This window comes from Tetrao urogallus (assembly GCF_951394365.1).
Source record: "Tetrao urogallus genome assembly, chromosome: 16".
In the NCBI taxonomy this organism is placed as follows: Eukaryota; Metazoa; Chordata; class Aves; order Galliformes; family Phasianidae; genus Tetrao; species Tetrao urogallus.
The window spans coordinates 11731558-11794507 of record NC_136829.1 but is presented as its reverse complement, the minus strand read 5'-3'; the positions used below and the strand labels follow the sequence as shown (position 1 = coordinate 11794507).

General features: G+C 44.6%; 2 protein-coding genes across 2 annotated transcripts; one reads left to right on the top strand and one right to left on the bottom strand.

The window, feature by feature from the left end:
* Nucleotides 1–9134: 9134 nt before the first annotated feature.
* VAPB (VAMP associated protein B and C) lies at nt 9135–35556 on the top strand (the record flags this gene model as incomplete). Its single annotated transcript, XM_079543347.1, has 6 exons — nt 9135–9192; nt 24606–24758; nt 31395–31498; nt 33111–33191; nt 34305–34481; nt 35183–35556. The coding sequence occupies 6 exons, from the start codon at nt 9135–9137 to the stop codon at nt 35339–35341; spliced, it is 732 nt and encodes a 243-aa protein (XP_079399473.1). The 3' UTR covers nt 35342–35556.
* Nucleotides 35557–45177: 9621 nt separating this feature from the next.
* Nucleotides 45178–58907, bottom strand: APCDD1L (APC down-regulated 1 like; the record flags this gene model as incomplete). Its single annotated transcript, XM_079543491.1, has 4 exons — nt 45178–45942; nt 47784–48342; nt 48653–48782; nt 58871–58907. The coding sequence occupies 4 exons, from the start codon at nt 58905–58907 to the stop codon at nt 45178–45180; spliced, it is 1491 nt and encodes a 496-aa protein (XP_079399617.1).
* Nucleotides 58908–62950: the final 4043 nt, after the last annotated feature.

Sequence of the window (62950 nt, the reverse complement as noted above, 5' to 3'; positions counted from 1 at the left end):
TCAAAGGAAGCCTAGGTGTAGTTCTGACTAAATGAAGTGATTACTGACTAAAAGCAGATGCTGTAAACAGATGCTTCCAATAGTTCTGATAAGACTTAAAAGATCTGGGGGAAGCCTTTAACTGCTTAGCATGTGTAAAGTGTTCATATTATATTTATGAGACCAGTGTTTAAAATATTATAAATTATGTAAAAACAGTCTTTAAAAATTTGCAGTCTTATTTGCTCCTTCCATTCCACACCTACACATGCACTCCTGGGGTTCTTCATCAGGTTTTTTTCTCCACCATCTTTTAGATATCATTGCTGCAATTTCTTCCAGAGACAGGCTGAAATTAATTCTCTTTAAATCACATTTGAAAGGTCCAATAGAGGCTGCTGTTGGTACAGTGTGAGGTCTGTCTGTTGAACAGGTTTTCATCTTGGTGCACCCAATCATTCTTGCTTTGGGCACAAAAGTACAAATAAAAAGTAACCTTAAGACACGTGGTGATGTAGATCATTACCTCTAAGTTCCTGGGCTTTTTTTACCTGCTAGGGTTGGGGTTTTGTTTCTTTTATTGTTTTGGTGGGGCTCTCTCTCTCTCTCTCTCTCTCTCTCTCTCTCTCTCTCTCTCTCTCTCTCTCTCTCTCTCTCTCTCTCTCTCTCTCTCTCTCTCTCTCTCTCTTTTTTTTTCTTTCACATTCAATGTTTAGCTTATTGTGTTGGTTTTAGTGTGCTTGCAATTAAACCATAGATTGACCATACCTTTTTGTGCTTTTTTAGTTTTATTTTCGCTTTTTTCTTTCCTACTGGCACTATTGAGGTTCTTTAAAAGACTCAAGTAATCAAGTACATGCTAATATGTTGTTAAGCTGTAGTGTGAAAATGAGGTTTGTTCTGTTTGCAGTCTGGCTTTCTATCATCTGAAGTATTTTCTCTAAAGGAAACACAGAAAAGCAGACTTCATACCTTTCTTGCAGTTCTGATCTTGAATTACTCCAGTTAGTGGAACCATGGGAAAGGCCGTTGTTTCAGATTGCCCAAATGCTGAAGTGAAACTGCTTTTAAAGACGGTGCCTATGTAAAATGACAGACTGTTGATGTAAGTTGGTTTGAGCCAAGAGAACTGTTTGTTGATCAGTTGGCTTTAGCTGAAAGCTGACGTGCAATCCTCTGTGGATGAGACACACACGTTCAGTGTCTCATTTTCGTTGGAGGAAAATGGTTTCTTCTGTATTAGTTTAAGGCCATCTGCTTCCATTTTGTACTAGGCTTGCTGAAATTAATTATATTTTGTCCCACCATAACTTCTCTATTTGGGGGCAGATTAGCCTTTGAGTGTTTGAAATACTGATGATCAACCATTTCAGCTAACTTATTAATAATTTTGTGAAGGAGTTGTTGAAATAGCGGAATAAAACTGAAGTCCTGAGGTTTGCCTTTCTCTTTAATGAATGGCACTCATCACAGAGACTAGATTTTAAAATACTGTAAAAGGGAAGTGATTGCTGCACAAAGTGTTTTGAAGGGGCAAACATCAGGTTTGTAAAAAGCTAATGAGCTGTGTGTCATAGCGTTGATCCGGAGCATTTTTTTAACTGACAGAACATTACTGTTTCTGCTTCTAAACAGTACCAACTCTCTGCTCAGAAAGGATGGATCTGTACAAAAACATCATTTGATAAATAGTTTATTATTTAGTTTTGGAGCTACTTCAATGTGCTGCCTAAGTTTTGGAGAGGGATCTTCATCGTTCCCCATGAATTCTCAGTCTCTTAAATGACCTGTGATGCTCTTGATCCGTGCTGAGTAGTTTTGTAGTGTATTTTATATATGTGTTTAAAGCTGGCATGCTAAGTGCCTAGGTAGGTGAAATGTGGAAGCTTGTGCTTAACAAAACACAGAGGCATTTAGTAGCCAAACTACTGAAACTTGTAATAAGTGCTTTAAAAAGTTCTAGGAGAATTCTGACAACTTTTGCTGTTGACAGGGAGGTAAAGACTTTTTATATTGTTAGATACATGTTGAAGCAAAACAAATCATTGCACTTTAAATCCCTCCTGACTTCAGTGAGACCTTTTCTGGAAGTGCCACAGTATCAAGCAGATAACAGCTTAGAAGGGGTGCTCAGCTTAAACTCATTTTTAATATGTTGGTGTATGTAATACAATTTAATGTTACCAGCCTGCTCAAAAAAAAAAATAAATCTATGTGCTTGGAAAGAGAGTAAGTATCAGGCATAGACAACATGAGTTCAGAAAGGGAAAGCCTTGCCTCGGTGCTTTGATCTCCTTCAGTGGCAGACCACTTGCTTGGTCTGTGAGGGAAAGGCAGTAGATGTCCTTCTGGATCACAGTAAGACCTTTGATGCTTTCCCTCACAGCATCCTTATGGACAAACTGTCCAACTGAGTTGATAAACTGGCTTGATGGTAGAACTGAAAGGTTTGTAGATGGAGCTACGTCTGGTCGGTGGCCAGTCTTTAGCACTTCCCAGTGTTCACTTCTAGAGCCAGCTCTGTTCAACCATTTAATCAACAACCTGGGTGCAGGAGTGGAATGCAATCTCAGCACATTTGCTGAGGACAATAAACTGGGAGGTGCTCATGCCTGGAGGACAGGAGACCTTGCAGAGAGATTAGATAGGTTGGAGCATTGGGTGATTGGCAGTGGCATGAATTTCAGCAACAGTAGAACGCTGGGTGTTGCACTTCGGGCAGAGCAGTGCCATATGCAGGTACAGACTGGGAGACAAGAAGCTGGAAAGAGGAGCAGAAAGGGACTGGGAGTGCTGGTGACAGCAGGCTTACAATGAGCCAGCAGTGTGTCCTGGCAGCCAAGAGAGCAAACTGTGTTATGGAGTGCACACAGCATAGCTGGCTGGTCAAGAGGTGCATCTCCTGCCATATTTAGAGCTGGTGTAGCCTCACCTTGGATATTGTGTGCAGCTCTGGGCTCTGCAAGTTCTTACCAATACATCAAAATTGGCTCAGGAATCCTTTACTGGCATTGGAGAACTACAGACAAGACTGAGAGGGGATCTTACCAACCCTTATAAATATCTTCAGGGCAGATGAAGTGGCTCTTTTCAGTGGAGCCCAGCAACAGGACGTGGGGCAGTGGGCAAAATGGGAACACAGGAAGTTCCATATGGAATTGAGAAAATGTTTAATTTGAGGGTGAGGGAACACTGGAACAGCTGCCCAGAGAGTCTCCTCTGGAGATATTCAAAACCTGCCTGAATGTTTTTCTGTGCTTTAAATCTTGGTTAGCCCTGAAGTGTTCAGTTCAACTCAGTGATTTTCATAGGTCTTTTCCTGAACTATTCTATGTTCACATCACATCTCTGTTAATAGATCACATCCCTGCTAATGCTAGGCAAAATAAGAATCTGTTGTCAATCACTAATCTAATATTTCTTAGCAGTGTTTTAGAACAGAAGAACATCAGCTGACCTTTTTAGAGTTCTATGACTCCAGCACGACGAAAGAAAGAAGCTTCAAACTCTATCTTTGTTTCTTATGCAAGCGTTCAAGTGCCAAAACACATTTCTCTGTAACTGTTAGGCCTTCTGATGTCAACACTTATTTTTAAAAAATCCCTTTTGATCTTCTGGTAGTCTTGAAAATTTGCATGCGAACTCTTTTTTATCAGTTAGGATCAAAAATGTTTGACCTGCAAAAATGGAATAAGCGTTACCAGACAGTCCATGAAGTGTCACTGATCGTTAGGTTTTTTGAGGGACGTGAGACATATTGATATCAATACTGAGCATATTGATGGGCTTCGTCTCTGACATGTTAAAGTCATCCTTTCCTTCTTTCCTTCTCCTCACAGTTTTCCCCTCAATTTTTAGGTGTACATTCTGTAAACAGCTATTTCAAAATCCTTACAGGAGTTCTAGTAGCTCAGTTATTTGATGCCTCCTATTTTGCATGGAAAATCAAGGCACTAAGATGAGTTTGGCCCCCTAAAAATTGGTACAGCATTTACTGAAACTGTCCTTGTTCTAAAACAGAAATTTCCTAGAAGAAATGGTTCTGCTCTTCCCGTTGCATCATCCTGCAAGTTAGGAGCTTTATGTTTTTGCTGAAACACTAACTGCTTTATTCAAGAAAATTGGGTTTTTCTTTCATTCCTGTCAATGTTTTTAAACACAAGTTACTGAACAAACCAACTGCTATTCCTGTTCTAATGCTGAAGGATACAGACAAGCTTTTGTGCTGTTCTTTTCATTTGTATGGACAGAAGACACCATCCAGTTGTTGCACTTTGGTTTGAGATGCAGCAAACCTTTGATAAATTCACTGCTGCTTTCTTGCTTCATTTTGTCACAGTGTGAATTTCCTGTTATTAAATCCATTATGTTTTCTTGACTATTTATTCTTTGTGTCCTTCTGGGATTTGGCCAAGAAAAGTTGACAAGTGTCTTTTTCTCCTCAAGAGTTCGAGAAATATCTGTCATAGCAGCAAATATTTGTGAACAAAATGGTCATCTTTAGAGCAGCTTTATGAAATTGTCGAGAAATCATAGCAGCTGAGACATGTAGCACTGCTTCACTATACTAGATGAGAGGGCAAGAAGCACTTTCGTCTAGAGGAAGTAAATTATTGTAAAGCCTAACAGCATCATGTGAAGTATAGAAACGATTAACTTCTTTTGTACTTGGTATTTCTGAATATAGTGCATCCAGCATTGAAACTGTGGCACAGTGAATTGACGTAAGACTCAGAAATGGAGGATATTTAGCTGTAAGACACTTAAGACTTCTTGGCAATCTTCCCCTTTGCACCCTCTCATCCCCCAGTATGATGAAGAAAAAAGGGAATCATTCTGGAAGTGTCTAAACAAAAACTTTACATTTGCATTTGTGTATTTGGGGCACAAGAATCACCTGATGTGCATTTAGCTCTTGCGGTGTAATAAATGCATGCCTGTAAAATTAAGCGTGAAGGTTAACTTTGGAATCAGCAGTTCTTATCCCTCTTAAGAACCATCTGCCTTTTCCTTATGGTATTGAGTTAACCTGGTAAAAAGATGGAAGGATCTGTGCCTTCTTATTGTGGTGTCTCTTACTGCAACAAACTAAAGCCGCTCAAAGTTACAGAGCATTTACAGCACTGTAAACTGCACAAATTTACTACCATTGCTTCACTGCATGAAACGTAGTCAGATCACGAGTGATGAAATCGTACAGTGATGAGTTCCCAAGCTAATGAATGTTCTGAGACTTTTCTAGTCTTCTCTTGGGCTGGTCCCGAGGGCGTGTACAGGTTTGTCTGTATTGTTGGTTTGTAGATGCTAATGAGGAAAACCAGACTTTAGTTTTCTCCTTTTAGTTTGTATTGTTATACTCCCATGTAGTGCATAGAATGAAGATTAAGAAACGTTGGTTTGGCATAATGTAAACGGCATTTTCAGCTTACGCATTCATAATAAACTTTTATAGTGTAATAACATGCTAAATCACTACCAGTCCAATGTATTGTGCAAAAAAAGGTGTAAACATTTTATTAATAAAAAGCCTTGTTTATAAATGCGCTGGCCTTGTTTGAGTGGTTCCAGAATTCTCAGTGTTGTCAGAAATAGTCTCTGTAGTAATAGAATTGTAGAAGAGGAACGTTAAGCAATACCACTGCAAAGTGAATGTAAGTAGTAGTTCAAATAGCTGTTTTCCAAAAGCTATCACTAGTGATCATTCAGAAACTGAAGCTTTTCCATGGTTTATGTATGCACAGACAAAAGACAAGCTTGCACAAAAAGGGATGGAGAAAAAATGGCAGAGAGAATGCAGCTTTTGTCTCATGCTTCCTTTCTTTGCAGCGTGATGTCTGAGGAACTGCAGGCCACACACAGCCTTGTCAGCTTGTGCAAGGCCTGACACATTCTAATGGGATCAAGTTATTTAATACATTGCCTTTAGCTTAGACTGCATCAGAAGTTGAATTCTTGACTGCTTAGGCCAGGTTCCTGTCAATCAGAAATGTCAAGTGCTTTTAATATCTGCACAGTGTTCTGGGGGGCTGTCATGCTGGAAGGGTTCCATTCTGATTTGCTGGTACAGCTAGCTGGTTGCTTGCTTCCTTTTTTCTTTGTGGTTCCTTTGAACTGCTTTGGTTATGTACAGCTCAAAAATATAAACTTGGCTATAGTTATCTCCCTTGTCTTGTGCAATGATTAAAAGACATAGTTTTATTGTTTCAGTGTGATGCAATTGAACATGTTAACAGCAGCCTTCAAAAGCGTGACCCCGAAAGATCCTGTTCCTACTACTGCTCCTTCACTGAACCTTCACCTGAAATTCCTGTATCCTGGTTTTCGTTTAATGTGGATAGTGACTTCCATAGATTTTAAAGTAAAAGAGAAGCATTCTTTAAAACTGTTACAGTCCAAAGCTTCCTTAATGCCCTTCAGAGTTTCCCAGTGCTGTTTGTCCCGATTTGCTCCTTCTGTTAATCAGAAATGCACGTTGGCAACGTGTGCCTTCCAGCCTCGGAGTGGCTGGACTGTTAATGAGACGAAGGTTGTTTTGTTAACTGATGAAGGTGGGGCATTGCAGGTGGTTTTGTGGTGCATATCCATTTCAGTTACTCTGATCTGAACAATGCTGACTGTGTGCACATTTACATACAACCAAAAAAACTACTTTCATTAGACTTGGTAAGTTGTTAACTTTGCATAAAAAAACTGCTGAGTTCTATGTATGTTTCAGCATGAATGAAAACAGGGGAATCCTTGCTATCCAAGCAGGTAAGTTCAGAGCTGCTCAGTGCAATCTGCCTTTGTAAGGTGATCCAGCCTTGCACACCCTTTATCATCCAGCACTTAAGGCTGTACTTTATACTGTCAGAAAAAGCAGAACGTGGCAGGGTGCAGGCAGCAATGCTGAGCTGTTGTTTACTTTGGGGAATTTTATTATGTATGACTGCACGTTGTATAAGGTTTCCTCTGTCTTATTCCTCATTATGTTCCAATTAACTTGCAGATATATATATATAAAGCTTATCTCTTTCTACCAATTACTTGGAATGTTTATGGACAGCTATGTTTTATAGCTCATGAGGGAATCTGTTTATAAAAATAAAACAATCTAAAAGATTGTATGGGAGAAGATAATGTTTCCAGAGTATCAGCCAAGAAAAAGCTCTACTCCAAAGTGTGTGTGAACCGAATTACTTCTTGAGATCTAGTAAAATGTTATGACATAATCTGTAGTTTATAGCATAAAGTAGACCCCTCAAAATAGCAAAATTAATAAGGACATCCTAGGCTCCAAATCTAATTAAGTAGAATAGCACAGATGTAGAAAGAAAAAAAAAGCAACCAAAAACAACAAGAAAGAAAAACCAACTTGCATTTATGATGTTGTGGCCACCTTTTCTCCAACACAGAGAAGGAAGTTAAGGAAGAACAGCAGTACATGTATTTTAGCTTTTTGCTACCTGTGGCTGAAACTTCGAACAACTCCTCCTGATGTATTCATTGGCTAGAAAGTGATACCAACTTTCATTTGCATCATGTAAAATGAAGTTATACAAAATACGTATAGGAATTATATTGTTTTGATGTGGAATGAAAGTAGTTGCAACAACTGCGAAGGACAAAACATGTTTGTAGATCGCACTGGATGAGAAATACAGGTTCTCATGGACAAGAGCAGCTGAAGTGTTGATGTGGTATAAATACTGCAGACATACTGTGCAGACTTCCTTACAGCGTTGAATGTAATCGTCCCATTTCGTGGTGTTAATTTTAACATGTCCATCAGTCATTTGCCACTGTTTGCATTGCCAGCAGTGCCAACAGCCCTTTTCTTCCAGATCTTTTTACTCATTTTGTCTTTTTTTGGCAAACCAGCCGCTGTTAGAACTTGCTCTGATGCAACTGAGTGGTGTAATAGTTGGTATTCCTCGGAACACTTATATGTGGATAGGATTGCTTTTAGTCCCTGCAAATGTGGTATCATCCCCTCTGCAGTCCCACGTATCCCAAGTGCAGCAGCCTAATAAACACTTTTTGTGTGTATATAAGCTATTTTTAACTCGTCTCTGAGAGATCAGGTTTTAGGACCTTAAAGCCTTGGTCCTCATGAGCTCTGCTCCATCAGCACACCCCGCTCCATCTGTTGTGTTACAGAAACAGTTTATGGATTCTTACAAACTTTAGGAATGTTTAAGAGCGGTGGGTACGATGAACCCAAACGTTGCTGCTGTGCTGCCCTGGCCTAAGCCCACCAATAAAGCAGCATTTCATCTTAAACCAACCTGTAAATTTAAGTCATTTTATAGCGAGTTTAAAAAAAAAAAAACACCTCCTGTTTTCTAGCGTTTACTGTTGGAGAGCCTCAAAACCACTACTGACTTTTAAGCATGCTTTTATTGATGACCAAGTTAGCGTTTCCCAGCGCTTGATGACAGTCCCGGCTCGCAGTAGCGTTTCCCCGGTCCCGTAACGCCCCGGCCCTGCGCTCGTGCCCTCGCTGCCTTCAGATCTCACTGCGTGCAGAGCCGCTCCCTGGCGCTGCTCGCCCCGTCGTTGTTCCTTTCCCTCATCGCGGAGGAGCTCCCGGAGCAGCTGAGTCACGGGCGGCCCCGCAGCGCAGCTCCGGGCACCGCCACGCCCGGGGCTCCGAACGGCGCACGCTGCGCGTACGGAACTGAGGGCTCAACCAGCCGGCCGGTAACCCGCACCGCCCGGAAACAAGCGTTTTCGGTGACAACGAACCTTGCAGGCTCTCTCTCGCTCTCCCGCCCTCGCCCCGTTCGGGCACGCTGAGCTCCCCAGCCCGGCTCCCCTCCGCCCGCCCCGGCGGGATCCGCCCCCGTTCCCGCGACGGTGCACGCGCCATCCGCAGCCCGCCCCGCGCCGCTCCGCGCTGCGCCATCCCCGCCCCGCGCCGCCCCTCCGCTCCGCGTCCCTTCCACGGCGCCGCCCGCCGTCCTCCGCCCGGCCCCGCTCCGCTCCGCCGCCCGCAGAGCCGCTCCGTTCGCCGCCTCAGGGCCGCTCGGCGGGAGGTGAGGCGCAGCGCCCAGGCGCACCGCCCCGCCCGCCCTCCTTTCCTCCCTCCCCTCTTCCTTCCTTCCCCTCCCTCCCTCCCCGGCCCTTCCTCTCTCCGCCTGGTGCCGCCACCGCCGAGGAGGAGGAAGAGGAACATGGCGAAAGCGGAGCAGGTCCTCAGCCTCGAACCGCAGCACGAGCTCAAATTCAAAGGTACGCGGCCGCCGCCCTCCACCGCCGCCCCGCTCCGGCCCCGCGGATCCGCCGCTCGCGGGTCCCGCTCCGGCGGCAGCCATTTTCCGTTGGCCGAGGCCGGGCGCCGCCGCGAAAATGTCCTTCAGCGCCGCGGCCTCCCCGCATCCCCGGGCGGGGCCGGGCGGAGAGGTGGCTCCCGGCGCGCGGCCCCGCGGGCTCCCCGCCGCCCCGGGCCTCTGCCCCCGCCGCCCGCACCCACCCCGTGCCGCGGGCTGCACCGCGGGGCCGAGGGCGCCCCGAGGGGAAAGTGCGCGGAGGGAGGGGGGGGGCGGTCGGCCGCGGGGCCCGGTTCCCGGCGGCGCGGCCCCGCTCTTCCCCCGGGCCGACCTTCCCCGTAGGGCGTGGGCTGCTGCGGCCGCCCGGGCGGACCCGAAGAAACGGGAGGGAGGGGGGAGAAGGGAACCGCGGGCGTCGGGAGGGGCCTCGGCCTCCGCGGAGGTGGGGTGGAAGGAGAAGGTTTTCCAGCTGACGTAGCGCGGGGCCGCTGCCCGCTGAGATCCGGCCCTGAGGCGCTGCGGGACGCGGGAGCTGTCGGGGAGCGCGTGGTTGTGGCGTCTCCGTGCGGGGAAACCCGCGGGCTCGGCGGCGATCCCGGCTGCATTCTTTGTGGTGAGCGCCGTAATAACGCTGCGAGCCTGTGAGGTGCGTTCTCTGTGCGCCGTCTGCCCGCGCAGAACTCCGTTTTTTTTGTTAAATAAAGATTTCGGATGGATTTGAGTTACTGCTGGCCTCGAAATGCCAGGGTTGTAACCTGACAGATAGTGCTGCTGTAACACAACGCTCAGGGATTACCAGTAAGCATTCGGCAAGTTTATTTATGCTCCCGGAGTCAGAGGTACTTACTCACAGCTTTGTATGGTACCTGGCCAATAGCCTTTATTTAAAAATAGTGATTTATGTGCTGGCGCCTGGTTAAAGTACTCGTTATCTAAAAGGCTTTCGTGTAATTCTTTACGCTTAGGGGATGTCTCTACCCGGTTTTAGCAATAAATACATCAGGACTAACAGTGCAGAGTGGGCTCATCAAAAAAGCCTGGTAATAAATGCTGGCTGGAATGAATGTGTCCTTGTGGTAAGCCAAAGTGTTTGCATGTTGTTATGGCAGCAGACTCAAACGTGCTTAAGAAGTAAACTGTTGTTCCAGTATTGTTTATGTTAAGGGCTGATTTTTGTCTTGTTCTGGATACAAGTAACCTTACTTCCAACCAGAAGACAGATCCAAACAGGTGGGCAAAACGTGGGTCCTGAATTGGTGCTGATCAGCAGTGAGATTGCAATTGTGGTTCAGGGCTTTGCTTTCAGCACAGGTACAGAACCAGGCTAGCTGCTGCTTGTTGGGGCAGTGCTGCTGGGTCAGCCTGCATGGCCTCCGCCGTCGGGAGCCACTGATGTTAAATCCACCAACCACAGAGGTTTTCTGTGACCAGCCTTCAGCCAGCAGCATATATTCCTTGTAATGTAAAGCACAGCTTGACTAGCTGCAAGTAGCAAATGGCTTAATTTTAATGTGTGCTTAAATATTAATGTTCAGACAGGCTTAATGCTGCAGATAGCCTTCATCTGCCTTGCCCATAAATTCTGCCCTACGGTCCTTCCTGACAGGAGTGCTGACTGCTGTCCTTCATTCAGGAAGGACCCATTTGAAGCTTTCACCGAGTAACTTCTGCCCTAAGAAATCCCCATCCTGCAGTTTGTGATGGCACATTGCCTGGCAGTGTGGCAGCTGTGATTTTCTCACCTTTGCAAATAGTGGCATTTATTTGCAGAGCATCGCTCTGCACAGAGCAAGTCGATGCACACTGACAGATGTCGGCAGTGCTGCTGTGCATGGAAAACTCAGGGCAGCAGTGCTGGTATGGTGAGACCATAGGCCGGGTTCCACAGCACCAGGAGTGGGGAAGGGCCTTGGTCAGAATGCAGAGGGTTGGAAGAAGCAGACTGTTAGCAGCTCTGTTGCTGTTACAGTATGATTCTTAAATATGAGATCAAGAGGAAGGTGTGACATTGACAGTAGATGCAGGAATAAGATCCCAAAGCGAGGGTTTATTCTATAATGTGTCCCAATACAGGACTGCAGCAGTCTCTGTCAGTCAGCGCTTGCAATTAAAAAAGGATTTGAAGGTGTTTTTTAAGAATCTTCTGCACCCCTTCATTTGCAGCAATTCTTCTAAGTGTGTTTGGAGCGCTCTTTCAAAATGCTGCCTTTATGTCTTTTTGCAGAAATACCAAAGAAGACATTTGTGCCAGAACATTTTTTTCATAGCATGTGAACATGAACAGGGGTTGTCTTTCCTCCCCACCTCCGCCTCCTCCGCCATAACACGTGTGCTCCAAAATAGCACGGCCGTGTGCTGAAGCACAGTGACAGGCTGCAGGATGTGCCCCTCCTGGCCGCAGGTCTCTGCTGTCGCTGTGCTCTGTGATGCTGGTAGCACTGACTTGCTCTGGTTGGTCAGCAGAGTCCTGCAGCATGGGTGAGAAAGCGCTGAACCACAGGGCTATTGTTCGGGCTTTATTGGTAATGAGCGATGAAAAAGGCTGTATTTGTTCCGTGTTTGCATGTATGTTTCCATTTTTGTTAATCTAGGACTAAAGAGCATCCAACAACCTGCCAAGGATTGTAAGTTAGATTGCAGTAGTCAGGGGCTTGGCCGAAGGAGGCACTGGCTGCAAGCTCAGCTAGGGATGTGCAGCTCTGGTGCCTTCTGTGAGGCACATTTAGATAAAATTGCTCCTTCCAGTGCCATGCTGGAAGGGTGCAGCTGTAGGATGCTGCCTTGTTCCTGGTGGAGCACATCCATCCTTCCAGTAGCATGGGCCCACCTGGAATAGATTTAATTCCAGCAAGTAAAATACTGTTAGATTGTAAATCCTTTTAGAACTTGTCTGGATCTTTAGCTGCTTGAATGCTGTATCCTTTGCGGCGCAGTGCCATGATGGAGGCTGGCAGAATGCTCTCACACCTGAGGTGCTGCTGGCGGAGGTTGCTCCCTGCACACAGGGCTTTGCTCCAGGTGAGCTGGGACTAATGACTCAGCACTCGCTGTTGCAGTGCTCCCCAAGTGGCAAGCAGCAGTACTGCCCAGCGCAGGATTCGTTCCTCCCTCACTAGCATAAATTGCTGCCTCTTGGAAATGCTGCTTCCTGTTTCCAGTGTGTGATTTTTCCACCTGCATGCATGCGATACGCCCCTGTGTGACTGTGCGGAAAAGGGCACAACAATAGAGCGGGACGGGCAGTGCTCCCCATGCAGCGCTGGCTGCAGGCCTGCAGTGCTGCTTCCCCAGCAGGGAGGGCTGTGCTGGGCCCTGGGGCCTTCCTGGAGTGCTGGTTGCAGCCTGAGGCAGCCTGCATGGCATGGAGCTCCTTCTTGTGCATCTGTACGCTGTCGCCAGGTCTGTGCATGGCAGTGCAGGTGTGCAGACCTCCTGTCAGGCAGATCATAGAATCAAATCATAGAATGGCCTAGATTGAGAAGGATCATCTAGTTTCAACCCCTGGCTATGTGCAGGGTCACCAACCACCAGACCAGGCTGCCCAGAGCCACATCCAGCCTGGCCTCGAATGCGGGTACCGAGCTGAGGCTGCTCAGCCCAGCAGTGCTTGGGCTGTGGTTGGCCTGGTGTGAAGGTGCTGTCAGCAGTCTCAGAAGAGAGGCTCAGCACTTCATAGGCGCTGCAGTCGAACTGTGCAGCTCCTCTGCTGTCCTGCTGTGGCCTGTGTGAGTGGGGATCTGACTCTGTTCTCATCCTGAGTTGGATAAATAGGGATTTCTCATCGCTGCTACTGGAACAGGCTTTGTGTAAGGATGTGAAATACTGATAGTGTTGTGAGAAGTTGCCTCTTTAGTGTAATTAATATGCATCTTTTAAGCTGAGAATTTATGCAGTGTTTCCTTTTAACTGTTAGAACCCTTCTGGTGTTTGCAGCGTAATGGCAGTCGGTGCTTGGGTTTCCTTGCTCTTCAAGGCTGTGCAATGGCTGTCTGCTCTTCTGCTGGAAAACCTGCTGCCCTCTCCTCTGCCTGGTTCCTAATAAAGTCAGTGTTAGATCAAATAGGAGTAAACCCTCACATCCTTCTGCATATTTGAATGTAACCAAGTTTTACACTTAAAAAGAGAACACAGTATTTCAGTAACAGTCTTCATAAATCTGTGTGAATCTGTATTTCATTACTCATTTTCTGGTGATGTTTAAATATTTGCAGTTCATGTTATGCTAGCTGTTACTGCAACTTTGGCAAAATTAATAGCTTATTCTAACTATTAAGCATTCATTATAGTTGGACAGGCTTGCATCTCACTGTATTATTCTAATTTCACATGTATTAATTTTATAATTACTTCATCACTTTCCATAGACTCTTCACTGTAAAAGAGCAGAGGAAAAGAGCTGAGGATAAAGGCAAGAAGGGGGCGCGTAGTGCCAGTCTCATGGTGCATCTCGTTTCTGGAAAGGTGGAGTGAGCTGGAGACAGTGCCTCTTTGTGCTTCCTTAGCTGGCTGGTGCCCTGTGCGTATATGCAGGACACTGTCTGCTCCACAGGGACAGGGTGAGGAGCTGCACAAGAGAGGGCTAGCAAAATTTTGAACCTTAAAATAGGATGTGCTTTTGGTTAGAGACCCAACAAATGATTACTTGAGATGTGTGGAGCAGATGAAGTTTAGCCACGTTTTCCATTAAATTCAATTAATGTATTTAGGTCTCCGAAGACTGCTTTCATTTCTCACTGTCAACTTGAAGGTTTCAGCTCGTGTGTCTATGGGTTGAGGTCTTCTGAATTGTTTTGTACTGCGCTGATTCTAAGAACCGCAGGTGAAGTAATGAACAGCAATGGGAGCAAAATATTACTATTTCTAGGAAGATCCTTTTGTGGCGATAGAGGCAGCTTGAACAATTTTCATTTGGAGTATACTTCTCCCAGGTTGGTGGAGTTTTGCATTTTTAATACGATCAGCTCTTTGCCTTTGTTGTAAGGGGCAATACATACATTCAGAGTTTCCTATTCCTTGGGACCGGATGTTTGTGCACCCATTTTCAGGTAAGTTTTTAATAGGAAGGTCCTGTGACTGTTCTTTTAAGAAGTGATTGTATTGAAAACTCTTGCACAGTTTCAGCTGTGGAACCACCACAATGGCACATGAAGAACAAGGCTGTCCAGTTGGTGATTGAGGGCTCCTCAAGGTGGTGGAATGCCTGTCCAGACAGGATGTTGGCACATGTCCCCTGTTCATCGCTTCAGAAAATGCCTGGTAATAATATTGAATATGTATATGTAAACACAAGGCAGGGAGTGATTGCCTTGAGCCCTGGGAACGTGGCAGTCATGTTGAAATAACGGCACAGGTAATGTGTCACAGCAGGTGCAAGCTGACTGCGTGCTTCCCAGCTGCTGCCCTGCCTGCGTGCAGTGCTTTGTTACCTGGGGAAGAGGAATGGGCAGTGAGAGCCTGCACAGGTTTGTCTGATCGTTTCTTCTCACTGGAAATGAATTATTGCATCTCCTGTCTTTTTGAGTTTTACAAATTAAATACTTATCAGTAGTCATGCAGTGGTGTATTTATTTTTAAATGGGTTCGCTACCTTTGAATGCAAAGCTGAATTTTGCTTAATTGTACTTGAATTCAGAGTTAGGATTGTAAAAATCAGAGTGTAAACCTTTAAATAGATTGTCGGATCTGTTTTGAAACTCAGCTGGAAAAATGGCATCATCTCCATAGTGAGTGATCCAACTTCATGAGCTCAGCTCAGCATGCATCTGTGAACAAATGCCTGCTTTAAGACAAGCATAATTTGTTGTATGCTCCTGGCTCTGGAAGGTATTGTGTCCAATCAGCTTTGGATCAAGTGAGCAACTTAACTTCTGCATATGTTATAATGCAGTTTTTAAAGAAAACTGGGGGACCTGGGAGTTTCTCTTGTTCTTTGCTTTTCCCCTGCCTCTAAACATAGCTTTTTGCTGAGCTGGACACAATGCAGGAATCAAATGACCCTTGCTAAGTCTGCCCACGTCTTGCAGTCACATTCATTTTCTATTGTCTTTGTTATTGCATTGGTCCATGTGCTTGGAAGGACTCATAACTGCCAAGAGCAGTTCCTAGCTGGTACAGTAACACTTTTCTACTTTTTTTTGCCAGTGAAGTTAGCTGTCTTTGAGAGCTTTATTGATGATGTTTGCAACAGTTTTGTTTGTGGTAACAGCTGTTGCTTCAGACTTAAATTTCGTCTTTGTTTTTGTTGGGGATGTGATCCTTCATGTTACCATCACGCTGCTGCGAGCCCTTTTTTCTCTCCAAATAAATCCTCGCTGGTTTACATGAAGATTTGGCTACACAGGAGTCCTACCCAGAGAGAGCACTGCTCTGCTCTGCTCTCCTCCAAGGACGGCAGGCGCTCTGGCAGCGCTGCCAGGCACAGCACCCAGTGCTGTCAGCCTCCTGCTGTGTGAGAAGTGAGGCAGAAAAGGAGCCTATCTTGCTTACGTATATCAATGTTTAAGTACCAATTTATCTGAATTAATGACCACATTCATGCCAAATCTCTTCTGGCTTTTGATTCAATATTTATTCAATATATAAATCCTTTTATACCTGCTTTGTAGACCGAGATGTCTACAGAAGGCAAATAGGATATTTTTTTAGTATGTCTGGCTTGTTGCTGAATTGGAAGATGCGGTCTGCTGGGCCACCTTTCATAAAGGGGGATTTGTGCCATCAGTCTGGAGCAGCTGTCACAATCTTGCATAGAAAATGTATGCAAAGCAAATTTCCATTTCCGTGTTTAATTCAGTGCAGGATTGAAGCATACATGGATGGAAGTGATGGAGTGTTTACATTGTCCAGGCAATCCAGACTGAGAGCTGACTGGATGTGTCCTTGCATTACAGCTCTTCTGGAAATTGCTTACCTCCACTGTAATTCTTTTGGCCTCGAAGACATTCCTACAAACTGGGCGCTTCTGCTGCCTGCAGGACCTTATCCCACATCATTAGAAATACTTTATGAAAATAGTCTCTTTCCTAAACTATTTCAGTGTCTAGTTTTCTGAGCAGTAACCAAAGTCTTTCACACCACGGTGCTGTGGATTAAAGATTTCATCGTTCTAAATTCAATCCTGTTTTCTTGGTTGGTTTCCACGAGGGGTACAGAACAGAGGAGGGGGAGGTTTGCCTGGTGATCCATTTACTTTCAACGTGGAATGTAAAATCGTGTGTGGGACTCGCTATGCAGCCAGATCTTGTGCTTTCACAAACACTTCTAGAGACTTAATTCGAGTTGGTTGTGCTTTAGAAGGCACGTAAAATGACTGTGTAATTCTTTAATTAAATAAGACAGAACATCCGCAGAATTTTTTGCTTTCTCTCTGTCCGTTCTTTTCATCTAACCAGTTATTCCATCCTCCCGGTGCTGCTGCTGTTTCTTACACAGGAGCCCAGCCCTGCAGCTCTGTGGACTGCCCCTCACCTGCTTGTATTTGCAGATATGGAGATTTCTGGCTTTCACTGCGTATTGCATCTTTCCAGAATGTTTGCTTGTATAATCTTCACTGGTTTGCAGTGGCTCCTCCTGTGGCCTTCCTGCATGCTCACCAGACCAGGAACAAAGGTCTAAGGGCAGTAATTCCAATGTTTTTATAGCTGTTTTTACACTGTACTTCTTGATATCACTCATACAGTGGTGCAGATAATGCTTGTGGTGTTGTGAGCTTAGGTTTGCAGAATGCAATTTCACACATATATATTGTGCCAAACAATATAAACCATAGGGGTTTTTTTTGCTTTATTAAGTTCTCCCTTCTGCTTCAATTTATGTTTTTTTGCTCTGATCTTTAAAGCACAGTTAATGGGCTGGTTTTTGGATGGTTCTTCAGAGTAGTATGTTGCTAAATTCAGGATTCCTTCTCATTTATAGATGTAATTAGTATCTCACTGCCTATTTAATTTTTGTGGGTTTGGGTTTTTTAACTTAGAAAAGCTGCTACTCATTGTGCATCCCAAAATCTCTTAATTTTGCTCTTTTCTTTGGTATTTGCAATTTAAGCATAATTCTGCACTTAACATATTTGCATAGTTGCTATGTAAGTTACACATCAGATTTGTCTATTTGAAGAGTATTTATGAGCACAAAATTAGAGTGGTTAAGTTGCTCCTTTCCTACCATTTGCTTGTGCATCTGAACTACAGATTAGTGATTAAATTAGACTCGGCAAAATTGCTTGACAAGAAGTATGAGGAAAAGTGTGCTTGGGGGTGAGGCGTGGAGGATAAAATGGTGCTGCCTCTTGCCAGGGTGCTTCCCAGCACCTTCAGTGTGCAGCCAGTGCAGCTCTGGGGCAGTTGCACAGCAAACCATCGTGCTGCACTCTGCTGCTGCATCCCTGCTGCTCCCCAGGGGGCTGTGCTTTGTTTCAGAGTCCTTTTGATACCAGCTGTGACTGTATGAATGAGGCTTCTAGCTATGCAGAGTAACTAGGTATCTTATTATACGCAGGTCTTAGTATTTCATGCTTATTGAAAGAGATGTTGCTGTTCCATCAAGACGAGTGTGGCCTTGTTTTCTGAGCTGTTTTCATATCTGGAGAGAGTTGTTATGTGTGGTATTGGTGAGTGGAATGAACAAGGTAACACAATATGCTTGGCACTCAGTTCTAAAGGGATATGAAAGCACGTTTGAGACACATATACCTCTAAAAGCTAGCCAGCTGCTGTCAGTCTTTTGGTTATTTAATTGTGTGCAGAAACCTGCTTTAAGGTGAGGATATAGAGTAACTATTTCTTCTTGTATGACTTTGTTGCCAGAGATTTCTGTAAACATGTTTGAGTCTAATAAAAATCTGAGGAGGTCAGCAGGGGGGAAAGAAAACCCGCAGATGACACTGGTGGCAATATTACAGGGAAGGCATATTCTTCCATTTTGCTTGGAACCTGGTGTGTGGCCTGAGAGTGAGAAGTCAAACTGTTGATAATCCTCTGAGGAATAGGAGGTGGCAAAAAGTGCACAGTAATAGATATTCTGAAAATAGTCTTCAGTCTCGTATTTGTTTTCTGTCATTCTTTTCTTATTGAAAGTGAAGCATGCTCTGGCAAAAGTAGGTAGTGTCAGAATAGGCCAGGGAAAGACCCTGATTAATCCATCCAAATGGAGTAATTTACTGCCAGCCCTGACCTGTCTTTGCCACCTTGATCATTTATTTTTGCTGGTGTCCTGTGTGCCCTTTTTTCCTTCTCTTAGATAATTTTATTGATTACGTGTTATTAAAAAAAAAAAAAATTCACAGCATGAATTATTGCATGAAGAGCGATTTGGATGGCACTAAAAATAATCTTTTCATCATGGCTTTCACAGCACAGCAAAAGTGGAAGTGGCCACTTGACTACATTTACTTTGCTTCGAGGGCTCTTTGGTGAGGATGGTCATAGTAAGGAACAAAAGTGATCCCACAAGGGCACAGCTTTCTAGGGGCTTCTATATAAAATCCAAGTGAGGACTGAAAAGTTTGAGTAATTTACACAGGGGTGAAGAGCAGCCTGAGTTCTGTCTTAAAAGTAATGACCACATGTGGGTTAGCTCTGTCCTCCAGTGAACGACTTGTGAAATAAAGATGTTTATGCAACATAGGCACTTCTTGTTTCTTTCTTCAACTTCTTTGATTTCAAAAGTTGCTGATGCTCACTTAATTATCAATGTCTCCAGAGCCAGATGGTGGTGGTGATTAAAACTTGGCATCCAGTGCTTTCTAAAACACTAATCTTCACAAGACTTTCTGTAATTAGGTAAGTATTCTCCTGACTTCACAGAGAGGGAAACTATAAGGGTCCAAACCTGCTTCTGTTTTGGAACTGCTGTCAACTCTTAAGGCTTTTAATAGCAGAAGATCAAGCCCTCGAGTGATTTGTCTAAGGATGAGTAAGGTGATATGAGACTATGATTGGATCTTAGGTCTTCTTGATTCACAAACACCTGGCTGATAGCTCAAAAAGCATTGCTTGACATTTCAACTTTTTTCATTTCAGTATTTCTCTTTAAAGGTCATCAACTTCATGTGTAACTTTTAAAATAAATACATAGTAAGGCAGTGCTACAGCTGGAATTGAGCCCTGTTGCTCAATTTAGTTTTGCCACTGGTGTGCTTATTTCAACTATCTCCCTGTTGCTGATAGGCGCCCCCTGAATAAAGTGGGAAGCCCTGGGATGGGGGGCTGGTGTGCTTTGCTTTGTGCTGTGAGTAGGTTGTGGGATGGGGCTTGAGGCATGGTGCTCAGCCCCCACCATCTGTACATGCAGAGCACGTGGCTGTGTCAGTAAATGAATTATAGCTCCGTGTGGACATCGCCTAGTTCAGTCACACAGGGTAAGGCTTGTGCTCTTGAGAATAGCGTGAAACAACCTCGGTTTCCTCTCTACTGCTCTTCCACCATCTTGCTCCCTAAAGATTCCTTGGTTACCATTCTGTGGTTAATTAATCTGTTTGGTGATTAATGACTTTCCTCTGACATATCAATGGGATTAAACCATGGTGAAATATGTTCTTCTCTCCTGCTGTTGCATAGTGGTTCCAGTTTTGTTTCTAACTGCATCTGGGTACCATGCCTTCTAATACGTGTGTGTGGTGCTGACCTGGAGTGGTGAAAACTTGCGTAGGGCCAGGTGTTGAAAGTGCAGCTAGGATGTTCTGGGAATAATATGGGCAGGCTGATGGGAATTTATTTGCAGTCTGCCTAGTCAGTGATTGCCATTTTCACCTGTGGTTGTATCAAATGATACTTCAGTGCATTTGCTCTGAACTGCTCTGGTAGTTGAGTAATGTCATACCTTTGGGGGGATGCTCAGCGTTAAGCAGATAAGAATTTGCAGGTTGAAGTACAAAAGCATGTGCCTTCATTCTTCAAACAACTATGCCAGCACTTACAGAGGAAGCATGACTGCAAAGTGTATGCCTGGGTGTGCTAGTTTTAACCTACTAAGTAGGAGACCTTGTTACCTTAATTTGACATAAGTCTGCTGTGCAGGAAGATGCAGGGCCCCGATGCCAGTGTCTGAGCACTGCTGAAAACTGAATTTCTTTTTCCCCTTCCCCACTGTCCCCTCTCTCACTCCCTGTCTTTTAAGTGGAGTAATTTTCAGCCTAAGCAGCTCCTGGCTCAGTTCTTGGTGCAGCAGATGAAAGCCGTTCAAGCAGTTGGTAGAAATGAGAGGTCAGGCCATCTCCCTTTGCAGCACTGAGACAGGCTGGTGCATGAATAAACTGACTGTGGGACTGTGGCCCAACTAATGCTTGCAGTTAATGATAAAGAAGTATTAGTAGTAATATTTGCACATGCAGATCTGCGGAGAATGTATCTGTTTAGTTTGAAATCTGCTAAGTGTGCGCTACCCAAACACGTGCCATCTAAGCTCTGCCTCTGATTTTCTTGCTAACACACAAAGTCATACTACAGCAGTAGTCTTGCTGCACTGGAAATATATGTCTATGAGGATGGTTTATTTGCCAGACTAAAGTAAGGAATTTTGGTTAAGGTGAGAATAGTTGTGATACGGATCTGCTCAAAGGGTGTAGCTGTGTAACATGGTTCCTGCAAGCAGAGTGGTAAGAGACTTAAAGCAAGCACTGTGCTGACCAAAGAGTTATCAGCTGGGGTTTGCTGTTTCAATTACGTGCACTTCTTTCTATTGCAGTGAGACTTATTTAAAATTTAAATAGCATTGACATCATGTTCTTTTGACCTAATTCTCAGGCATTTGTATTGTTACTAAAATGATCTGGGTATTATAATGCAGCGCATTGCAGGATGACAGTTTTAGGAAAGATTGGTACAGCTCTGGTGTTTGAATCTGAAATGGAGCATGGCAAATTCTGAGATAATGCTGTGATCTTCAAATATGAAAGCTTGTATATGTATCTTCTGGCTGGAAAGCCACAGCTGTAGCTTGAAACAAGCCGTGATGAAAAGTAACCCCTGGAAAACCGTTATACTTGTTGTTTGTCATGAATATGGCATCTGCGGTGGGTTTGGGTTTGTTGTGTTTTTGTTTTAGTGCCTACTATTTAGTAGATGTCCACTACTTCATTAACAGAAGTTGACTTCATTCTAATTGCAGGATGAAGTTGAGCCCTTGTGAAATATTCCAACCTTTAACAGCCAAATTCAGTTTGCTACATTCTTCCTTCTGTACCGCTCACTCCCATGGCAGCCCCATGCCAGGTGATGCACACACAGCCCGAGTCCCCCATGACTTTGTCCTTGCATTGGCACTAATGGCATTTTTTTCTCACAATCTTTATAAACAGGAGTGATTTATTGTGTTCGTTTTTTTCTAAATGCAAACTGACATTTGGAAAACTTCTTACCCTTGACCCTACCGGGTTAGTTTTACAGAAACAGAAGTTTCACTTTTCTAGAAATATTGAGAACAGTCACAAAAAGATTCTTTTGTTTTGAGCCGATTCCAGAAGATGCAATGCCCTGCATTGACAAGCAGAGCTGAAAAACACCTGCTCAAACCCAGACGCAGTGTCATAAGGTACCTCGGCTGGAAGGGACTCCACTGAGTCCAACCTCTGGCTCCACACAGCACCACCCAAAACCCAAACCCAATGCCTTGGAGCACTGGTGTCCCAGCGCTCGCTGAGCTCCAGCAGCTCAGGGCTGTGCCACTGACCCAGGGAGCTGCTCCCTGCCCACCGCCCTCTGGGGCAGAGCCTTTCTGCAGTCCCCACGTTCCTCTCCGCTGACAGCCCCATGCCATTTCCTCGGGCCTGTTGTCGTCACCAGAGAGCAGAGCGGCAGCTGCCCTGAAGCCTCCCTCAGCCTCCTCTGGGCTGAGCCAGATGACCTCAGCTGCTTTTCATACATCTTGCAGGAAGCAAAGGCCAATCTCCCATTTCCCACAGCCAGCCTCCCCTGGAAGGCTGACCCAGGCCTCAGTCCCAGAGCAGCAGGTGCTCGGGGTTCACCTCAGAGCTGGCAGGCTGTGGTGCTCGGTTCTGGAAGGCAGGCCAAGCAGGCCGATAGGATTTCATTGCCGTTCCCTGATTACCCTGGTTTTACTCCGTAGTCTATTGCTCCTTCTCTTATGTACCTCAAAACACCTGTAATGACGCTTTAATTCTGCACTTGTCTGGTCCTATTTGCTTCACTCTGCTATTCAAATTGCGGTGCCGTACTGAATATGGGTTTGCTGAAAGCATATGTCAGCCCTGTGGTGCAGTTGTGCTGGCTGACCTGTAAGACCTGTAATTTGGGGGAAATGTATCTAAAAAACATTCTGTAGCTTAGCAGAGGGAAAAGTCAAGCAGACAAGAAGAAATTATTTCAGTCTGTTGGAAGCTTTTGCTGCCAAATATTTTGGTATGGTCTGTGTTAGCAATAAGTAAATCCATTTGGAAATTATTTTACACATAGAATTATTGTCATATTACTATTAAAAACAGCAGCTCTGTGCTGGGGCGCACAAATCCCGCATGCATTCATGGATCAGCCAAGTGAAAACACGGTATTTCCCACAGGAAATCTGTCCCAGCATGCAGACTAGTAAAGCTCTATTGAGGATGCAGCTGCACACGCAGGGCTGTGTGCAGACAAACCTCCCTCTCTGCTGGAATAGCTCACACTGTAATCTTTGTAAATGGACGTTCGTAATATTAAGGCATCAAGTAATTTCTTCTGAAATGTTAGACCCAATTAGGTCTACCTTAAAGATCTGCTACCGTCTTTACATACCTGAATGTTTTGCTGGATTTTTCTGATAGCTGGGCTTGTTTAACTTCTTTAACAGCTCTTGGCTTCTGCTCAGTTATTTTCCATCAGACCTAAAGAGTCTGTGTGCAGAACACAGACAAAACTTCAACAGCTGTATTTCATTCTTGTTTGCATCTCGGTGTTCCACCAGGCACAGGTTTGGGTCCCTATCATTGAATCTGAGGATTTTATTGCTTCAGCTTCTTTGCTGCCAGATGGCATTGTGAATGCTGAGTTGGCTCGTTCAGAGAGCAGGCAGATAGATGCCATGCTGCTGGCTGAGCGGTATGGTGGTATGGTGGTTTGGTGGTTTGGTTTTGTTTGGTTGATTTGTGTTTTTAGGTGAAGGTTGCAGGACAGCAGTGCTTTGTTGTTTGAGTTCAGTGGCATCTTAAGAGATGAATCTTGTAGGTTTTTTGTAGAAAAAATTTGTAGAAAAGAAAATGGTGTTGAGTGAATTTAAGCCATCCGTGCTGCAAGTGAGAACCCATTTTGTTTTATCAAGAGAGCAGGGGGTGACCATGCGTGTATTTATTATTACTATTAATTATTAAAATGATCATCATTCACAGTTTTTAAGCTTCGGGGCTGTCATGTCTTCAAGGAAAGGAATTGGTAGAATTTCTTTTGTTGTTTTTTTCTTTTCCAAGTTTACTTTTATTCCTGAGGATAGGTGAAGGTATTTTATTCAGTTCTCAGGTAACTTTCTTTCTGCAGAAGACAGCTGATCAAAGAGTGTTTACATTTCTTTAATTGTATTTCTCTGCAATCTGAGTGCAGTCACACAACACCTGCCTAATTTGTGTCTTACAGAAAATCAGTAATGAGCCTTTCCCCTAACCGTGGGGATTTTTTTGTTGTTGTTTCAAGTAGGTAGTGAGCCTAGGAGGAGCTATTGCGTGGTGTTGCAGAGTTTGACAGTGGTCTGATTCTGGCTTTGCTAATGCAGAAATCACTGCCAGTGCTGTTGGCATCCAAGAATTGCCCTGTTTGCACATGGTTATTTCCCCTCTCAGTGAGGCTGGATTTTTTTAATGCAGGTCTCTTCTGATGCACCATTTGTTGTAACCAGAATGATTTTTTAAAAACTAGCACACGTGATGCACAGTGGATGCTCATCTTGCTGGTTTTGGCACAGCCTTTCTAAACACCAGGTGGAAGGCTTCATGGAGGTGCAGCTTACACGTGCAGTTTATGAATGTAAGGTACAGTTTATGTGCTGACATTTGTAGAGTTCAGTGGTCTCCCCTGCTCACTGTCTGTACATAGGTGTGCATGGTTTCTCTGCAAGCCTGGGTGATTCAGCAGTTAGAATGGACTAAGTGATACAGCAGAGAATTTGGCTTCATTTGAATACCATGTTGTTGTGCTGGTAGCATGTATAAATGATTCCCCCCTGTATAAATGATTTGTTTGCTGTTACCGATGAGCTGCTGCACTGTGAGCATACAGTCATGCTCAGCAGCTTCACTACATCCTGGACTTCGCGTGTGGTTTTCTGTACGTGCCATAGATGGAAGTTGAACATCTAATTACTTTATAAGATTTGTGAGCAGAGATTTGTGCCCTGCTTAGCCTCTACTTGTCAAGTACTTTCTGGTGCAATCTAAAGTCTGCTTTTGCTCTTCCTCAGGTCCTTTCACAGATGTTGTCACCACGAACCTGAAACTCGGCAACCCTACAGACAAAAATGTGTGCTTCAAAGTTAAGACCACAGCACCACGTAGATACTGTGTAAGGCCTAACAGTGGAATTATTGATGCAGGAACATCAATTAATGTTTCTGGTAAGTCATATAAGCAGCTCTTTGGTAACTGAAAATGGCTTCATCAAATGAATTATTTCTTGGATGTTTTGCAAGACAAAAGTATTGTGTGGAATGCTTGTAAAAGCGGGTGACGATTTCATGGAGGAGCAGCCATTTCATATATCTTTACTTCCCTTATTCCTGCTTTAGCAGTAATGGGGTTGTTTTGACATATTGTTTTGAGGAGGGAGGAGGAATATATAAATAATTTATATGGTTCCATAGCAGCCTTAGCCAACCTATCCAAGGCAGTGCTGCTGCAGCCCTGCCCTCCCAGTGGGATTATTTTTGTACGGTTCGCTTTTTGCCAGCTTGACTTCCTGAACCAGCTCAGTGCAGGATCAAACGAGTGCTTGGACAGGAACATCGAGGGAGGAATAAAACTGGGTGGACTGCAGCCACGCCAATTTAGGCTGATAGTTGGTTGCCAGACTACCCAATATAACCAACCAGTAAAGAAAACATTTATTTTGAAACCATGCTTGTTTTGTGTTCCTTGGAGATACAATATGCTTTGGTGCTAGAAACGTCAAGTGATTAAAACTTTGCTATTTCATATGAAAGGTTAATGATTTTCTCTAATGAGTCAGTAGCTCTTCACTTGCCAAACTTGAGTAATGGAAAAAACAAAGGAGTGGGTTACACTGAAGGCATGAAGCACTGAGTATTTTTATACTCTAAAAAACTCTTTCAAAGCGTTTCATAGTGGTAGCCCGCAGAAATAAGGTCTGGTTTTTGAGTTACAGGAATGACTTCTGAAGATCTGTTTTTACTGTTTTAATTAAATTTTAATATTGCGTAATAGAAGCAGATGAGTTACTGGCCTATGGAAAGATGATCAGAACAGGTGTTATGCATGGCAATAATAGATAAACCTATCAATTAGTCTCTTACCAAGCTTTTGTGACCTGGAATAAATTATTAGTGAGCTACAAGGGTGGACAATGACAGGACAAGGGGGAATAGTTTTGGTGTACCTGCATTTGCACGCTCACTGACCTTTTCTGTTTGGCATTCTATTGTGTCCAATTCGGCGTGCCTCTGATTGCAGAGTTTGCCTCACTTGCACTTAATTTCTGGAGCGTGTCACAGTGAGGTGGTAAGCAGTGCCACATGGTACCGATAGCAAGGGGAAGGCAGAGCAGTTCTGCTGCAGGGGAAGGCTAGCACGTATGCAGAAAGCTCTGAAATGACTAATAGGAAATTGGAAAAGATCTCTAGAGAGGAATTGAAATCTTTAAAACTGGGGAAGATTCCCAAGTAAAGCTGTCTGTCATCTATACTAGCTACAGGCAAGCATATTAAATGCACTGGAATCAATGAAGCAATAATGAAAATGAGCATGGTTTCTAGCTACAAATTATCTTTATGCTATAAAGATGGGAATTCTTTTGCATCTCTCAGATGAACTTTCAAAATTAAAAGCTCTTTTCCTTTGCTAGCAAATAGCACGCTTTTTAAAATGTCTTCTTGATCTCAACATTTTTTTCTTAAACTTCTGCTTGCAGTGACCCTTTGCTCCACCTTGCAGAACATAGGATAGGGAAGTGCTGTGTGAACCTGTATCTTAAGTGCTTTTCCAGCCCCATTCTTCCCAGCAGCATGCCACATGGAATATGGAACCAGTCTAAGATGTGACCTGAAGTATCCCATTTTGAAAGATCACTGTGCTTAACCTAAGTTGTGCTTTGCTCTTGCTCACAAAGCTTCGAAAAAACTTTCCTTTTTTTATGTACAACTTTTATTGTAGTGATTTGCGATTTATGATTCAGTTTTACAAATTACTTTGGCTTATTTAATCACAGAGCTTACATTTTCTGTTGTACTCACTTTCATGCTTCTCTTTACTTAGTCATGGTAATAAATTGTGCTAAATTACCAGCCCTTCTATTAATGTTACATATTAAATGCAAGCAATTCACATCCATTGTTCTTCAGGTGGCACATTCAGGTAGATTTATAGGTAGATATGTTGCAGAATTCTGGAGTTATGGATGTTCTTCATTTTCTAACCCATTCGAAATAGAAGCTGCTGTCGTCTCGTTTTGTGGTTGAATTTCTGTTTAGTAAAGTCATATACATTGCAGTCCTGGTAGCTTCTTCAAACCATGCACGGGGCTTAATTTTGGTACTGAAGGTATCAGCATCTTTGACTGTGATCAGCAGAAGGAATCTTTTGGATGTTGGGAATCAAAAAGGGAGCTTTCATTAACTCACAGATCAGAGTTATTTTCATATTCTTGGAAAGGGAGGAAATGTGCACCTCCTGCCTGCAAAAAATATTTGGTGCCAAAGTACAGTGATGTGAGGGTTTGTTTGTTTCCTGGGGTATTACTGATGGTTGGGTTCGGGGCAGCCTGCGTCTTCCTTGCACCATAGCAGTTGGGTGCCTTTCTTACATACAGTTCCACAGGAGAGTCCTATTTTGGTCAAAGCTCATGAGAAGGTATTTTGTCCTTAGAGGCTGCTATCAGAACATTATTTCATGCTAGTGTGTTGGCTCATTTCACGCACATAAAATGCTAGAAAAGCAAAGCTTTCTTTATTCTACTGAAGTGTTGGATACTGGCTGCTTTTGCCCTATCACAGCTGCTCCTAAATACCAGCATTTAAGTCTCTGCCAGCACGCACTGCTTGCTGCAATGTCAGGTTTGTAGCCCATGTTTTCACCTGTTATATAACGGTGTGTAATTTTAACAGCTGAGTTTATGTAACTGTCAGGAAGTGTATGTGCGCTGTCACCGTTTGATTGCGTTTGGTCGTAAGCTCTTGGCAAAGAAGGCTGTTTGCACCCATTCTGTTTTTGTTAAATGTGTCTTATTTGAACAGATACAGCTGATTTTGTGACTTCCGAGAGGTTGAAATCTAAGTAAAAGACATAAGTGAATTCCAGAGGAAGAGTGAGAAATGAGAAGCAGGTGCTGATGTCTGCAGCTAGGTGTGCAGTGGGAGAGATGAAGGATGCATTGTGTGCATCGCAGAGCAGCCCAAGCACATGCTGGACATGGGGAGAAGTGAAGTTACCCTTGTGTTGCCAGTCACCCTGCAGGGGGTGAGCATTAATCTTCTGTGCAGTTACCTAACTAGGAAGAAGTGGGTTGTGTTTCCTTCAGGACAGGGCTGCCCACAGCAGTTCTGCCCCTCCTCAGCCACCAGCCATGTGCTGCCCCTGGCTGCATGCTGCTCCTCCAGGCCTCATTGGACAACACAGTGAGTGCTGAGCTTGGGCTTGGTCTGATCCGCTTGCTTTGCAGGAGTTTATCTTGGAGATTCAGCAATTGTGTTATCCAAGTAGCTACAGGAAGAACAGTGTAAATGAGGAACAAGCCACGTGGTGCCATGGCTTCTGTCACATGAGGATCAGTTGCTCGCCTCCTGCAGAGCTGGTCAGAGTGTGCCCTGATGTAGATAGTCCACATTGCTGGTGGCATTTCTGGGTAAAGCTGAGATGTGTGGAAGTTTTGATCTTGCCAGACAATAGAGAATTTCATACAACATCATGTAGGAAACCCGTTAATAAAGGTAGAAAAGACAGTAAGACGCTCACAGACCAAATGGGCTGTGTAAGGGTAAACAGTGCTGCGGTGGATGTATGGCTTTCAAATGATAATAGAAATTGCTATGATGTTTGGTCTTAATCTTGTTCAATGCTTTCGTAAGCAGTTGCTGCTCAAAAAGAGTGCACTAAAAGCCCTTACAGTGATGTAAAATTCAGTGGCTGAAGATATGCAGCAAGAATCGAGTGTCCTTGAAGGCTTCAGTAAGAGAAACAGGATGAGTTTTGTCATAAAAACTGCGGAATTGTGTACTTGGATTTCTTCTATAATTGCAAGCTTTCTGAACAAAGTGAGCGATGTTAGGATATTGTAACTGATCAGAGATGACCAAGTTGCTGACATCATGTGGCTGTGAATAGGGCAAATGCAGTAAGTGGAAACAAACTGGGAAACTGGGTAATGGAAGAGATAAGAGTGTTTTAAATGTGGTTGTCACTAATAAGGTTTCATGGTTGTATACACAGAGTAACTCATACAGAGGAATTCAAGCCAGAACAGGTGCGGAGAATGAATGGGGGCCCTGACTCGGAGAGGATAGCCCAAGTCTGGCTTGTTTAGTTTACCAAGAGGCCAAGAGTTACTGTGATTGATGTCTTGGAATGATACAAGTAAAGGACTCTTCCCCTTCTTGGATATTTAAGCACAAGCACAGTGTTGGTCCAAGACCAAGTGAACAGACCATTAATAAATTTAGATGGAAACCAGAGGAAGGCTGCTGGTGATCTGAGCAGGGAGGCTTTTCCTTTCCTGCTCTTGGAAGGGAAGGTTGGATCCTGACAAGCTTTTACCCCAGTTTTGCTTAACATCTTCCCTGCCTCAGGTTTCCCCTGCCTTGACATTGTTACTAACTTCACCATTAGCTGATCAACAACTGCTTCGCTGTCTGCAGATCCTTGCATATCAAATGTGGGAGATGTAATGGGAATGTGTGAGAAGACTGGTGTCAGAACAGGATGTGTGTGGGGTTGGTCCTTCAGATAAATTCTGAGAGGCAATATGGCTTGCAAATACAACAGACATTATTCCTTATTCCGTTGGTCTCCCAATGGCTTTGCAGTTTTATCTTGTGACAGAGCACCACTGTAGGGCAGTCAGTGGAGGTGAGGAGATGGGCATTGCAGCCTCTGACTGATGAATGCTGGTTCTGGTCTGTTTGAAACTCCTGTTAACAAATTTCTCACACCACGTTCTGGTGGGAGCTTTGGACCAAGTGAGAAGATTTGAAAAGGTATTTAGAACCTTTTTCACATAGTTCTCGTGTAAGGTATGCAATATAGTTAAAGCAAGGAGCTGTACTCACAGTAGTAAATTGTGTCACAGTTAGGGCACTTCCATGGAACTGCTCTTTCACAGAAACTCCCAATAGTACGAGTGCGTGTTGAATGGTTTTGAATGATTTGGTTTCCTCTTGAACAAAGGGAGTATTTTTGAGCTTCCCATCTGGCTTAGAAGACGTTTGCTGAATAATTTGTGTCGATGTGGCTTTCGTGTATTGATCTAAAAATACAAGTGCTAACAACGCTGATACTGTCAAGCCCTCTCTAGCTGCTTGCTGTTATGATTCAGTGAGTGGAATTCAGAGCAGCAGTTGCTCAGTGTTCAAGAACAGCTTCAGCACTATCACTGGGGAAATAATGATTTCCAAACGAGCTTATGCTTGCACTGAGCAAAGCAAGCTGATACAACTGCAGATCTGGAGAAGTTCCCTCAGCAGTGGATAGCTTCAGGTGCCTGCTGGCTCTTCCACATCGTGTAGACTTGAAATAAACGTTAGGTGCCTGTTAGGGGCAAAAAGATTATTCTGCTGCTTTGCAGTGATGTGCAATGCTGAAATGCACGTCACAGTTCAGTCACTTCTGTTTGGAAGAAGAGTTTTACATGGAGCCTGTTGAAATGAAAGTGTTTATTTTGGACTACAAGTTGATTATTCTAAGGCAAGTTAAAGTGTATAATAAATTTCACTGCACATTTGAGACAATTTGCTGTCTCCTTTTTTCTGCAGCTTTAAAAGGCATGTGGTTGTTGATGGCCACAGATTGTGTGTGCAGTGAAAATGGCACAGGCAGAGCATATTCTGCTCACTGAAGGAGGCAGATTGGTTTGGCTCTTCTTCATCTGCAATAAATGGGATCTTTGGATAACACTTGTACATTTCAGATCCCTGCAATTAGTGTGTGTGAATTTCAGTGCATGTTAATAACACTGGCACTTGAAAGTAATCCCAAGTCTTGAACTGCTTTTCTTCATAGCGATTGAATTGAGAGCCTCACAGGCCACGAAATGTGAATTTTTGTTAAGTTTGTGCCAGTTTCATTTTAAATGTTTTGGAGGGGAGGATTTTTGTAATCTGTCTTGGCCCCCCAAACACAGTTATTTTCTGCATTAAAAAAAAACAGAATTCCTGTGGTTTTTGGATGGAGATAAAAATTTTTATACCTTTCATAAGCGATTTTTTTATAGCATTTAAGCATAACCTTTTGGCTGCATGTTGACAACAAACTTTCAGCAACTTATTTTTGAAGGAGGAATAGAACTCAAATGAACATCATGAGATATTCAAACTTCATAGAGGAAATTTCCATCCTGAACCTTGAGCCATACTAGAGGTTTAAAGTGTTTGGCTTTTCCTGGCCCTGCAGCCTTTCTCAGCAGCCATCACCTATGCTGTGTACAGCTAATCACAGTGCCAGCTTGTTACTTCTATCTCAAGGACGGAGGAAAAACTTGATTCTTTCATTGAGAGGTTTTCCTGCTGCCTCAGGAGATATGTATGTTGTCCTGTTTGCTATAAATTGCTGTCATATTGCCATACTTGTGTACAGAATACTGTACTGTGCTCAGCAGTTCCAAACTTCTCAGGCAGAAATTAGTGTGGACTGAGGAATTCTGTTTCTTTTAACTTCTTTAATATTTATTTTAAGTAGGGCTCCTTTGTCAGAGAGAGGCACTACTTGCAATCATGTTAATGTCTGTATTTCTCATATCTTGTAACTAATCATCTGTGCGTGGCTGTGCATCAGAACAGCTTTAACGTAACGTTCTGGGGTTTTTCTTGCAGTGATGCTACAGCCTTTTGACTATGACCCCAATGAGAAAAGTAAACACAAGTTTATGGTTCAGTCTATGTTTGCTCCAGTTGATACTTCAGATATGGAAGCAGTAGTAAGTATTGAAAGTAAATAAAATGGATTTATTTCTGTTTCTGTAATTTTTAAGACCTTTTACATCACTTCTTCAGGGCTCTTTTGAAACCAGGCTGTAATGTTCCTTGAGAGCATTAGCAGATTGCCATTGCAACCGTGGTTACTTCTTTAGAAGACTGCCATTGGTGATGGCATACCAAGCTGTGAAACATGTTAAGTTGTTGTAATTTTTATATATATATGATTTTTATTTTTTTTAAAGGCAGACTTGAACATGTTCTAATTATATGGTCTGTGGTATCTTTTGTATTGCACCCCTTTGTACTGTGTCTTGACTCTTCCCTTGAGCAGCTCCTTTTCCCAGTGGGAACCAGGAAGGTGGCTCACAAGAACTGAATTTTTCTTTATCCCTTTTGTTGTTGCTTAAATAAATAAGCTGCCTATATAGATCTTAGATCATAGTATGGTGGACTACAAGTGAGAGTAACAGAAGCATATGATTTTGGTACTACTACACGAGAGCAAAAAGAAGCTTGCTCTGGTCCAGCTTTTGTTAGGTGGAGAGAATATTTAATAACTGGCGAGGACACAATAAATAAGAAGAAACATCCATTACTCTGTAATGTCCAGGGCTGCCTGTATGCTTGAGAGCATGGATATTACTTTATTTAAAACAAAACGACAACAAAAACAGCCGCAGAATATGCAGCGTGGTTTTTTTGATGGTTTATTTTTTTGTAAAATTATGGGGTTTTTTTCAGTACAGGTTTTTTTCCCCAGTTCTTTACACCCTACTGAACAGCCCTTCAGAACTGAGGCCTTTTGGTAGAGTTGAGAATTTCCCTTTTTGAAAGAGATTTATGGAACTGTGTTTGTTTAATGGCCTTAAAATAAGATCCAATGAGAGAAACAGCAATAGCAATGAAATGTCTGCATCACCAGGTGAATAAGCCAGCCTGCATCTCTTTGTGACTCTTTAATTTTATGAGTTACTTTATACCATATAGAATATTATTCTGCTAGCAAAGAATGTTTTTAAGGATCTAGATGGTCTTTCCAGTTTCCAGCTCTCCAGCCCAATACCATTTCTTTTCCTGTAACACTCGATCACTTCTCAGCTCTGTTACCACTCTCCAAATATCTTCCTATTCTGGATAAACAGGTGAGACAAATTACTGGGCTACTATAAAGCTTTCAACGCTTCTCGGGCAGCCAACAAGCTTAAAATAGAACTCTGACTTCAGCCGCAGAGAAGAACTGAAGTACGACTCGGCTGTTTAGGATGAGTCAAGTTCTTCTTCGCGTTGCACAGGGGTTACCCATAATTTGACACCTACTTGAGATATGCTGAGCGATACCAGAAGTGTGGCCAAAGTGAGGAAAAGCCACGAGGTCTCCCTTTTCTCTCATGAGTTACCTGAGTTTCAGACTATGAAGAGTGATAGTGTCTGGTCTTCTAAGCTACTACTCAGCTGTGCATTTGGTTTTCATTTTTGGTTCTGTTTGTGTTTAACGGTAATGTGATAAACGCTTGTGGAGTTTTTCCTAAGATGGTATGATTTGTTTCTATAATACGGTATCTTTTCAATGTGTCTTACTATGCTGTTCTGTTTAATATTAAATTATTCCAGTGGAAAGAGGCAAAGCCGGAAGAACTCATGGACTCGAAACTTAGGTGTGTGTTTGAGCTACCGACGGAAAATGATAAGCCTGTGAGTATTTTTAGCTGCGTATCGAGTGACTTTAATGCCTCAGTAAATCATGTAAAATGGCACGTGTGTCCAGGCAGCCATGTAGGCCCCAGCAGTGCGCTCTGTTCTGCTGCTTGCATCTCATCCTTCTTTTAAAATATAAAATAAAACCATTTTAAATCTTAGTGGTGCTTAACCTGGCTAGCAGCTAATTTGAACCGCCTGAGTGCATCGCAAGCACAAGGAAATCTTTGAGTTGACCTTTCTTCATTGAGGGAATGATCACATAGGATAAAAATGCTATTAAAAAAAAAAAAAGCACTAATTGGTATTAATAAGGCTAAGAGCTTTCCTGTTAAGAGATGTGATGAGGAAAGAAATCTGAATTAAGTGGGAATTAACAGCCGTTCTGTTTAGGGGTAACTTTTTCTATAATCTGTAAAAATTATCAGGAGAAAACAAAGCAGGGATAGTAACAGGTTCCTGATACCTTATAAATAAGAGCTTCATTTTAAGAGATTGGTAGAAACTGGGGATAGAGCATTTTGTTTTTGTTAGAGCCTGGGCCCTTTGCAAAACAGAGAGAGGATCCAAAGCCAAGAGGATGAGGGGGTTTTGGGGCTCTGCAGCTTTTGGTTCCTGACTTGGGCTGGAAGTTCCTCTGTCACCACGGAAAAACAGGATGGAGATGTGATAGCCAGCAGTGGGGGGAAGAGTGGGAAGAGTGAGAGAAACGCAGCAGAGCAGCTGGGTGGTTCCTGGCAGCTTGCTGCTGCTTGGAGCAGCTGCTTGTGTTGTGCTTGGAGAGGAAAAGGTGCAGAGAGCACCACAACTCCAAGTAGAATGTCAGCAGATAAGTCACATTTCCATTACTGTGGGACACGGTCTGATGGTATTTCCTTTCACATACATGCAAGGACTGAGAACTACGGGTCCTTCTGTCTGCACTTTGCTGCTGGTCTGGTGTTCAGGTCAGAAAGGGGAAATAAAGGTTGAAGAAGGAAAAATGCTGCTTTTTTTTTTTTATATACAGGCCCATTTTGAGTACTAACAGGAGATTTTACTTGATTCTCCTCCTGAGTATCAGATGTGGTGTTAATAACTAACCAGAATCACTCTATCCTTTCTTAACAGCATGACATAGAAATAAATAAAATTGTATCCACAACTGCAACAAAGACAGATTCCTCTGTAATGTCTAAATCAATAAGTTCTTCCTTGGATGACGCTGAAGTTAAGAAAGTAATGGAAGAATATAAGAGGCTTCAAGTAGAAGTTCAGAGGTTACGGGAGGAGAATAAACAGTTTAAGGTAAAGATTCTTTCTTTTCCAGGTTTGCTTCACTCCTGACATAAACGATTCAGACTGGAAGGTTTGGTTGCCTGTCCTTGGCATGGTGTTTTAGTGTTGTCAATCAGCGGTTTATGTTTCTCTTTATAAAGCCAGAAAAAAAGTGTGGAAATCGATGGTTCCTCTGAGAGGAGCACACAGCTCGTGCAGCTGGAGAAGCTGATGGGATAGCAACCCAAAGGAATGAATCCCCACTCATTTTTATTTCTTTTTCCCCCCACCTAATTTCCTGAGTTTGGATGAAGCATTCAGTGTTGGATTTGGCCCTGTGCTCTCTGACTGACGGGAGCTGGAGGGCAGCGTTGTGCCAATGCTACACGTTAGTCATGGCACCTGTAGCACACGGTTGATGGGAGTGAAGTAACACAAGAAATACAGTTCTGGTCACACCCAGCACATCCCTGTGAAACCAAACAGATGAGAAATCATGATCACCAAGCTGAAGACCTGTTTCGGTTTCATTTATTATCGATCTCTAGTTTCAGAGGTATCAGCACTGGTGGAAAATGTAGAATTTGTTATTGCTAGGCCCCAATGAAAGCAACTCTGTTCTGTCAGCTCTGATGTTGTGTGGCTGGCTGGTGCATGAAGAAATTCTTTAAACACCTGTAAAACATTTGTGTTTTTTATTCAGGAGAAGTAATTAATCTGTCTTCCTTTAGGAAGAAGATGGACTTCGGATGAGAAAGGCACCCCAGACGAACAACCCAATATCTGCTTCTGCAGCTGTTGTCAAGGATGAAGGGCACAGCTCCAGACTACTTGCTTTGGTGGTTTTGTTCTTTGTCATTGGTGTAATTATAGGAAAAATAGCCTTGTAGAGGCAGCATGCTGGAAATTGTAAATTGGTTTGATGGTTCTGCCATATCATTGGATTAAATTTATTCATAACAGTGTTTAAAAAAAAAAATTAATGTATGACATCTCACAGGTCTTGCCTTTAAATTACCCCTGCACAAATATTATGTAACATAATCTAGAAAGTTTAAAATGTACAATGAGGAAATGAATGACAGAATATTCTTCAGTGATGAAGGGGGGAAGAAAATCATGATTTAACACTACAATGGAATATTGTATATGTCATTTTAAACATTCTTAGTCCCTGGTACATGTTGCTGGATGACCTCTTTTTAAAAAAAAAAAAAGGAAAAAAAAAAAAAAAAAAAGGAAAAACAGAAAAAACAAAAGATTCTTCCACTGCTGGAGCTGGCCCTATTGGATGTTTGGAGCTGGATTAGGCAGGAGGTGTTGATAACTTCTGTAAAATATGTTAATCCACCATTCTGCCCATAAATTTAACAGTTTTTCTGTCAGTGTCTTCAACTCTGTGCAAGTTACCAATTTCTTGACACTTAAATGAATAGTGAGAAGCTGGAAAGAGTTGTATGTGGCAGTGCTGAATGTGCCAGGCATCATGAAGAGGCGTGTATGGACTGGTGTGGCGCTAGTTGGGAGTAGAAGTCAATGCCTTGTTCTTATGGAGGGACCAAGCTGCATTGCTATTGGTTCATTTAGTTGAATTAAAATGTTATTCAGAGATGTTTAATGCATATTTAACTTATTTAATGTATTTCATCTCATGTTTCCTTCCTGTCACAAAATTGACTAATGCTTTATGGTATGAAAAGGCACCTGTTCTAAAGCCAGTGACTAGAACTAAAAATCTGCTGCTGTAGTGATGCAAGATTCTTCTGCCTCCTGTAGTTTTGGGCACTACGCAATTGTTGGGAGTTTTGATCATCTGAGCATTGGGAAAACAGTGGTCAGGAAACTGTTTTTGTATGTAAATAAGTCTATCTAGGGGAAAAAATATTAGTAGTAAACTAGTCCTATGCCGTAAAAAGACCAATCCTGTTTGATGATGTAGCATCTAAAAAAAAAAGAGGAAAAAAAAAAAAAAAAGAAGAAAAAAAGAAATTAAATAAAGCCCCCAAATTAATGTTTCTTTTGTTACTGTTGTCATGCTCTGATAGCTTTGGCGGGGAGGGAGCAGCATTATCTGTCAACTTAGCTTGTTTCTAGCATAAGGAAACCGGTAGCCGTGTTTCAGGAAGACTTTGCCCTGCCTCATTTTAAAATCCTTGTGAGCAGCCCCACTCTGAGCATCCTTTACCGGGGTGCTGTGTGTTGTTCACAGGAGCCGTGCTGATGCTGAGGTGCTGCAGAACTTCACATTTCTCAGTTTAGTTGGATTCGTTGGTTAAGATGCTTACTAACGTATTGAACGTGAAGCAAAGGTAATTTTGTTTATTTTCTTACAAAACTCAGAAACTCCATGTGCTGTAACGTGTTGGGCCTCAGTAGATGAACTAGCTTCTGAGCAAGTGAGCCCTTGTATAATCTTAGATCCTATGCCCAGAAACAATTGCTGACAAAGTTTTTGTAGCACCATTCAAGGTTAAGAAACATCTTCAGAACGTGGCTTCTTCCATTCCTTTTTTGCTCCTGGGATTCCTTGGGAAGGGTGTTTGGGCAGCTGCTGTCTGCTGTGCTCTTCTCCATCATTGCCTTTGGTATTTGTTCCATTTGTTTCTCAAGTGCAAAAAAGTGAAACTTCATGTGAGATTTAACAAGAAAATGGCTCTGGGGGGATGAAAAACTGTTTGGTGTTTTCTCCTTAGGAGCACAGCTCTGGAAGTAGCGACAGAAATGAGAGGGTTGTTACTTCAAAATGTTACTGCCTGCTTGTCTGCTTAGGATGGAAGGACAAAGAGCTGAAGTGTGGCTGCAGCGCTGTGCCAGGAGAGCAGAGCACAGAGGTCAGTGTGACAGAGTGGGCTGAGGGATGAGACAGAGGAGCAGAGGAGTGCGGACTTCTACAGAAGCAGTTGAGAGGGCCTTTTCAGAAACATGAGTTGTAAATAATGGAAAAAAAGGTAATTGTTGGCTTTAAAGAATGTATTTGAGAAATTTCTTCACTGAAGTGAGGCTGAGTTACCCGGTGTCTTTAAGAGGCTGTGTATACCTTGTTTTCACTAGAAATGTTATTGGAGGAGCTGAAATCCTAATTTGCTTCACAGTATATAGCATTAGCTTTGAGAGCCCTAAAAAACAGCCTCAAAAAGTATTTAAAAAAAAAAAAAAACAAAAAGCAAACAACCTTTTCAGGGCAGAGAATCGAAGCTTTACGCTGATCATCTCTTGTGAGTGTGTCTGTTAGAGCACTCCAGGCAACTGTTCCATATGGCTGGCAATCACTGCTGGCACAGCAGCTTTGAATGAAGCAGAAAGTCACAGAACATCCATCCTTCTTGCACTGTTCCACACCCACGCTGATGGTTTGGAACTTCCAGTCATTGTGAGCAAGTTTGTCTTTGTGGTTTGCACTCAGGTTTATAAAGAAGTCCCACAAAGAAGAGTTCTGTGTGCTGCTCAATGCCTTACAAAGGCACGGTGAGAGATGTGCAGGACTGAGCAAGCTGAGGGTGTACCCAGAAAGCTGCAGTCTGCAGGAGGGCAGACCCACACCTCCAGCCCTGAACAGGACTCAAATTAACTTTGTATCTTTGGCAGCTTTAACAAGTAATAATCGAGGTCTTTCCTAACAGTTTTTGATGACAACTTAGACAGTAGCTTTGCTTTTGGTGGACTTAAATGACTGCTGAGTAGAATCCTTGTTACCTGCCCTTTAGCCAGACCCTTCTTTCATATGCAACAGAAAGAACAGTGAAGGTATTTTTTCTTGCAGTTCCTAAAGGCCAGTCTGTGGAAATGCTGCAAAAATAATCCAGCTTTTATAAACCGTCCTTTAGATGCTGCTGCTGGGAGAGCTTTTGTTTGGTATTACAGGGGGCGGATATTCTGGAGGGCACTGTGTATCTTAGGCATGAAGTGCAGAGCTCATGGATAACACTATCATCTGGTGTCCTCCCACAGCAGCAGCTGCTAGGAAACTGTAGTTGATACATGGTAGTAGAAAGCAAGTTATTACTTATTCTCCTTACTGCTCTGTTCAGATACATTTACTGTTAGTTTTTCTAAGAGCCAGCAGAGGCTGCTTTGGCAGTGCTCTCCTTGTGGAGCTCTGGCACTGCTGTCTGCGCAATTTGGGTGCCTCTGCAAACAGTTCCAAAACATCTCAGAGCCGAAGCGTGCTGAGGAGTGAATGAGAAAACCATTTCTGCTCTTTTCACTTGGCTGCTCCCATCTTACAGCACCGCTCCGTGTGTGAGCGATGGCGTCCCTGTGCGCTGCAGCTGTGCGGTGTGGATGCACAGCAGTGGTGTGTGCAGGCCAGGCACCCAGTGCTGGTTCTTGTCAAGTAGCCGCAGGGCCCAGTTAAGTTAATACTACGTATGTAATGCTGAGAGGGACTGATGTATCATAATGTAATTTTCTAAAAATACAGGATTGTAATAGCTTGGTGATGGTATTCAGTGTTACTTCTTTTCTGCTGAAATGCTGTTAGTGGGATAAAGCTGGAAATTCAGTTTACAAATTGCTAGACTTTCTTCTCACCAATAAACCATAAAGGGTTTCTAGTTGCTGCACTTGTGAACTTGCAATTCTTATTATAACCTTGACTTAGCAGTCAGTATACTTACATGGTGATGTGGTACAAAAGGGATCTTAATGTCATGGTGTTTGACACTGCACTCACCAAATGCAAGAAGCTCCTTCTGTGTCATCCCCCTTAAAAAAAAGTGTTGTTTTCATCGTTTAATTGGAACACCTCCTTCATTCATGGGTGCAGTAGTGACCTGTGGAATTCTGAGCTCTTCACGCTGTCCTTACTTTGCTTTACATTATGTCCCATCATGTCATATCTCACATTCTGTTTTCTATCTAAAGCAGCTGAGGAAAAGCACAACCAAAGAGCCCTCTGTTTGCAATGGATGAGCACATAGGAGCAGCCCTCTAACCTCGTGTGCTGTGCAGCAGTACCATGAGCAGCATGAAGCAGCTCATGGTACTCAGAGTTGCTTTTCAGTTCTGTTTGCAAACGGGTCAGCACCCATTACTCAGATCCTCAAGTGAGCAGGTTGAAAAAGGACAGGTGCTGAGTTGCAGTGTGCACATCTGTGTGTGCAGGGTTTCTTTGTGTGTTGTTATTATTCAGAAACAAATACGAAAAAAGGTGACTGTGTAGGACTGGGATTAGTTACATGCCATACCTGGATGTTACTCTTCTTCGTAACTGGATGCATTTCTACAAGTCTGATTTACTGATGAGGAAATACATAGATCAGTGTGTGGGCATTTCAGAAAGAAAAGTGACTACTGAGCGAGGCTGCCTGCTCCTGCGGGCTGAAATCTTCTGCAGGTTCGCTCCATTAAGAGCTGACAATGGGCTGCAGTGCTGCTGTGAGCCATCAGAGGCAGTTAGACAAACAGGGGTTTGTTGTTCAAGCAGGCAGTGCGGATCCTTTGCCCACATCCGCCAGCGATTTCTGTGTTACCCCCACTGCCTCGTGCTCTGAATCACTTTGCTGATGGGTGTCAGTGCTGAAGGGACACAGCGCTGCACTGCAGCCTCTTGTTTGGATGAGCTTCCGAGGACAAAGTAGTTGTGTTTCTGCTACTCAAATCTGCTTATCTGTAAAATTTGTTTTATCAATTGATTGATTTTTTTTTAGTTTATTTTTTTTACTGGATAAATGTAGGCTTTTCATTGAAACAACACAAGTGAGAGCTGTTCAGAAGCCTCTTCCATGAAACATTCTGATATGCATTTTTACTTCATTATACCTATCATGGGCTCTGCTGTTTCCGTGGCTTCATTTCCTTTTACAGAACTGCTTTCACATTTTTACCTTGGAGAGTAGAAGTTTGACAACTGTCCTAAGCTCCCACAGAGATGTTTTCTCCCTGGTCCAGGCCCAGGTTTGTCTTGAAGCATCTGCATGAATCTCTCCAGTCTGTGAGTAAAGAAACAAGGCTGCATTTCCCTGAAGCAGATTTTGAACCTTGGATCTTTCTCCTATAATGTGTCATTGGAAAAGGGCCTTTTCCAGATGGCAAAGCAAAAGAAGATAAGAAAACAAATGAATTAAGGGATTAATTGAACCTGCGTATTACAAGTTGACATCATACATCTGGCTTTTTGGTTTATATTTCTCCATTGGTACACTTCATTCTCCTTTAATAAGTTCCTAATTCTGTGACTTTTTTTCAAGCTTCTGAAGTGCCTACGAAGAGCTGAGGAGCAGCCTGCAGGGAAGTGCTGTCCCCAGTTTTGCTGTACTTTCTTTTTTTTAATCAATTTTTTTTTCTTCAGTGGAGAAACTCGCAAGACCAGAAGAGCCTTCTGAACTCCCTCATGTTTGGGTTGGCACAACTCCCACGTGTAATTATCCATACACAGCTACTTTCAGAAGGACTTTATTAAGGCCGTACAAAGTCAGGAGCTGGGAGATGACAGAGCTGAGCTGCGGGTTTGGCTGCTTGGAGGGAGTGAGAGGTGCCTCTGATGCCCACTGCAGCACTGGGCTGTGGCTGACCAGGGGGTGTCCAGCAACAGCACTGCCTGGCACTGCATCAGCTTAAGTCTTCTTAAGATCTGTATAATGTGGTTTTTGAAGCGTCACCTGAATCACTGTGGCACAACACGGAACCCACCAGTACGTCAGGGCCGACTGCTGTGTGCTGTGGGGCTGCAGGTGGAGCAGCAGCTGCTGTGTTTCACTGCCGTGCTGATCAGTTTGCTCCTGGTGTCCGGGTGCAGTCAGCCATCTCCTTTCTGTCCCCTGCTGCTTCCATGCAGTGTGCTCATAGTCAATACGAGGCTTTTAGATTCAGTGTGGATCGGTTATCAGATCGTAATGATTTATCCAGAAGTGTTTTAAAACTTTGTGTGTTGTTTCAGTTTTGGGGGCAAATTAGAAAACATCATGAGGCATTTTAAACATGGGCAAAGGATGGGTCGCTGCAGAAGTTTGTTCCTGCTAATAGAACTGTTGAACAGATCCGACCAAGGCTGAGTTGGCAGCTGTACATCAGTGTGCTGCCCCAGGAGCAGAGCATCACAGGCCGTGCATCCGAGTAATGATGGGGCTGGATGTGTGAGACTTATGCTCAGATGCAGTGCAGGAAGCAACTGAGTGTATGCAGAATGCTTGAAGTGTGCTGCTTTTTTTTTTTTCTTCTGTTTTTGGAGGTAATACTTTTCATCATTTTAACTATATTAGAAGTTCAGAGCAAGGCTTTGGAGGCATGTGTGGCTGTCACTGACTTCCAGCTGGTACAAACAGCCCTCAGCTTGCTTTTTCTTCACAGCTACAGCAGGAAGGCACGTGTGTGCTTCAGAGCTGAACAGAGTTCAGTAGTCGGATGCTTGTTACGTCCTTGATTTTAATACAGCGTTAGGCATGAAGGTATTTGCTTTTGTCCTGGTTGTGCTGGCTGAAGAGAAAGGAATCGGAGCACCAGGAGTTGGTGCTCCCTGGGGGATCCCCCCTGCATTCAGGCGAGGGCCTGCAAGCTGCCGGGGAACCTACGTGGTGCTTCCAAAGGGCACAGCTCAGCAAATTCAGCATTAAATCTGCTGGTGAAGAAGAAATTAGATGGCAAGCAGAATTAGAACTGGCAGTTTTCTATGAGAAAGGTAGGAAATGGCCCAACCTCAACAGTTTGGCAATTAAGGAAGAGAACAACTTTGGCAAAAAGCCCATCCTATTTCAGTGATGAATGAGGGGGAAAATAGATGTAATATAAAACAAGAAAAAGGGAAACTGACAGCAGTCAACACGAAGGATAAGAGTTATGAAGTGCAGAAAATTAATAAGGAAAGCAATAGCCAAAGGAAAAGAAAAATGTATGGGCTCGAGTGCTTGGGGGGGGAGGAGGGGGGTGAAGAGCTGAGGTACCGAGGAAATCTTGGCAGGAGATAAGGGTTGTTTCTGGATGCAGGTGGTGAAACTGCTAGTGATGAGCTAGGAGAACTGCAGAGCTGATGTCATTCATTAGCAGTGCTTAACATTCAAAGTTAACATCTTCAAATTCAGCCTATAAAACTTCTGTCAGTACTTTTAAGGGAGATGTCTGAGGCCATCTCTGCTGATGAGGGTGGCATACAGCATGGGGTGACCGGGTATGTGCTTGCTTAGCTGGTCAGCCCTGGGAAAGGGATGAAAAAGGAGATGAACACTAACGGAGGAGCATCGTGTAAGTCACTTATTTCATCCTGTCTTTATTTCTCCTTTTTCTTTGGGATTAATGTGGGTTGAGTGTAGCTGGACCCCCAGCAAAGCCTGGCGTTCTGTGAAAATGGCACATTTCAGAAGTGGTCCTTGCAAGAGAACCGCAGTGAAACAGGGATGCTCACAGGAGGCTTCTGCAGGGATCTGATACAATTCAGTGCTTCCAAATCACCGGTGAAAATATACCTAAAATTGCTACTGAGAAAAACAGTAACGCGATGAACATCTCTGTGCTCAGTCAGAGAATGAGAGCTGCACCTGTGCTCCCAGTGCAGTCCCAGGGTGAAAAACTGACAAAGGTCACGTTGTTTTGTTATCCCTGGCAGTGATTGTACTTCTGTACGTCTCAGCTATGAGACGGGCATTTTTGATGCAATTTGGATATTTGCACATTGAGAGAGAAGCTGGATAATTGGGATAGATGCAAAAAGAGATTCAAAACTTACTAAATTACTAGCAGAGTGTGAAAGGCCATAGAGGGAGAGAGAAAACTGGTTGGCTGAGTTTATCTGAGAATGTCTTGATGACAGCGCACGACTACCTTCACACACAGAAAATAGCAAACACACTCTCTCTTTGATCTTAGCAAAATGAGCAAAACAAGACTCACTGTCAGATTGGAAAAAAGGCACAAATTCTTGAGAGAATAACTGTATAATTTAGAAATGTTTCTCCCAAAACTGTGAAAAGAACAATAAAAGTTGCAATGTTTATGCAGATAGCATTTTCATGGCTTCTTTTCCTTTCCAAAGTGTGAAGTGCTGTGCAGGGCTGTGCTCAGTGCTGCAGAGCTGAGCTGTGCTGAGCACCACGGCTGCTGCGGGGGGCTGGGGGTCTTTCTCCAGTTTTGAGTATCATAACCTCCTACACTGCATTAATTGGTGATGGCAAACAGCACTGCTATGGAAAAAATTGCATGCAGCTTCAAAGAGAGGCAGTGCTGCTATGCCTCAGTCATACACTGCACCTTCCCAGGGTGTCCCAAGATGACAAAAGCCCTGTTCCTCACGGTGCACTTCAGTTCTTCAAATGTTTGCCCACACATCTCCATGCAGCAGCAAGCAACAAAGCACAACAAGCTTTGGCAACAAAGGGAGGCGTTGTGCCTGCTGAGCTGAACCCTGGAGCAGCCTCCACTGATCGCATTGAAGGCAGACGAGCCGAGTTTGGCCACTGTGCACATCAGAGATGTGGCTGCTTACGCGGGCCTGGCACATGTGAACATGCTGACAACATTTGTGTCACAACTGTATGCATTTAATAAGCATCTCATCTGAATTATTAATGTACAGTTCTCCCAAAAAAGTATGATTGATGCTATAAAACCCATAAATTATTTAAGTACAAGCTGCAAGTTTGTAAAAACAGCATTAAGAAGTAGCTATTGCATAGATGGTTTAACAAAAATATCCTTTGTAAGATATATAGGCTTATTTGGAGGGGATTTAGCTACTGGGAAGAGGTCTTCCCCAGGTATGTTATATGCTTCTTGGCTGCAGCAAAGGGAATGTAATTTCTTACTCTCTCCTTCTTGCCAGCAGAGCTCTGGACAGTCTGACAGTGCTGCTCAGGCTCGTCTCCTCAGCGCATTGTTCACTGCAGGAAGATTTATAAACCATCTTCAAGTGAACGGGGCTGGCAGTGACAATCCAACTGATACAACAGCTGGATTAACAGCCAATGCACTTAGAAGAGGAGACAGTGAAAATATACGGCCTGAGAAGACCTGAGTGATCTTCTGCTTTGCTCACTGCCTGTGGGTGGGAGCTGCCGTTGGCAGTGCCAAAATAGTGCGGCAAGGATGCAGTGTCTGCAGCTACAGAATGCTGGGAGTTGGCACCGCTATGCACAGGAGCCTCTTCTATTTACTGCAGCTTTTCTTATGACCAGTCGGGCATAGCTGTCTGTCAGGTGATGCTCTGGGGTTGCTGCTCTGCATCTCCACATGTATGTACATGTGAAAACTGCAGAAAACATGTATAAACTGAGAGGCATCGTTAGCTGTGTCCTTAGTGAGAGCACTTGCTGAAACTGTATCTGGTGCTGATGGACACCGCAGATCAAATTTGCACAAACAGCAATAAGGACTGTGGCGGAGGGAGCTTAACCTCAAAAAAACTCAGCAGCTGACACTCTGGATGTTTGAATTACATCTGAACTAAGCCCTTGATTAAATCTTAGCAGTGCCAGAAGCTCAAAGCATCAGTTGCAACTGATGTTGCTCTTTTTCTCCTCATTGCTGAAGTACTGATTGCAATGTGCAGTGCATCCATGTCACTACATTACATTGGTATGCAAAGATGAGGGGAGATGAGGCAACAAAGCCATCAGGCAGTACGTGGTCAGGCACATCTTCTTGGCTTCATTCACTGTTCTTTGTTTTTTGCCTTCTTTTTTTTCTTTTAAAGTGTTTCCAAGTCTAAGTAAAACTGGTTCCAGATGTGCTCAGTTGGAAGTTACAAAAATCATATTAGCACCAAGACTATCTGGGTTCTGTGCTGTACCTGAATAGAGAGCTAGTCCCATCTTAGCACCTGCAGTGCTATCAACAGTAAGAGGGCCAAAGGGAAAGGTTTCAGTTCTTCACTGCCGTTAGCACCCTCTTTCCCCACATGTTTCAGACTATAGTAGCTAGGGAACTCCTCTGATGCACCCGCGCACTGAACCAGGGGCGCCTGGTAGGACGTGGGCCGCTTGTCGGGGTGGTCAGGGCTGGATCCATCCGTGGGCCTCTCACCAACGTACAGCAGGCTGCGCTCCTTGGGGTCGTGCTCTGTTCTGAAGAGCTCATACTCCGTGTGGGGCAGCCTGATGCCCAAAGCCAAGCAGCCGTTGGTTGGCGTTATATCCTGCTCCACGCCGGCGCTCCAGGAGCTTGCGAGCCCGCAGCTCCCTGGTTCGGAGGAGTTCAGCATCATCACCGTCACCTGATCCATGGGCGTCACCCGTGCTTGTGTGACTTTGAAAGCCAGCTCCGTGCCCCCTTTCACCTTGGAGGAGGGGACGCCCTGGGTGTAACGCCCAGATGCATAAATGGTGAAAGTGGGCTGCTTGCAGAGCGGGTCGGAGTAGTGGTAGTAGTAGCCCTGCCAGGTGTGGTTGCTGCCGTGGAAGATGAAGTACCGAGTGAGGAAGAGCACGGCAGGGCGCACCTCGCAGCGGGTGCTCACCCAGCTGCCGCTCAGCTGCACCGGCAGCTCAACCTGGGCAGGCAGGATGGGCGGGTGGTGCTCGTCAGCTCTGTAGATAGCGCCGCAGGCTGGGCAGGGATGCATGTGGTGCTGCAGGAGACAGAAAATTTTCATATCAATCGATATGACCAAAAAAACCCTTCTCACAGTATTTAAAAACCCCACACTCCCACTCCCACACCAGCACGTTCGACTGCAACAAACTCAATCCAAGACACCCCGGTAGGTTAAGTGTGATGAGGAGCTCTGTGCCGTCCTGAGCTGAGGCTTCGCACGCAGCAGTGGAGCTGGACAAGGCCAAGAGCTGCTGCAGCCCCGCGCCTCCGCCATCCTTTGTCAAACGCCAGAGGGTTTGGGGCGGCCTGGAACACTTTCTGGCACTCTGTGCATCACAACTGCTTTACTTTTCATTAAGCAGGGCTGGAATGTTGTATCGTTTTCCAGAACACGAGCTAATCTTTGCTGAACCACTGCATGCAGCAAGGTTAAATAACTCAGTAGTTAACTGGAGAGGGGGTAATTTACATGCGAGTTGATTGGAGCCTACTGTAATTTAGTCATTTTCAGTTTGTTTTACTGCTACTGTCACATTAATGAGTGCTGACAGTACACAGTACATTATGGCTAAATAATCCCAGAAGTTGGCAAATGTATCTGCTCTCCTCAGACAGGAAATTCTTTGATAATGAAAGGTAATTTGGGAGAATGGGTTTCTTTAAAAGAAGTATAAATTTAAGGGAAAAAGAGTGATATTTTCATCAAGAGGGTTAAAAAATAATTCCTAGCATAGCTCTGCTGCTCTCACTAGCACAGGCAAAGGAATATGAGTCCAGTGACAAAAAAAAAAGAAAAAATAAAGGCTTTTCCCAATGAACTGATCACTATGGACACGAAGCCAACTGTCGCACTCCCTCAGCCTTCTCACTGCCATGTGAAGAATTCTTAATGTATGGCAGCTTCTAATGACCGCCAAGTGGTGACATCATGCGCGGGTGCATTGGAGAGCTGTGAGCTGATTAATTACAGTGCTGTACTCGGAGAGTGGATTTCAGTATCTTTAAGTTTGGGTTTAAATTAACTTTTAGAAGTGTTTATATTTACCATCTGGTTTTGCTCATATATATGGGTTTGGCCCAAGATAACACAGTTTTAACCAATTTGGGAAGGTTACTTTGGAGGAAGGGGGGTGCTGCTCTGTGGTTTTCTTTTTCCAAGCTCAGCTGCTGTCATCTGGGGCATGGGGAAATGCTGCCCCCCATAATCTGCACCCAAAAGGATTTTTTTGTTGTTAACTCAGTTCCATCTGGCAAAATGCAGAGAGGTTTCCCCCCCCATCTCACTGCTCAGTCATTTCTGAATGGATCAGACATGATTCAGATGAAAATGTGCTTTCCTGGAGATAAAGCAACCTGCTGCAACATCTGAAACAAAACAAAAAGCAAGCAGGGCTCCTGTTCAGCTCTATTCCTGTCACAGAGAATGCTTGGTTTCAGTGTAATAGCATTTCTCAGAGCAACTTCCTCCTCTAATGGCATTACACAGAGCAGCAGCAGTTTAATGGCAGACATTGGCTTCCTTGCTCCTCTGAAACTGAAGGACATAACAGAGAAGGATGGGAGGCAAACAGCAGAGTGGGCAGCAGCATGCAGCCCGAAGCCTTCACTGCCCGTGGGGCAGGAAGCCGGGAAACTGCATTTCCGAGGAGAACACAGAGCCAAAGAAAAGCCATTAACTGCAGCCCCACGCCAAGGCAGCCTTACTGCTCGTGCTTGCCGAGCGCTCGCCCATCCCACTCCAGCAATCAGGAAGGGATGGGGAACCTCCATCTCCTCCTGGGGTCTGTGGGGCTCAACGTGCAGGCAGTCGGTGCGTTCACAGCACAAAACCAAGGAGCGCTTTGCGAAGCCCACGGGCTGGGCGCCCGCACTTACCACGGCACTCTGCAGCGGACGCTGGTAGCCCGTCGGGCGGTAGTGAAGCCGCTCCGGCCAGTCCGTATGGATGTCTCCCAGGTACAGCTCCTCCACCAGGCTGCTGCCGCTCTGCTGCGGCCCCGGCAGGGGCTGGTGGTGCGTCTCCACCCGCAGCAGGCTCAGCTCGTGCATGGCGAAGCCCAGAGCCGCGGTGCAGTCACGCTCGGTTTTGGCGCTCAGCAGTTCGTAGAGCGCTCCGGGGCTCCAGGCGCGGCCCGGGGGCAGGAAACCGCCGCAGCCCTCGCCCGAGCTTCGGTCGATGCGGGAGGCCGCCTCCCTCATGGCCTTCTGGCTGTGGAAAACGATGCCCACCTTGTGCAGGTGGTAGTCGGCCTCGGTGGCCCCGCGGGTGATCCACGAGGCCTGGCGCAGCCGCAGCTTGCCCTTGATGACCAGCGAGTAGGAGGGCTCGCGGCAGGACGGGTCCCAGTAGTAGAACTGGAAGGCCTTGAAGAGGCGGTTGGCGTAGAAAAGGTAGGAGCGGGTGAGGAACTCCGGCCCCGGCCGCACCTCACACCTGGGGACAGAGGCAGCGCTGAGCGCCGGTACGGCAACGGGCGCCTTGTGGGGAGCGGGGCTGAGGCGGGGGGAACGCGGGGTACGGGGGGCAGAGGGGCGGGAGGGGCAGATTTCGAGGTCTTCTTTAAGAGCCGCTGCCAAGCGCGACGGTGGCGATCACCGGGTGCGACGTGGTGCTTTGTGCCCACCGAGAAAACAGGACGGAGGGGCTGTGCAGCCCGCTCTGCCCCGCGGCCAGTGGAGGAGGGAGGCTGAGGGGTCGGGTCGGAATGGGCTGGGGTTCCCGCTGCCCGCGGGGCCTTTCTTACCCGGTGGAGACCCAATGGCCCTCCAGGCGGGGCGGGAGCCGCGCCTCGATCCTGGCGCCGTCCTGCAGGTGGCGGAGCTGCTGCCGGCACCGCGGCTCCCAGCGCAGCGAGCGCTCCGCGACCGCGTGCACTGCGGGGAGAAGGTGGGGAGGCGGTCACTACACACACATATACACACACATATACACACACACACATATACATACACACACACACACACATACACACGATACACACACGCGCGGAGCCCCCGCTGTTGCCGGCTCCCAGCTCCAGTACCTGAAGCCCATCGCTCGGTCCGTCGGCGCAGCCCTTTGTTCCCGCTCTCTCCGAAGCCGCTGCGGCAGCGCAAACCGATACAGAACTACGGCATGGGAACGGCGGCCCGCCTGTCGCCCGCCATAAGGACAGCACTTCTGTCACTTACCTCATTTCCCATAACAGCGGATGTTATTGGCTATGGGAATGTGTGAGCACGCGGTTAAATGCTGCAGACCTTTGCCTGCACGCACATAAATGCATATTCCTGTGCGTTATTCGCTCTTAGGCAAACTCCCGCTGCCCTCCTGGTGAGTTTGCCTCAGGAAGGAAGGAGAGATTTGCCTCTTTGAAACGAAGGCCCAGCAAAGCTGCCACATCCCCACCACTGTTCTGCCCCACTCCTGCCTGTCCCGCAGCCTGGCCAGCCATGGAACTTCAGACTGATGCACAAATTCGGTCACTTCTCTACAGGGGGAAGGTTTTACACATCGCAGGAACAGCGCCTTCAAAATGTGTGCAGATGTTAACACACAGACCCTGGAATGACCACAGGGAATAAGCGCACGGCACACAAAGCCCCAGCCGAGCAGGGGAGCGTTAACAAGCAGCCGACCAACCCAAAGGCACTGAAAGCACTGCGGATGTTCTGTTACCTCACCGCGCGCTGCAGTGCAGGAACTGCCTGGAAAGATGCTTTATTGGTGCTGAGGGGTCTTCCTGGAGCAGACTCGCAATTGTTCTGTTTTAATCATCTGTAAAGGGTCTGACAGGGTGAGCAGGGATAGCCTGCTCCTTCTCAATTGCTTGCACTGCATTGTGCTTCCTAAAAATCAGTTCCTGCGAGCCCTCACATGAAAAGACAAACCTGAACGACAAAGCCCTGGCTGCTGGTTAAGTTTGCAGCCTGGTACCACCGTGGTTCTGCTCTCTCACCCACTGCTGCCAGAGCTGTGCTCTGAGGAGCCCCACTCCTGCTGCTTTCTCACTCAGCAGCAGAATAGCCAAGCTCCAGCTGCCCATCCTAGCACCAGGCCTAACTGCTGGCAAAGCTGTTGGAGATCTTTCAGTTAAAGGACAGTCCAGACTGAACCACACTGAAAGCATATTAAATAATTATCTTAGAGAAAACTGTAAACTACACAAATAGCTGTATTTGGCTGAGAGGTAACAGATCATATGGGCCAAATTTGCTCCTGCTTACAACCACAGAAGGGCTCTGGAGGTGTCAGTGCAGTCTATAGTTATACCAAAATAACAGCAGTGAATACAGCCCCGTGCTGAACTTGCTAACTGCTGTGTGTGTGTGTTTATTGCGGCAGAAGCCTCAGTGTTTGACTGAACCCTTACTGCTGCTTTTGGCAGAGACACGAAAAGTCTGCATTATTTGAGAGCACAGACACTGTGGCAACATGATCACAAGATTTTGACACATTCAATAGGAAAGGGAATTTTTATAATCAGGATCAAACTCCATGGGGGAAAAAAAAAAAAAAGTGAGAGAGAAAAAGTAAAAATAAAAAAACCTCCAGAATGTAAATATTTGACATGATGGGAATTCCTTGGGATTTTATCTTACTTAACTGTACACAAGACTCCAAGCTGAATGCATCCTCAAACCAAAAGCTACTGGATTGTATCCAAATTTTGTGGCTGCTTTTCTCTCTCAAATACTCCAGCCCAGCCCCACCAGATCCAAACAGTGTGTTTCAACTTGGAAAAGTTCAATTCCAGACCTAAAATCTGTAGTTAGGCCACATTTTGATTCCAGGAGCAGCATAAAGTGGCTGTCACTCATGTGTCACTCGTGTCAATCATGTGTCACTCTGTTACTCAGCCCCTGGGGACGCACATCAGCGCAGCTCCTGTCTCCATCTTAAGAGAGACACAAGCTGACTGCTTCATAGAGTTCTTGGGCAAGGGGGGAGGGGGGAGGAATTAATGACAATTCATCTTCAAGACAAAAATACTCATTCATAGGAAAATCTAAAAAAAATCTCCAACTGTGATCTCTTCCATTCTCTCGTTATCCTGTCTGTCTGTATTGATTAACCACAAGCGTTTCCAGAGAGCTCCTCGGTGCAGCAGCTAGACAAAACAGGATCTTTTTCCAGCTTTCTGGTGCGTGCTGCATCCAAAGCACTGGCCCAAGGTCTCCAGGCAAGAGGGCTGCACAAGTACTCAGGCAATTAGGAACGCCAGGCTGATCCCTGGAACCAGCAGAAACTGGGCCGAGTCTTGAGACAACTGCAATAGCAAATACTAATCAACTATTCCATACTCTCATTTGTATAAGCAACTTGTAGAAAAAATCAGACCCACAGCATCAAATGATAGAAAGGCAGAACTGGAAATTCCTACGCAAAGTAAATTCTTGGTAAAATTAGGACGAAAGATTCCTAGGCAATGGCCAAGCCTGAAATGAGAACCTGCCACAGGAGCTGTGCTACAGAAGTACTCTTTGCTGCAGATTCAGATCCATTTCTCCATTTTGAAGGAAAAAAATACCATCCAGGAGAGAAATACTGCAATATGCTCTGTTGGAAACAAACCTTGTTTGTGTTTCTCCATGCAGATTGACTTTGGAAAAAAGTTGAGTCACACATCTATTCCTTTATAAATGGAGGAGAAAATGCATACGTTAGAGTTTGCACCAAATTAGTTACTGAAGATGAACTCTTCTCCAGAGCTAGATTGTTTAATCTGTTATGTTATTGCCTCCTATGGCCAGAATTTATTATTTCCAGTTATAAATCTAATGTTTCAGTTAGTCACCCATTCACAGGGATAAGATCAGTGCCTGAAGTCATGGAGAATTTCAGATTTCTTCACTTAGAGATGACCTAAAGCCTTTGATATTTTCTGAGGAATGTTCAGACTGGAATGAAATGGGTGATAAGAAACTTATCAATATATTCTGCTTAAGTAAATCGTACTTATCCGCACAGACTTCATTAACAGAGCAAAACAGTGTTTGCTTAGCATTTTTCTGTTCTGAGAGCATGCAGAATGGATTTTGGGATAGCCACTAAAGGAATAAGCATTTTTTCAAAAGCGAAGATGTCTGTATTGAGCAGATCAATTTCTTTTGCATTTGTGTGGAGATTAAGTCAGCGGTGCTTTCTATTCACTCAGAATAAGGCATTCCCAAGAGAACAACTCTGTGGGAAGAGATATATTTTATTTTATGATATTATAAAGTTGTAAAACTTAAATATAACCCACTGGGGGTGGAGCAGTGTATCACTGCACAGCTTTGCATTTTGCTTACATTCAATCTGAACCCAGTTTTGGACAGGACTTAAGCACATGCTTAAGTCTAATTGGTTTCAGTGAAACTTAAGCACGAGTTCCGAATTAAGCCAGCTCGTGAGCATTTTTCCTGATTAGTAATGCCTCCCTGAATTGAAGCCAGAATGTGGTCAAGTGGTTGAGGGACGATGCCAGTGCTTTCACTGGAGTTCTGTTTGGCTTCTGGAAAAGTATTTCTATTATTCATCCCTTATTTTTCAGTAAAATGGGCATATATAGAGCTGTTTCACTAGACTGATGCTCAGCCTGTGCTACTTGCAAAATGCTTTGAATTCACCAGATGTTTCTTTGTGTTCTTTGAAGAGTGGCACAATAAACATATTGGATATGTTAGCTATCACTGCAGAGCATCCCTGTGTGCAGTACAGAACATGACCACATGCGACATTCTGCAGATCTTAAGAGGGAACTCAGCTCACTCAAAAGTCCCAAGCAGCTCAGGGTTTTGGAGAAGAACTTTTTGAAAAATAAATTCACCACGTAACTTTAAGCACACTGGAAAACAAGTTCAGACACTCTACCCTGTCTTCTGTGGCTGTGATCATTGTCTGATTTGTCTCACATCCACAATTAAAATAGTGGAGCACTTGTGGTGAGCTGTCTAGAGGTTTTTAAGGCACTAGAGAAGTAAATATTTTGCTCTCGGAATCACGGAACCATTTATTTCTCCTGTAAGTGTCATGTCCAGGGGTAGATGACAAGACAAATGGAACTTGTAGGAGGGAAAGAGAGAAGGGAGAAGATATTCTCTCCTGCATGTCAAAGATCTTCTTCAGTATAAACTATATTTAAATAAAAAGGCTCTTAAAACTGCTCTCTCTGGCTGTTTACATTGAAGAAAACCAGACCTGACACTGTAAATAGGATTGCAGGGCTCGATCCCACTTTCATTGGAGTCGTAAATAGGAAAGATCTCATGACTGTAACAACACGGCATCAGGACCTTATTCAGAAAGTGCCCTTCCCCATAAACTGGCATGAATACTCCACTGAAAGAATACAGGAGTACAAAGGAGAAATGGGGTATGACACGTTCTCTCCCCAGATGGAGCAAACAAAGCAGGGCCCACCGCAGCTGGCATAGAGGACTATGGCAGCACGAGACATAAAAGCTCTGGCGGCAGATGTGAGTACACTTTCCCAAGAGATCTACAGTTACTGTCGGTCACGATGCCACACTTTTCAGTTCCAGCAGAGCTCTTCCTGCACTGCGCTCGCTGCCCTCATGGGCATGAGCCCCGCTGCCCCATGCCACTTCTCCCTCCTTCCTTGCTCTCAGATGGCATCAGGCAGCCTCAGGAAGAGGAGACTCGTGCTCTTCCTCCCCTAGACCAGCCAGCGTCAAAAGACTCGGTCAAAAACAGCTGAGCAGCACCACGTGGCCCCCACAGGCAGCAGCGGCCTGCATGCAGCCAGGAGCCTGCCTGCTGCCAGCACTGTGCCAACCCGAGCCACGGGAACCAACAGCCAGAGCACCGAGGGTTGTGAGCAGAGGTGTGAGCTAATGGGATAACTGCTACGTGCCTTCTTTTTTGGCTTTGGTAAATCACCAAAAAAACATGTTAATTCAGACAGCATGAACACACTGTGACCTGTGCAGTCTTGAGCAGTACTGCCACAGGTGTCTGGCACAGAGAAATGTAGAAGGAAAAGGCAAAGAACACTGAAGGATGAAAGGAAATGCTTCAACTTTTTCTTCCTTGAACACTGATGAGAACTTCAGTTTGGTTTTGGTGAGATCCCAGTGAGACACCTGGACGGTGACAGATGGGTGAGAGCAGCTGGAGAATGAAAAGCAAACCAGCTCAGCCCCATGCTGAACAATACCCAGGGGTAAAGCCACGACTCAGTTAAATTCTAACCAGAATTCAATTCTAACCAAATGGGAAATAGGACATCTATCTTCCTGAAGTTAGGCAAGATAAAAACTTAACAGAGAATACAGTGCATGGTTTTGAAAGTAATGGCATACCATCATTTTGAATCTGGCACATCCATGGAGTTTTGGCAATACCCTCCAACCCCTGCACAGACACTTCACCAGTGGCTATTGTGGCTGCTTTTAATAGTGATGGCTAAGCATATTTTCTCCCAGAGTGCTTTGAAGAGTGGAACTGGCAACCAGGCAATGGCTTGGCTATAAAATGCCAACCTCATTTTAAACATCTAAATCACTCACATGGACCATAAGCACAGAGAGGACCACCCACCACATAATATTAACATAAATATAGCATTCCCCCCAAGCAAAATGAGCAACTGGAACTGGCGGGAGCTGAGAGCAGAACAACAGAAAACGATTAGGGGGTGGGAGAGATTGAGTTACGAAGCAAGAATTAAAAGAGCAGAGCACATGCAGCCTGGCTGAGTGACAACTGGGGAGAGAGATGGACATGATAACAGCCTATAAATATTCACAAAGCATAAACACCAAGGAAGGGAAGGAATTCCTTACAGCGAATAAAGAGGTTCTGTTGGGATTGAATGAAGAGTGAAAAAAATGTGCCTTGTATATCAGTGGGAACTTCTTGAGGCACAGTCTAGTAGGCAGCACAAGTCCACTTGCTTGGCAGGATTTTGAAGGACTGAACAAAGCTTTAGTACAGCAGGGAATAACCCGCTCTTGGCAGGGAGCTGGCGGGATGCTGAGAGTGGCCTTTCAGTCTCCCACTGCCATGGAGCACTCCCGGTCCTCAGCTCCCACGGGAGACAGCTGCTCTCCTGTGTAAGCTCATTGTTCACCCTCCTCCTCATCAAGATCGCCTCGGTGGGTTCAGAAATTCGTGCCAGAGGCACCAAGGCATTTAGGCACATAAAGATATAAACAACTCCAATAGGTTCTAATTGCTGGACACAGCTGGGAATCCCAGTATGTCCCTGCAACTCACTGTTGGAAGCCTAAGTCCAGGAAATTAGATTATAAACCCTCTAAAGCAAGAGCGATCCTTTTGTTCTCTCCTTATGTAGCACCTAACACAATAGGAGTCTTGGCATTGCAGCAAGGATACTGTTTGTAGTAATAAAAACGGGATCTAATGGGATCCCATCTGGGGCTACTTGGCCCACACAAAGCACAAGGATGAGGAAGGCATTCAAAAGCACTCATAACAGAGGGTATTCTCAGAAAAAACGTTCTGCACATAGGTGGTAAACTGATACATGTTCCACACCAGAAATACGCACGCGTTTAACAAAGAATCACAAGTGACCACAGAAAAAGCTTACTTGTTCAGCTGAAGCAGAGAATTATAGTTACTTCTAACATGTGTTTTGGGGTCTGGGTGTGGTTTCTAGATAGCTTGAAATTTCAGTCTACTGTTTTGCCTGTCAAAATCAGCCAAGTTTTGATGTATTCCAGCTCCCCTAAACACAGCCGACAGATGCTGAAATCAAAGTTGACGTTCAACCTACACACTGTATAATCCAATAACAGGACTTGTGCTACTCACAATTAACAAAATGTAGGACTTTTTCACAGCAAAACAAACAAGGAAAACTGAGTTGCTCTCTGAAAAATCTCTGAAAAGCTTTATGAAGTCTAATTATGATTTTGTATTAACAGGTCAGAAGAGATACTTAAAAGTCATAATCTGCCAGTGTCCAGCACCTGTGGCTTCAGTAAGAGAGATGACCCAGGTAAATGCATTTCTCTCAGTGGGAAGCTGGGTGTATAAGCTGATCCCAGAGTAGAGGGGTAAAAGCTCTTTGATGCAGACAAGACCAAAATGTCATATGTTTGACAGTGCTTCATATCAGTGTAGAAGAAACCAGAAGTTTTCCAGTGATTGATCAAATGGTTGCACTCAAGTTTAAAGCTTTAATTTATGGGCTAGACTCAAGTAAATTTCTTTGAACACTCAGTGCTGAAGTTTCTCCTGTTGATTTATGTACCAGCACAGCAACTGTAAGACGAGAGACGTTACTGAACTGATGCAACTGTCTCTAACAAGGCCATGGGAGCTGAGCTTCATTTGCAGCATTCCCAGGTTCAGTTCAATTCAAATCATGATGATTTTGATGAAAATGAGAAAACATCAGCATGAAAGATCTTATTATCACACCATCACAGTGCTAAAGCTAATGATGGATTTCAACCCTTTTATCACTTAACAATCTGGAGTCTTGGAATTTCAAACAGATTTTATTTTTTTCCTAATACACAGAAATAGAACTTTCCCAATTTCGCTCTTTACAGCATGAGACTGTCAAACTCTCTAAAGGGAAAAAAATCCCAACAGATTGCAGATTACTAACCTCTCAGATGTTACACAATTTAAGCAGGGTAGAGAGGGGGAGCAGTCATATGAATCATGTTTTCAGTTTCTGGCAGCAATCTTAGCCTACAGAAAAAAGGGTTACACTTTCAAATTCCCACTTTCTCACCGTCAGTTTCTTGGTAATATTGTATCTGAGATGCACTGTCTTAAAATGATGAAATTAGGAATTCTCTGTTTTCATGGCTTTGTCCTCCTCAAGAAACAGGTAAGAAAACCAAAGGAACTGGCTGAGAGTGTTGTGTAGGTGCTTCCTAATTTTGAGGTTGATTTTAGCGGTGATTGTATCTCATCCATGAAAGCGTTGTTTTTGCAGATGACATATGCTGTGTATGCTGGGGAAACACAGGATCCCACTGAAAGCAGAATCTCTTTCCAAACTTTGTTCTGCCAGATGCAGCCTCCCCTAGCATTGGATTCCAGCTTTGGTTTTCTTCATAGCAATTTCTGGCTTTTGAAAATCTCCTTACTCAACAATTTGTGCTTGTGGGGAAAATATAGAAACCACACGATATTTTTTTTCACTTATGCTTTTTTCACATCTCAGCCTTGTTTTTATCTATATCCACATACTTTGAACATGGCTAAGCTATAATTATGGAAGAACAAATAGAGTCAAGTCACACAACCCAGCATAATACATTAGTTGTTGATTTTTTGGCCAACTCGAGAACTGGAGAAGAAAAAAAATGCCAACTTGAAAAAATTAAATTAGTAAAGTAAATATTGCCCAAATCAAACACTTGAACCCAAGACAATGATGTTAATTTAATAGTGGATATATACATGTAAGCACACGTCTGTCTTTAATTCAGTGCTACTATGTAGAGGATTCTCTTCCTATTCTTACAACTGAATGCAACTGCTGATCTTATTTTACCCCAACACGGTCATTTTCTAACCTGAAAATATACTCTGAAAGTGTTAAAACCATACAGGAGAAGCTACACATGAAAAATATCGGTGTCGTGTTATTGGAATGTAGACTTTAATGAAAGTTTAGGTAAAAACTTAGTAAGTCTCTTGGGACATTTCTAAGAATGAGTGATTCTTTGCTGGAAGAAACTCTCAACTCAGGTCCAGTTACCTAACTAAAGCATTTTTTCAACTAATTATGCACTGGTGTCATGCTGATGTTCATTTCATGCAAAATTCCCAATGCCAGTCTCACACACACTGAAATCCCTGGCGAACCTTGCTTTGGTTTTAATGAGCTCTGGATCCAACTTAGCTATTTAAACACATCTTTTAGGATCCAACCTCTGTTCTTACTGAAATCGGTGGAAATTCTGTCACTGACATTAGATGGAAAAGCACTGGATTTTAATTTGATTGGACTAAAATTGCAGGACGATCTAAGAAAGCAGTATTCTAATTAGTTACATGAGTAACCTTACATAATGCAGTATAGCAGATCTCTGAGCAGCGCAACTGGAGCTAATGAAATCTCTAGAGGCAGAATATGTATTTCTCAACCTGTGGAATCTTACATCTGGGGAACCATGTATGACAAAGATCCCAGATAAGGGAACAGACAAGTAACCCTATGGTACCATACAGTACCAAGCTTTGAGACTTTCTGTAGTCTGGTCCATTACTCTCAGTGCAAATAATTTCCAACAGCTGTCACTACACAACTCCTCTGCAATGGTCACTAAATGGAGCCCAGAGTTTCACAGGCAGTCAGTGTGATATTTGGCTGCCCAGAGACTCAGATGAGCAAACTAAGCAGCAGAAAAGAGTGGAAGAAAAGGAAACCCAGCTTCTACACAGGGGCATGGGGGTCCGGTCCCCCCTTCCTTTCACCTGTTTGGGGGCACGCAGCTCCAACCAAGGGTCTCCCAAACATTTCCCAGGGCAACATCCGTGTGAGGATGGGGAAGCCTTCCCCGGGTTCTGCCCTCTGTCACCATCAGAAATCGTTTTGCCTTTTTCACCGCTCTGTTGTCTTTGTTCTCCCACACGATCTCTTCAGCCAGAACCTTTACTTCTGAAACAGCTCCAAGAACTGTGGGGTGGTTAAGCGAAGCCCTTTTTGAAAGGCGGCTGCAAAGACGCAGCCTGTGCCGCCCGGAGGGTCCCACAGCCGAGTGCCGGGGGGAGACGGCTTCTGCAGCGCTCCTTTACCGGGCAGGTGCCGGAGATCTGAAAAATCTGAAAACCCCCCGGCACGGAACCACCCCCGGGCCGCAGCGGAGCGGGCAACGGGGCAGCGCCAGGCTCCTTCGTGCTGTGCGGCGGGGCACCCCGTGCTGCAGCCCGTCCCTCCTCGCGGCTTCCTCGCGGGGCTCCCTGCCGCCGGTGGGGATGGAGGCGGCGAGCAGCTCCCCGCCGCCCTCTCCCACCCCCCACCGCTCTGAGAGATGCCACCTACCTACGAGCAGCCCGGCGAGCCACCAGCACCGGACCATGGTGGACGATGCTCTGCTTCCTCGGCGGGAGGAGCGCGACCGCCGCCGGTGCCCGCGGAGCTCAGCGGGGCGCAGCGCGCGGCGGTGCGGCCATGGGACGTTCCAGTGCCCGCGGCGCGGCTTGGGACCGCGGCTGCAGCTCGGGGCCGGCTCGGGAGCAGTCACAAGCTTTCGAAGAGGAGTTAAAAAAAAAAAAAAGATATTTAAAAAAAAAAAAAAAAGCAACCTATCCCGCCTACGCTGTGAAGTGCGTCCCCCCCGACTGCTGATAGCTTTAATGGAGTTTGGCAGCCACAGGTTCAAGTTGCCAGAAGAGGTGGAGACTTCGCCGCCCGCGCCCCACACGCGGCCGCGCATCGCACACGCGGAGGAGCGCTGCTCCGTCGCAGCGCCTCCGGGCGGGATCCCCGCGAGCGAGAGCCCCCCGGGCCGCGCCTCAGCCCCTCGGCGGGCATCGCGCCCACCTGACTGAGGGCCGCACCGGGCGCGGGAACAGTCGCTCTCCTCAGCGCGGCGCTCCGGGGCTCATCCCGCGCAGCCTCGAGGCCGCCATGCGATATGGCCCCTCAGGGACATCTGGCCTCGGTTCTCTTCACCTGAGGTCAAGAGACGCCAGCGTGCGCCCTGAAGAGCCAAAACAAATTTAACGTACTCTGAACATCCCTCATGGCTGTGGATGCCGCTTACAGAGCTAGGCCCCCAGGGTGGCCGTGATGGATGGAAGGCTTATAACCAGCTCAGATCTGGATTCAAGTGCATCTGGGTCAAACATGCTTTCCTTGTCTGCCTTGGTGATTAGCAATGAACAGGAAATGAGATGCTGACTAGAGGTGACACCAGTCATTTGCTGCCCTTCAAACAAAGCTAAGCAATGTGTGTCCCAGTAACGTATGGGCTGGGATGCCTTGGGAAGCAGTGAGGGGAAGGGGCCAAGCTGTAATGACTCCGATAGTTTAATACTCATTCCAGTGCCTGCGCTAAAGGCTGAGGTTTAGCGCTTGTTTCCGGACTGAAAAACTAGACTCGGTTTTTGCAAATGAGAGAAGCACAAACCAAAATGCATGCATGCCCACTGTGGAATCCCTTGACTGCAGACTCTCTTTCCCTAATGAAAGTGGCAGTTTCACTCCATAAACGGAAACAGTAAGGGGAAAAAAGCTGATCTCCAAGTTCACAGCAGTAATGCTGCAGATGGTGACGAGAAGAAGCGGAGGCCCGGTTCCCATGTTTGCTGAGCAGAGGCGTTGGAGCCCTGGAGTGAGGTCTCAGTGAGTGCAGCAATTTTATTACTTTGTCAAAAATAACACATAACATCTTTAATGCAAAGTAGGACAGACTTATCTGTCTTGGGTGCCTAAAGAATTAGAGTTTAATGATACTTGCCAAGATAAAAATAACAAAGTCCGTTTGTAATGCAGGCACTCCTTTCTCTAGCTGATGTTTTTATCTCTTTTTGTTTCCCCAATTCCCCAGACCAGTCATTCTCGGTAAATGTCCAAACTGCTGTGGTTTTTTTGTATTTACAAATACATAAATTATCACACGCATAGGCAAAAAAAAGCTCTCCTTTATAATGATGTCAGGGAGAAGTGAGTAATTTTACAGTCAGTACCTTTACAAAGCAGGACCTGGCCCACTGAAGCACTGCTGGCAGATGGCACAGGTTCCACCAGAAGCAAACCAGAAGTTTCTGGCTCTGTATTTTTCCTACGATTCTTCACATCTTCTGAGTTGTAATACTAATCTGCTTCGTTTCTTCTGCAATAGTTTGAGTTTGGGGCTTTTTTTTTGAGGGAAGCAGTAAAACCAAAGCATTTTCAAAGCATCTTTCACACAGGTGTGAACTATCACAAGCTTTATCCCATAACAAACAGACTAACGAGGCACAGTGATAGATTTCATTCATATAGTTCCTTTCATCCCTGCAGCTCCCAAAGGCCTTTATCAAAGCAACCATTACAGGCAGTTTTCTTTTGGAAGGATTCCTCTTGCCACTATGGTGCTGCAGGTCTGTCTGCACACTACAACACAGCTGCTCCACTGTGCATCAGCCCACGAGGATGAGTGCCACAGCCAGTTAGAAATGCTGGAGGATTTAGATAGGCAATCAAGTCTTCCAGCCTGGAAGCCTGCCAGTACATCAGGCTTAAATTCTCAACTTGTGTAAAAATTGCTGGGTAATCTTCAGCTCCTGCAGAGGACCAGCAATGTAAAAATGCCCGTAATTTTTATTATCAAATAATTACTGACTACCTACTAGGCAAAGCACGTGGAGGGAAACAAATGATTGCAAATAGCCTGTAATTCCAACAGAACTATGTAGCCTGATTTAAGCATTCAAAGTGAATATAAATGGTTCCTATTCTGTTTCAGGAGCACTTTACTCACTATGCTGTAAATACTAACACAGCTGTGGGGTAACTGGGAACCAGACCAAGGTGTTTTTACATTAGCTATGCTTCACTTGCCTGGCACCTTGTGTAATACTCATTTCTGTGCAAAACAGGTACAGAATATTTGAACTCACAATCATGCACTCTTGTCAGGAACAGAGGGCAATGAGTTGCCTAGCCCCTGAAGGCCAAATATTTTCTCTTCTCCTTGCCAGACTAGCAGGGATAGGCAACCACACATTAAGGCAGAAGGCCAGGAAACCAAGGATTAATAGGCTAACAGCCATGAAAATACTGTTTGTCTGAAGAAAGAGATCCTCTCAGTAGATACTCAAGTCCCCAAAAATCCATGGCCATAAGCCATAGCAACTCCACTTCTGAAATTCTTTCTCTAAGAGGTGGTACCAGGGAATAGAGAGTTTGCAGAGCTGAAAATGCTGGGTGTCCTGAAAGTGCTGAGTATGTGCATTTGCAGCTAATGTTTACCCTGTAGAACCACTTGCACTCTATTTCAGTTTCAGGGGGAGCATTTTATGGGACGATGGGAATTCATATGCCCTAGCTGCTTTCTAGAATAGCCTGTATATTTAGGCACAAGGCTGCTACAAAAATATGAGGGAAAATACAATATTAAAAAGAAAGATATTTCTTAACATCCAGACGGTTTTCAAGCAGATCGTTTAATCTGCTATGGATGTTCACCTATTAAATATTATTCTGCTTCTAATATTGTAGAGTTTAAAGGCACAGCCAACATCTTTCCCAGTGTTTGTGAATGACTTTCAAATTGTGGCGGCTTTTGTCAAGTCTCAGTCAGGAACAGTTGGAATTGAACAGTAAAACTTGGGGCAGGGGTGGCTTGTGGGAGAAAAGCGACGCATCCTTCCTGGCAAGGACTTCACCAGATCTCCCTGGGAAACTCTGGAGGGAGCTATATACATTTAACACTCTTTGACTCACCAACAGATGCACTGTAATGCAGTGTTGGCAAGTGGGTACAGAAAGAAAAGAAAAAAAAAGATAGAAAAAGTCTTAAAAAATAAAGAAGCCTGAAAAGGATTCTTGAATTTCTCGGAAGAAAATAAATAAATAAAAGGTGCAAATTCGTTTTCTTTCACTCTTAAACAAAAACAATCGATATGACCAGAAGATTCTTCATCTGAAGTGCAATGTACAGAGCCCTTATTTGTTAACTCTCACAACATGGCCAAATGGAACTGGTATTATCTTCCCCACGGGGACATTGGATCCCGAGATGATATAATTTTCCAAACACATAGCTGGTGTCATCAGTGTCAGCCCCAGGACATCGCTCAGCGGCAGCGTGCAGCAGAGAATAGTACTTCACCTGCTGTGCAGTGTGCTGTATTATTGCCACTCTCTTCAACATTAGTAAAGAAAACAACACTGCTTGCCTCTATTCCTCCTGCCAGCTTGGTTATCAGGCAGGTTCTTTCCTCTTGCTCTTTTTGTGACTGGCTGCAGGCTGTTTGGGCACTGCCACTCGAGGCTGGTGGTGGATACACACTGACTGCAGCTGTTTTGGCTGCCTTTGTCAGCCACCTTCAGCTGGTGGAGCTGGTGGAGAAGGACATGTCACCAACCTTCAGCCTTAGCTTTGATCTGTTCACTGAGAAGGAGCTTTCAAAA